At 36.4% G+C, this 72,089-nt stretch overlaps 4 protein-coding genes and 5 long non-coding RNA genes across 10 annotated transcripts; 5 read left to right on the top strand and 4 right to left on the bottom strand.

The window, feature by feature from the left end:
- The first annotated feature begins 332 nt into the window (after window positions 1-332).
- Window positions 333-4,300, top strand: LOC126876979 (venom serine protease Bi-VSP-like). The gene is made up of 5 exons (XM_050639855.1): window positions 333-374; window positions 1,794-1,991; window positions 2,160-2,255; window positions 2,327-2,481; window positions 2,810-4,300. The coding sequence occupies exons 2-5, from the start codon at window positions 1,919-1,921 to the stop codon at window positions 2,963-2,965; spliced, it is 480 nt and encodes a 159-aa protein (XP_050495812.1). The 5' UTR covers window positions 333-374; window positions 1,794-1,918; the 3' UTR covers window positions 2,966-4,300.
- A 1,100-nt stretch (window positions 4,301-5,400) lies between these two features.
- LOC126876998 (uncharacterized) lies at window positions 5,401-6,138 on the top strand. The gene is made up of 2 exons (XR_007694660.1): window positions 5,401-5,497; window positions 5,660-6,138. It is a non-coding gene; the product is annotated as an uncharacterized LOC126876998 (long non-coding RNA).
- A 14,550-nt stretch (window positions 6,139-20,688) lies between these two features.
- On the bottom strand, window positions 20,689-22,436 carry LOC126876988 (uncharacterized). Its single transcript, XR_007694649.1, has 4 exons — window positions 22,235-22,436; window positions 21,666-21,834; window positions 21,158-21,391; window positions 20,689-21,006 (listed from the first exon to the last, which is right to left on the bottom strand). It is a non-coding gene; the product is annotated as an uncharacterized LOC126876988 (long non-coding RNA).
- An 8,773-nt stretch (window positions 22,437-31,209) lies between these two features.
- On the top strand, window positions 31,210-32,819 carry LOC126876972 (venom serine protease Bi-VSP-like). Its single transcript, XM_050639842.1, has 4 exons — window positions 31,210-31,444; window positions 31,613-31,708; window positions 31,780-31,934; window positions 32,263-32,819. Exons 1-4 carry the CDS (start codon window positions 31,213-31,215, stop codon window positions 32,416-32,418), a joined length of 639 nt encoding a protein of 212 aa, XP_050495799.1. The 5' UTR covers window positions 31,210-31,212; the 3' UTR covers window positions 32,419-32,819.
- A 1,925-nt stretch (window positions 32,820-34,744) lies between these two features.
- On the bottom strand, window positions 34,745-66,613 carry LOC126876981 (omega-amidase NIT2-A-like). The gene is made up of 3 exons (XM_050639857.1): window positions 66,431-66,613; window positions 65,862-66,030; window positions 34,745-35,002 (listed from the first exon to the last, which is right to left on the bottom strand). Exons 1-3 carry the CDS (start codon window positions 66,512-66,514, stop codon window positions 34,791-34,793), a joined length of 465 nt encoding a protein of 154 aa, XP_050495814.1. The 5' UTR covers window positions 66,515-66,613; the 3' UTR covers window positions 34,745-34,790.
- LOC126876987 (uncharacterized) lies at window positions 39,436-42,387 on the bottom strand. Its single transcript, XR_007694648.1, has 2 exons — window positions 40,448-42,387; window positions 39,436-40,346 (listed from the first exon to the last, which is right to left on the bottom strand). It is a non-coding gene; the product is annotated as an uncharacterized LOC126876987 (long non-coding RNA).
- LOC126876991 (uncharacterized) lies at window positions 42,470-44,748 on the bottom strand. Its single transcript, XR_007694653.1, has 4 exons — window positions 44,566-44,748; window positions 43,997-44,165; window positions 43,489-43,722; window positions 42,470-43,337 (listed from the first exon to the last, which is right to left on the bottom strand). It is a non-coding gene; the product is annotated as an uncharacterized LOC126876991 (long non-coding RNA).
- Window positions 47,670-49,579, top strand: LOC126876970 (venom serine protease Bi-VSP-like). 2 transcript variants are annotated; one of them, XM_050639841.1, is made up of 5 exons: window positions 47,670-47,904; window positions 48,073-48,168; window positions 48,240-48,394; window positions 48,723-48,777; window positions 49,475-49,579. In XM_050639841.1, exons 1-5 carry the CDS (start codon window positions 47,673-47,675, stop codon window positions 49,501-49,503), a joined length of 567 nt encoding a protein of 188 aa, XP_050495798.1. In that variant the 5' UTR covers window positions 47,670-47,672; the 3' UTR covers window positions 49,504-49,579. The 2 variants fall into 2 exon arrangements, with proteins under 2 accessions (XP_050495798.1, XP_050495797.1); XM_050639840.1 differs by lacking the exon at window positions 49,475-49,579 and having other exon boundaries at window positions 48,723-49,254.
- LOC126876999 (uncharacterized) lies at window positions 51,314-52,051 on the top strand. The gene is made up of 2 exons (XR_007694661.1): window positions 51,314-51,410; window positions 51,573-52,051. It is a non-coding gene; the product is annotated as an uncharacterized LOC126876999 (long non-coding RNA).
- Window positions 66,614-72,089: the final 5,476 nt, after the last annotated feature.

The raw sequence follows: 72,089 nt of genomic DNA, 5'->3' as shown, positions 1-72,089 counted from the left end.
CGAACAACTAGCCACCGAGACGAAATAAGATGGGAACTTCAACCACACCTCCCTAGTTTGATCGGTACCCTCTCAACGGGGGGAGAATGTTACGCCATGCGGCTTACCATAGGTCATATTCTTAACTATCGATCGCGGCACTATAATGTCGCAGACGGATCGTCGTGTCTGCCCGGCAAACAAACATTGTAGTGGCAAGCGCATGGTTCATTAAGCAGGGCGACTTCCAGAAACGTCGACTCGTGGCCCGTATTTTACCTCGCGTAAAAGAATGTGGCGTGATCCGAACGTAGTGGGGGTCGCCTTCCAGAAAAAACGAAAAAAATCGAAAGGCGTTCAGAACTTTTCGAGATGTCGAACCGTCAACACATGTGGTATGTCGCGCATTACTTATCAACCAAAACGCAGTTACATTTTTTTTGTTCCATTTATATCTTTCTAGTTAATAAGTTGTTGAAATAAACATTAATTTATTTGTGTTAATTCTGTGGAATTTCGTTGAACTACCCTTATTATCATAATCGAAATAAGGGGATCGATCAGTTCGTGGCGTCGATTATTTAATCGTAACGGGAACTTACAACTCTCGTTGACGTGCTATCTCGCGATCGCGTCTCTCCGCGAACGGTCGAAACAAAATGATTCACACTAAAAACTGTCCTGAATTCCTAAGAATTTATTTACCGCAAAACTGACAAAGTGTTTATTTAAAACATGAGGTTGAAGGTAGTCCTTTTCTTTCATTTCATTCATTTTCATTTTCTTTCTTAAGTATGGCTAACACAATATCTAATCAATTAAAATTTTATATTTTCACGTGAAAAGTTTCTTTAGATAATTATTATCAACATGATGACTAACTCTTACGGATTAATACGTGTCTGTAGGGCAATCCGGTGGACTTGATCGGCCTTTTACTTCGAAAGTTGAGTAATCGGTGTCGCTTTCTTACGCATCTTTGAACTGTATAAATGTTTTAAAATTGTTTGATCCAGAATGTACCACACCGGACAATCAAGAAGGCAGGTGCCTTGACTACAGAAAATGTAAACCTCTGCAAGAAATATGGCAGATACAGTACCGTACAGCCACCGATTTTTATAGACGATCAGTGTGCAGATACCAGGGCAATGTTACGATCGTTTGCTGTCCGAACGATCCAAACAAAGAGAAGAGAGAAATTTTAATAAAAACTGTGTATAAGTATAAGGCTTTGCGACCACCATACTGTGGTTTTAGCAACGTCTCTCATACCAGGGTGGTCGATGGTAAACCAGCTGAACTTGGTACGTTTTATGTCTTTCTTTCCGATTAATAATAAGCCATTTACTGCAAAGAATGAACTTTAAAGGCATTAAACAGCACATCAATGTACATTTCAATTAGACTAAATAATAATGCTATGATTTTATCGGTAGTAACTTTACTTATTAACTTGAATTATTTCTTTCTTTTACTTCATGTTAGGAAGAGTATCTTTTTGCTTGAAATAAAAAATTGATATAGGAGTAATAATATGGATAGAGATCAAAAACTGTTAGGGCAGAAATTACACGTTTGAACTTTATAGTTCAGTATAGTTCAAATAGAAATTATATAGAATTATTTAATAATTTGTATTCCACTGGAATAAAAATTTAATTTCTGTCTTTATCAAATCTCTATTTCAGAGTATTTGTACGTATGTACTTATCGTCTGCTGTATGATCGAATATCGAATAGGTAATAATCGTTGTTACCCGTTATGTGAGAAAAAATTATGTATATTCACAACTATGACTATTGCATTTTAGGCGCTTGGCCATGGATCGCTGCATTAGGTTTTCGTAATCCCCGAAACCCAGACAAACCACTATGGAAGTGCGGAGGTTCCCTGATATCGGCTAGGCATGTTTTGACCGCAGCACATTGTGCACATATGGATGGAATAGAAAACATACACAATCATAATATTGCCATTCTTAGATTGGTGGAGGAGGTGCCATTTTCGAGTAAGTCCTCAAATATATATATATATATATGCTATTGAGTATTACTGAAGTATCATATCCTGAAATTTCTTACTGTACACATATATTGTGTCATAAAGCGTGTATAATTCTTTCTCATACTTTTGGTCATTCGTTTCCTGCATTTTCATTTATTTTTTTATTTTTCAGGGTACGTATATCCCATTTGTACGAAAGAGCCCCTACGAAAGAGCAACTTCGTCGGCTATAACCCCCTTGTTGCTGGATGGGGAGCATTAAGATATAGTAAGTGATATCAATTTTATAATAAAATTAAATAGTTCCAGTCTTAAATATCTTTCTTATTTTCTTCGTAGGACGACCACGACGTAATGCATTAATGGAAGTACAAATGCCAGTGATTAAGAACGCCGAATGCAAAATAGCTTATTCCAAATTTCCCAATGCACCTGATATCACTGATGGTATAATATGCGCCGAACATGCTCAGGGTGGAGAGGATTCTTGTACGGTAATTAAGTTACAGAGTTACTACAAACTATACGGTATCTGAAGACACGTCGATTCGAATTAACATCAAATCGACGTCTTAAACATTAAAAATAATAGATAAACACAATTTAATAGTTTTGCCCACTTCTCACACCTCGTTATGGTATTTAATCTAATTTCCTTCTAATCTTAGTTTTGCTCAAAATACATATAACATGTACGTTATAAATTGGAGTATTTCAATACACAAATCAATAGAAGATTATTACTGTATATAAGTATAATTTCAATACAATTCGATCGATATATTTCAGTATCTTTGATTAAAAATTTAACGATCCTTTCAGGCTGACCGCGGCGGACCACTGCTGATACAACATGAATTAACCTCGTATTTAATAGGTATTGTGTCTTATGCTTATAAGTGCGGCACAGCTGGGTATCCCAGCGTTTACACTAGGGTCACATCGTACCTTGACTTCATTCTCCAAGCGATGCAATAATATGATATTACTGTTCCATAAATATCATTGTGTAAAAAACGTAAAGTTGGATTTTCTTATTGTGGAGATAAGAAACAGCTCAAATTTACATTGTTTTGTACGTTACAAATTATAGGCTTAAAATGTACGAAATGTAACTTTGAAACGACACTAATTTTTTACGCACGATAAACCTCCACGACTTAGGTATGTAAAGATGATAAACGTATATTAATTCTATAAATTTGGTAATAATAAACCAACTTTCTGAGAAGTTCTGTAAATTTCGTTTCTGTTGTATCAAGAGAATAATGGAATATTCCACTTAGATCGTATACTTCTTGTACGTACGTACAAAATTTTCCGGCTAATCTAAAACACTTCATAAGATAGAGAGCTTCTGGAAATTCGGACACAGAGAGTGCATAAAATACAAGATAAGTCTCGTGTCTTTCAAAATTATTTTTTATTCGTTAAAAACGTCCTGTGTACTCATGCAATCACATGCAACCTCGAAACTTCACTTATTTTTTATCACTTTCCAATTCAATACACAGTTTCAGCATTTTTGACTATATGTAAGAGAAATTTCCATTCAGCCAAAGGTGTACTTACAGATTATAGATTCCTATACGACTCTCAGTAAAAATTTATCCGCACTCCAGATAGTTAAAACTTCTGTCGACCGTATTGATCCATCTGCACTCTTCGTATGACGTCAATATCTGTTCAGTGCTGCTGCGCAGGTTTCTTTGTGTTACGTCAATTCGTTTGTGACCGTTGCGCGAGTAATGGCGCTTTGCAATGGTGATTTGCAGGAAAACAGTGCAGGATGCTGTGATTCGTTTCTTGTGGTCGGAGGTTATGTTTGATGCCTATATTTATCAAAGATTTAATGCACATTATGGAGAAAGTGTTTTGTCACGAAGTGTGTTTGAATGGGCACAAAAGTTCAAAGAAGATCGCACAAGTGTTATGAAAAAACAGCTGGACGCCCGTCCACATCCACGATGACAACATTGAACGTGCTCATGAACTTATGCTCTATGGAATAGACGAGTGACACTGGATAATGTGGCAAATCATTTGCAAATCAGCCACGGCTCTGCTTATGCAATAGTGCACGACAGATTTGGATTTTAAAAAGTTTGTGCGAGATGGATGCCGAAAAAGCTGATGAAAAGGTGAAGACCACGATGCATTCGTGGTTCGCAGCTCAGCCCAAAACATTTTTTAATGAGAAAATACAAAGGTCCTTCGGCAAATGGACAAAGTGTATACAGAAATCGAGTGATTATGTCAAAAAATGATGTATGTCTTTTTTGACAATTGCTTAAAATAAATTCTACACCGACAGAGCGGGTAACTTTTTACTCACCCTCGTAAGACACTTAAATTTCCAATCTATTATGATGAATAAAAGAGCTTATACTATTAAATCTAATTGTATTTTGTTGCATGAGAGTACACGTGTATGTGATGTACATTACCTTTATATCCCCTTGAACGCTTCAATATTGCGCATATATACTATATTTTGTACAGCTTCTATAAAATTTCGTATGTTTGTTTAGGCTGTTAATCTAGAGGCTGGAGTACAAAGAAGTGGCACAATGATGTGGGCTGATGACATTTATAATTATCAAGGAATCACCCCTACATTCGCTCAGGTATATATCGTTGACTATAACGTATTTAACATATATGATTGTTAGAATATTAATAATTAATTTTTAATTCTATCAGAATTTTAATGAAACTGTCCCTTGGGAAGGAAGAACTGATACCTTGATATCACGGTTTGTACATCCTATATATACGACAAATTTTAGAACATTATATAACGAAGAACCAGATCGTCGTGGCCATGTGATGTGAATAAAAGGACTTGAATTTGATGATATTTTTATAATGTTAGATAACATAACTAAGTATCTTCACAGTAAGATAGGATGACATGGTTTACATGATCTTAATGTTGTTCACTCGAGTGATGATATTATAAGGAAAAGCGTAATATCACAGGTAGGATGATTCATAATTTAGAACTACTAACTCATGTATGTATTAAAAATTAAAGAAATATATTAAATTTTATAGGATATTTATCTTTGGTAACCAGTAATTCAGAGATTGGTATTCATGGTTACTATAACGAGGCTGTAGAAACGCACCCTTTCTTCTTTGCAAATGGTCCTGTATTTATGTCTAAGCCGAAACTGGAACCTCTGAATAATTTAGATTTATTCTTGTTATTTTCTAAAATACTTATCTACAGTATACCATAAGGAATGATACCGTATCGCACCTAATCAAGTGCCTTAAGAAACATCAACAGGATATCACAGTAAGTAATCCCTTATCGACAGATATGTAAGTAAAAGTTATGTGTCATTGTTATACACAATTATGTGTTAGTGTTATACACAGTTATTTATCATTTTCTATTAATTCAGTTGTAGCCACTACAATATCTATGACACTGGTAGTAATTATAAGAACAATAATGATGTTCTATAAGAGGAAATGATGATTAGGAACAAAAACTTACAGGTAAGTCAAAGTATATGTTATTTGCCATTTGAAAAGAAAGTTACTAACTTGGAATTTTTTGATAAATAATAATTGTGCAAAATATATTGGATTTCAAATTTGTCAAAAATTGAAATTTAAGAAGCATTGTAATAATATAACATTAATATTTTGATTTTTCAGGAGATATCATGCGGTGGATGGATAATATGTAAAAAATATTAAGCAGTATATGAATTTTCATATTGCGTAGAGATAACAAAATGAATTTTAAAAAATGTCGACACGGTAATAAGAAATAGCATCGTGACAAAGAATATATAAAGACAGTTTCATTTTTTATAAATAAAAATTTGTTGTTCCAGATTTTGAAATACAGTGAAACGTTTAATTAGTATCTTAATATCTTTAAATAATTATTATTTTAGAATCAATTGTAATTGTATCATACGTACTTTTGAATTCGTGCAAGAACATATGTAATTTTGAAGTAGTTATTATTAGGAAACTGTTAGACGCGAACAGTATGCGAAAAGTTAGTATGCAGTGTAATAATTATCAATCAAAACACAAGAATTAAATTCTTGAGGAAAAAATTTCCGGAATTTCTTATTTACATGATTATAGAGAAATCCATAATAAAAAGGAGCTGCTTTCTAATACTTCGCTTCCTTGTAATGCCTACGTTAACAATAACGAGGTTCGACTTTTTGTTTTTAGAGGGATACTGGAAAATTTGAAAGTACAGTACCATTGGGAAGAAAATCACGATATTGAAAACGATATTTGCAAGTAAATTTCCAAAAAATCTGTTTTCAAATTTTCGCTTTCTATTTCACATTAAAAGAAAGGGAGGGCTGCCTTCTTTTTCTGCAAGACAAAACAAACATTCTGAATCTCGTATCAATGAATGATGTCAATAAGTTATTTTTCTTTTCAGATTGAACAATATTCCAGATTTATTCATAATTTCATACTACGCGAAGAATAGACTTTCATAGGTATATAAAGGAAATATTAAGTATAGGAAAACTCTTTTTCGTTGTAGGTGACATATGCTTCACGGTTGAACACATGTATTTTTGAACACATATAAATGAAAAAGTACTCTTATGGAGAAAAAGAATTGATACCTTCGATTGACATTAGATAATGTATATAAACTTATGAACAATCACTATCACTATCAGTTTGTATTTTAGGTGCACACGCAGATTTGTTGGAGTTCTTATAAAATGTACTTCCTGTACGAACGTTTTATTCTTCCAAATTCTACGATACTATGTCTCATATGATAACTATATGGATTAAACGTAATATAAATGATCCGAAAATAGACTCGAACGACATTAATTGTCTTTCTATTTATACCAATATCGAAAATACAAGTAAAGCTGGAGCAATAGTATGCAAGAATGGACTATTTATTATTTTAAACCAAATCATAGCATATTCAGAATGCACAGTATTATCATGAAATGTAAATGAATCAGTTGTAAACGAACGATTTTACTGTAAAATCGTTGCCGCCTTTTTTTCATCTGAAATATAGCAGCAATGAGTACATTCTTTTAATATATAATAAAACGAGATATCTTTATAAAGTTACATATGTCATCACTGGTAACTGTTATCTCGTATGACGCCAAATATACCGTTAGTATGGAATGATATTTTTATGAAGATATACTTTAATGATAGATTTTATGAATGAAACGTTATATAAGAAAAATTATCTCTTGTTATTCTATGAAGTGTAGTAGCTAATGAAGATTAATTTTACGAAGTATTAGAGCAAAAGAGAATTAAAAAATTAAAAAGATCTAAATAAGATTGTTCGTGTGGCTTAATTATCTCAATTCTGGTACACCACTTGTTACATTCTAACTAATTAGCGCTAAACAATAACTTGCAAATATTAAAGATATTAACACCTAAAGGTTTTCAGGAAATTTTATAATATTTGATTATTGTATATCTAGTCATTGATTGATAAAATTTCTTGTATAAGCATAGATCGAGGTTGACGTCATACGCAGATTGCATATCATTGACAGGTATCGTTTTAATTTATTTTATGGCTAGAATCGTTTGAATATTATACGAATAATTATTTCCATTCGAACGATTAATAAATCACGTACCTATAAAAGATATATTACGAAAAAGAGGTGACGAAACAAAAAAATATTGGAAATTCCGTTGTCATTAGATCAATTACTTTTGCAATGATTTTTATTTCCATGTAATTACATATGAAATGGGTAATTCATTAACATCTCCTCGAATCGAATATAATTCGTTACACTTCACAACGATTCAAATAATGGACGGGAAATATATAATAACTTTCCTGTCCTTGCGTTAAAATAGTACTGTACAAATCAGATGATACAACCTAACCCCAACCTAACCCCAAAAAACCCAATTACATCCACATTGCATGACAGCACACTTGCAATGGATTTTTGTGATTTCAATGTCACAGACAATGACACAACTAATCAGAACACGTTCGAGGCTATAGACATTGAAATTACCGCGTGTTTAATACGTTTAAAGCATAAATCTAAATTTCACGCGATTATTTCTTTGTACATTGTGAAACTCTTAAATTATCTTAATCGAATAAATAATCCTAATGTAATAAAACATCTTGAAATAGACCTAGATATCTGAAACAGAAACTCGAAGGATAAGAAATCCTAAAAGGTACTAATCCTAAAATAACAAACTCCTAAATAATAAACAAGTGATAAAACCTGTTATAAATAATAAACCTTACCTGGAATAATCAAATCCTAACTAATCGAAAATAAAATAAGGCAAGCAATTCTTAATCTTTCAAGTAATTTTTCCGAAAACACAGAAAGATAGAGAAATTAAAAAGACGCAGCACAAATTGCAGCACAATGAAAGTTTCGGAGCGATGAATACGATCGTATTAAACTAAATAATTTTCAAAAGTGAAATTACACTGAAACGTATATCGATGATATTTGTCATTTCTACGATCTGTTTCGCTTGATCGTGCTTCTTTTCTGATGTAAATTCAATTTATAATACGAACTAAGTTTCCTTTATTATTATTAGTCCTGCGTCTTTTTAATTCGTCACTTCTTTTATTTCAGAACAATGACGGGCTCCAAGATGCTGTTCGGATGTTTGGCGTTAATTGCTTTTCTGCATCCATTAGTTCACGTTTGTACTTCGAGTAGTACAGCTCAAGGTTTGTACTTCGAGTTGTCTTTTTCCATGCACTTCAAATTCCAATACGATCTGGTCACGTGGCCTTCGTACAATTTCGAAATTTTACCTGTTTGGTAATCGTCAATGAAAAAAGAAGTTATGCGTGACCTCAACACATTGAAACAATTTTTATGATTTTTTATTTGCCGGTTGGTCAGCAAGTTAATGGAAAAATTTCACTTAACTATTCGCGTTAATCTCTTCGGTTTAACTTTTGGGAAATGCTTCGTTAGCTTCGGGAATATTCCAACGATTCGTTTTACGTACAAAATAAGCATGATAAATATTACATCACGGTAATGTAATATCGGAATATATTAAAGGTGTAATTTTGTTCGATTAATTATAATTTATTAATAATGGATTGAAAATACAGATATTAGTTAGACAGAGAAACGATGTTTGATTAACAGGAAAACTAAATGCAACGCTCGTATTTACAACAAATAACTTGACAACTATTTGGTAACTCTCTCTCTCTCTCTCTCTCTCTCTCTCTCTCTCTCTCTCACTAGCAACTCTAACACTCGACAACACTCGCAACTCAATTCTAACGACTCTATGCTTCGACGTCTCGATCAACTCTGATTCTCGCAACACGCACACTTTTCGATTCGCCTTGAATAGCGAAACCGTCCTTCTTCTAACGTTGTCTATTGTTTCCCTCATACCTATGTAAGAACTACCAACTACGTGCCTTTAGTCACGTAGGCACTCTTAAATGTAAACGAACCACAGAAACACGACGTACACGGTTTTTCTATTTTCAGCCGATCTCCAATCAAAGCTATTCTACGATATTACAATCGGCCTTTCCTGACAATCACATCTGCCCTCAGATGTGCTCATCATCGCCGCTCGCACTTACATCACTATCGTCAGCATTCCACCATTTCATGTGATCGGCTGCCGTGGAAGTTGTACGTGGCCCTTCGTGCTCCCCCTCTCGCTGCACTATGCATCGGTCATTTCGCAGGACTTTTATCACCCGATACGGTCCAAGAAACTTCGGATGCAGCTTTAGCCCGGGACCCCTCTGCATCCTCTCGATTGCCACTAGATCTCCCGTCCTGTATGCTGTCGCCTTCTTGCGTCTCCTGTTATACGCCCGCTTGTTTCGGATTTGGATCTCCTCAATCCGTCTCTTTGCGTCCGCACGCAGCTGATCTCGTTCCTCTTGGAACACCGCGGCCTGTTCGTCCTCGATGCTACTGCTCCTCTTTCGCTCTTCCTCTATCTTCCTCTCCGTTGTTTGTTTACCCATTTCACTCTTGTCAGGGGCTTTGATCGTCGTGGCAGCATCGTGACATTTTCGTAGGCTCGGTTCGTACATGGAAGACGTTAACAACTTACCATCTACCGAGACTATGATCTCTTCTTTTTCGAAGGTCTTCACGTTCATCGTGTCCTCGACAATCCCATCGTCGTCCTCGTCATCCACATCCTCTGTATATCGATATTATTGGAGGGATTCCGCACGTGCGACTTCCCTTGTCTTTTCGTTCGCCTTGCATTCACTCTCTTCGAGTCTATCCGAAAACTTGAAACAACCCTCGCACCCGCAACGCTATCCTTCTCAGTAAATTCGCAAATATCATCAACAACATCCTGTTGCTGTTGTTTAGCCAGATTCTTCCTCCTCGTGATGTTCGCTAAGTCCTCCTGCTGGCCGCAAGAATCCGACGAGGACACCATCTCGTGGTCCACTTTACCAATCACCACGTGTCTTGCCACTATTCTCCGTTCCTCCGACACTTGCTGCACAGCTGCCCGATACTTCTTCAAAACTTCTGCTAACTCTTCTTTATTTTCTTCCAATTGCGACAGTAGCTCAGTTCGTTCGCGACTAGCTACATTAACACGATCTTCTGCTTCGGAACGTTGCCGCAGTACTTCCTGCAACGAAGCCTGCGTCTCATTCGGTTCTTGCTCCAGTGCCTGTTTCGCTTTAACTGCAACTGCTCTAGCGCATTCTGCATCTTCTAACTGGTTCTTCAGCTGTCGTAAAGCTGCTTTACCCGTCGAGTCACCTTTCGATCTCTCCAGCATCGTTTGAGCGTCTCTTAGCAATGCTTTGGTTCTCTTCAAATCTCTTTTTAGCCTATGTTGCATGTCCTTAACGTGTGACAAATCTATCTCACTCGCCTGTGTCTCTACATCTATCTTGAGGACTTCCGGACACTCATCGGGATTTTCGTCCTTTATTCTACTAATAAAAGATTCTCCCCCTTTTATACTTATTTCAACAGTGTCCAAAAAGTCTGCGCCAATAATAAGCGAATGTTGCATCACTGTGTCTGGAACTACGTGTATGGTTATACAGTACGACTCATTGTCTATAATAATGTTCGTGGAAAATTTCCCGAGCGTAAAATTCCTTCCGGAACCGACACCGCCAAATCCAACGATTTCCCGACTTAATCTGGGCGCTCCGATTTTCACATGCTGATCTGCTCGCATTAGAGTCAGCTCACTACCGGTGTCTATCAACGCGCTCAATTTGAAATTTTCCATCTTAACATCCTTACCACGCCTTGTTTGTAACGACCGAAACACGCTGTAAACTTTTTTTGAGGGCTCACCCAAATTGTCGCAACTTGATGCGATGTGTCCGTACTCCCTACATTTGAAGCAATTGTAGCATCGCGTCTTCCTCGCATCTCCAGATCGACCGGGTTCCTTGTTCCTCTCGGTTTCGGACAGCTTCGCCACCGGCTTTACCCTGTTACTCTTCGGCTCCTCAAATTTCGTCCTCATCTCCATATCTCTTTTTATCGCTTCGTAGCGCCTGAAACGCTCTTTTAATTGCTCGATATTCCTGGCTCCGTATAGCACAGTCTTGTTCGCGACCTCGTCGGGAATGCCTTGAATAATGTAGTCTATCAAGGATTGCGTATCAACCCTTCCTTGTTTTGCAATCCCGCACATGTGATACATATATTGTTGCAGACTCTCATCTGCTTTCTTCTTTCTATGGGATAACTCGCCATGTATCTGTTGGTCGCTTACTACATTTTCAAACTCATTCCTCAACGCCTTTTTTAGCTTTGCCCAGGACTTCGCGCATCGTTTTTGTCGTACGAAGGCCTGAGCGGAGCCTGCGAGTAATTTCTTAGCATAGGCCACCATGTGGGCGTCTGACCAATCCCACACTTCTGCCATTTCCTCGAAGTCTTCCACCCACTGATTTACCCTCAGCAGATCATCCCCGCTGAATTTCTCTAATGAGTCTTCCACGTCTTTAAGACTCAACATCGAACCGACGCATACCTTCTGCTGCTACTCATCGCGGTCCTGATACACCGCTCGCGTGCCTCTCCTGTATTCTCGCGCGCCTTGTTTATCGTCCTCGCCTTCACTTTCGTCGGAGCTCTCTTCTTCCGACGATACATCGTCTCCTTCTAGGGCCGCCTGTAGCCGCGCGCGTAGTTCGGATTTTCTTCCCGTTACCTTCAACCCCAAGCTAACGAGACGCGCTCTCAGCTCTTTCGTCCTCAGCTTCTCGAGGTCTTCCTCTCCCTCTTGACTGCGTTCGGCTCTCTGCTTGCTTCTTAGATCTCGCTGGTTTGTTGGTTCTTCGCCACGCTTCGAATCCTTAGGAGTAGATCGACCAGGTTTGCACGCTCTGTTCAACCTGGCAACCAGCACTGATCTCGCACCGGATATAGGCAGATTCATCTGTGCGAGCTTACTCCTCAGCTCCTCCAGCGTCAAATCCTCTTCACCCGACAATCGTTCGTCTTCAACGTTTGCCATTTTATTCTATTCTTTTCTACTCCCGCAGAAATAGCTCCGTTAAATCGTATCGTTTCTCTGTCTTATTCAATCCCGGACGAGCCCCCACTTGTAATATCGGAATATATTAATAATGGATTGAAAATACAGATATTAGTTAGACAGAGAAACGATGTTTGATTAACAGGAAAACTAAATGCAACGCTCGTATTTACAACAAATAACTTGACAACTATTTGGTAACTCTCTCTCTCTCTCTCTCTCTCTATCTCTCTCACTAGCAACTCTAACACTCGACAACACTCGCAACTCAATTCTAACGGCTCTATGCTTCGACGTCTCGATCAACTCTGATTCTCGCAACACGCACACTTTTCGATTCGCCTTGGATAGCGAAACCGACCTTCTTCTAACGCGTTTTTAAAACGCGATGGCGCTATCACTTTCTAAAAGCGTCGTCTTTACATTTCCGATGGCCACGGGCACACCCGACTGCCAGATATACAATGTATTATAAGAGTATCATTACCATACTTTTCATGAAAAGAGCAATTTTTCTTGATAACTATACTCTGTAACATAGATTGAAGTCGCTGATTTGATCCCTCTGATATCGTTGTCTTATGAGAGTCTCGCCTGGTCTTGATTGGTTCTGTTGACTCTTATCGTTGTGAAAAATCGATTCGTTGTGTACCTTTTTTGTATAGAGAATTATTTTGTGGTAGAATATAATGTTGTAATATTTGTGGTCTTTACTTTACTAATTTTGTCACTGAGCCGCTCTTTGGTTCGTTGAGCGATTCATATTCCGCATATATTCCGTACTTGCTTCGCTTGGTACTTTTATAATTTTCGCAGTTACAATAAAAAATTTAATTCTTAACAGATTAAAGATTTAACCTCTTGCTTTATAGTGTACAATAATTTTTTTTTTTTTTTTTTTTTTTTTTTTATAGGTTATGTGATCCATAGTTTGAGTAAGTAGTACATATATATATATATTTACGTGACAAGCTTTCATTTCAATCTATATTTAAGATTAATATTTTATCAGTTTCTGTTCGTAACAACATCGAAGTAGTCAATAAGTTTGAAGAGTATAATTAAGGAAGTTATGAAGCAAGAGGTTAAGAACAAATTCTGAAAGAGGTTATGTACAACTCAGTAGTACTGCTTTACATTACTTTGCGAATTACTTTTCAAGCATAAAAATAGTTTAACAGCCATTTATAGTTACTTCCTTACCATTACATTCATTAAATTCGTTTGATTTTGTAAACAAAATAACCACGCTGACCAGTCTCTTATTTAAAATAGAATTATTTTGTCATATATCCAACAGTTTACTTTCTCTTCGTAAATATTATTAATAATTTTATCAATTTCGTATACTTCCATACTTCGTATAAGTGACAATGAATCAGAAGAGTTTCATGGCAATATTGAACAACATACAGTCAACTACAACACCATTAGATACATCCACCATACAGTCAATTACAACACCATTAGATAACAGCAATACAATAGATTATAATTTTCTACGTGTCATTGATTCATCATCATCATTTTCCATTTTTTTAGCATATGTAAAAACCATCCAATTTAAAGTGTTTAAATAACAATAGCCTATACAATATAATTTTATGTAAAAGAATTGATTATACCGTGCTTTAAAACCGTGCTTTAAAATCGATATACGCTGAAACAATACATCCCTCTGCGCTTCCAATTTGTTTTCGCACGAAGAATCAGTCCACTCATTCAAGGACTACGAAAGTTCTACTGGGATGAATGAAAACTTTTGTCTGACCCGGTGTGTATACACAAGATGCGCGAATCTCGAGTACAGCTTGCATTAATTAAAGTAATTGGTTGGTTTGGCTCTATATATATTCTTACTCTATATATACTTATATGTACTCTATGTATATTCTCTATCTTATATATACCATAAAATATTTCGTGAAATCGCGTATTCGTGTCTAATGTCAGGGATTCTCTTTCCATAAGTCTGCGTTTTCTATATTATCTTTCTTCCTTATCAGTAGGCATTCTCACAATTTGTGATTAATACTGCTCGTACAGGAATGTTAGGTTTTTGACGTTGTAAAATTTCACGTGAAATAATAATGCCTATATATTGACTAATTTATCAATTAATTAAATCCGTGTATATCAAGTTTTCTATAATTTAGTACTTTCGTGTAACTACAGAAATTTGATGCAATATAAAACTTGATTAAAACAGCGATTCATTGGGAAACGAGAATAATGATGCAAATATCTTTGTATAGTTTTTATATAGGATTTCGATCGCATAATTAATCAGTATCTACTTACCAATCTTTAACTGAAGAATGTGAAGAAGGGCTGGCGGTATATAGACCGCAATTACGATCGTTTTCATGTAAATTGCCAAGCTGCTGTACATGTTTGTTATTCGTAAAAAGTTGCTATGACAAGCGGAAAGAAATAGACAATCCAGAAGTATCTGCAATAGAAATCAGAATACACTCGTTTTCGCATGGTTGGATCAATTTCGCGTGGGACTAACCTGATTGAACCTAACGCGGGATAATTGTGTTAGGGAAGTGATACATTTACACTGTACATGAGAGTGTGTGTGTAAGGGCCAGAGGGCGTCAAGGTCTTAGTGGAGACAAAAGACTGTTGCCAAATGTTAGAAGAATCTAGGATAGTCGGTTGGCGACAAGCGTGCGTGCAAGACGTTCTTCAGAGTGTAATATAGATGTATAACTGTTGCGTGGGAAATATAGTCAATTATTTGTATTCCCAAATCCTCGAATTTCCTTAACATGGTAGCAGAGCGTGGTTACTAGTTTTGCAAGATATTTAGTGCGTGGTTACGATCTTGCGAGTGAGTTTTCAGTAAAGAAAAAAAAACTTTCAGAGGAACAAAATATACTTCGAGCACGTAGGAACGCTTGAGTAAGAAAAGAAAAAAAAGAAGAATCAATTAAAATGGAGAGATCGGAAATCATGATACCTATATTCGATGGTGAGGATTATGGAATGTGGAAGCAAAGAATCACGATGTTTCTCAAATATAAGGAATGCGAGGTTGTTACAACTAGAATGAAGAACGAAAGAGACGATGAAGACTGGGACAAAAAGGATTTGAAGGCGATAAATATAATTTATAGTGCAATATCGAACAGACAATTGGAGTATGTTAGGGAAGGAAAAACGGCGTATGATATAATAAAAAGGTTCGATGAAATGTACTTGAAAGAGTCGACGGCACTGCAGATCGTATGCAGAAGGAGATTGGAAAACATAAGACTGGAGAACTACACTGATTCAGCATCATTCTTTAACGATTTCGAAAAATTAATAAATGAATTAAAAAGTGCGGGCGCACAAGTAAGTGAGAGGGAAAAGCTGAATTACATGCTGAATACGTTACCCGAAGAATACAGCTACATAGCGGACATAATAGACGCATTGAAAGAAGAGAATCAAACGGTAGCGTATGTGAAAAATAAAATAGAAATAGCAGAGAAGAAAAATAAATCCAATCGAGGAGAAAGGCAAACCAACGCCTTTTCTGCAAAAAAGGAAGGATGCTTCAGATGTGGAAGATTAGGACACTTTGCGAGAGAGTGTCAAAATGGCGTCCAAGCGGGAAGCAGTAACGGCTATTGGCATGGGCCAACACGTGGTCGAAACAGAGGAAGAGAGAACAAAGGCAATACGAGCAGAGGACGTGGAAACTTTCATCGTCAATCAAGAACCGGCACGGGCGAGCATGGAAACTCAAGAGCAGGCATATGGACAGCAACGGCGCACGCAGCAAACAGCAGTGAGACGAATGAAATAAGTAAGAACGAAATAGTGTGGCTATTAGATAGCGGTTGTACCGATCACATAATTAATAATATAAATTATTTCGATAAATCTATCGACCTAAAAGAACCGGTAAATATATATTTAGGCGATAATAGACCGATAAAAGCGACAAAAGTTGGGAATGTTATAAGTTATTTTGAAGCATTCGGAAAACAAAATAAAATAAATATGAGGAAAGTATTTTACGCGAAAGAAATGTCCGCAAATTTGATTAGTTTAGGTAAACTAACAGACAATAAGAATACGGTTATTTCCAAACGAAATATTGCGAAAGTAATAGATGAGGATAATATACTTACAGCTGTAGCGTTCAAAGAGAATGGGACATATAGAATAAAAAGTATATTGAAAGGGAAGAAGCACTTAGTAAACAGCGCCGAACGTAGTGGTATGAGTAAAAAGGAAAGATGGCATAGGATGCTAGGACACGTAAATTTTAAATATTTAGAGATTTTGGGTAAAGAGCAGCTAGTGACTGGCATACCGAATGAATTTGAAAAGGAACTTTTGAAATGTAGGGTGTGTATAGAAAGCAAAATGCATAACTTACCTTTCAAAAATAATCGAACTAAGGCTAGGGAAATAATGGAAATTATTCATACGGACGTATGTGGTCCCTTTAAGACTACCGGATTCAATGGAGAAAAATATTTCATTTCATTTATCGATGATTATAGTAAAATAGCTAGGATCTATTGTATAAAATCAAAAGATGAGGTCTTTGATTCTTTCGTACAGTTCGTAAATGAAGCCGAAAATTTAACGGGCAAGAGGTTAAAAATATTAAGATGCGATAATGGTAAAGAATATTTAAATAATCGAATTTATAAATTTGCTAGGGATAAAGGTATAAGAATAAATAATTGCCCAACATACGTACATGAATTAAACGGGACAGCGGAAAGGTATAATAGAACAGTGATGGACATGGCGCGTTGCTTGTTAGCGGAAGCGAAAGTACATAAAAGGTACTGGCCGGAAATAGTTTGTACAGCGGAATAACACCAGCTCAGATAAATGACCCTCTAACTTACCTTTGTCCTCGTCGACGTCAGTGATTTTAAAGCTAGTTATAAAGTGCACTTCTCAGCCAGCGTCCACGGCAGTCAATATTATTTAACGGGTCTTAACGCGATGTAAAAAGGGAAAAAGGAGGAAAGAAGGAACAGGGAAGCAAAGAGGAAAAACGAATTTTTCATTTTCTCGAAACTGGATCAAGTTTCAGGCTGCTCGCCAAAGAGTCTGTAGCTAACGAGACAAGATTAGACAAACCACGCTTTAAAATCCCCACAGAACTATAATAATCCTCGAAATCAATACGATTCGTCGATCCATCGCCTGATTAAAAAATGAGATAGGATGAAGCTCACTAGTCGGCCTTTGAACTTTCAATAGTGATTCTCTGTAAATGCTTGAAATTGACGCTTGGATTCTTTCCAGATTAACTAGCTTTGCCCCTCCCTCCCTTTATCTATTTTCTTAGATCGACTTAGACTGCCACAACATATTATCTTTCTTCTTTTCTTTTCTTTTCTTTTCTTTTCTTTTCTTTTCTTTTCTTTTCTTTTCTTTTCTTTTCTTTTCTTTTCTTTTCTTTTTAGTGGTTAGAGATAAATTTTTCATGTCCTGACTGATAGTTATTTAAAAATACGATATCGCGATTGCTCGTCAAATTTTAAGCCAAGATCTTGACGTAATATTACACAAACTAGCCTCGCTATGTGTAAAACAAAAATAATTCATGCCCGTAATAAAACCGCTGAAAACGAGATCGATGTCAATGAAGTTGACAATGAGGTACGTGGTAGTGATAAAAGTCGATTAATCTTTCTTTTCGAAAATTCAGAGATTCATCCGTTACGGGTTCCCTACGTACTCGTACAAAAAAAATACAGGACAGTTAGAAGTACAATTAATTGATCCTAACATCGCCGTACAAGGAGTCCTAATAGACTTCGCGAGCGCAGAGTAGTACGTGATAGAACAAGCGACTTAATTACAGCCAAAAATCATAAAGCCTAGTAATTCACCGTTCGCGAGCCCCGTGTTACTCGTGAAGACGAACAATGGTTCAGATAGATGATAGGTAGATTTTCGAGAACTAAATAAATATACGGTCGCGGATCGGTATCCTTTACCCCTCACTGCGGATCAAGTCGCGAGATTGCAAAAGCGAGATATTTTATTATTCTGGACATGACCGGTGGGTTTCTCCAAATCCCTATTCATCCTAATTCTAGGAAGTATACAGCATTGATTACCCTCGATGAACAATTTGGATAATAAGTTGTTGTTTTCTTCGAATTCTTTTGTGCCTTTGTTCGATCCATTCTAAGTTGATCTAAGAAAATAGATAAAGGGAGGGAGGGGCAAAGCTAGTTAATCTGGAAAGAATCCAAGCGTCAATTTCAAGCATTTACAGAGAATCAAGCGGGCTGGTTAAGGTCGTGAGTTGAGCAATTATCCCGCGTTAGGTTCAATCAGGTTAGTCCCACGCGAAATTGATCCAACCATGCGAAAACGTGTATTCTGAGTGTATTCTGATTTCTGTTGCAGATACTTCTGGATTGTTTATTTCTTTCCGCTTGTCATCGCAACTTTTTACGAATAACAAACATGTACAGCAGCTTGGCAATTTACATGAAAACGATCATAATTGCGGTCTATATACCGCCAGCCCTTCTTCACATTCTTCAGTTAAAGATTGGTAAGTTGATACTGATTAATTATGCAATCGAAATCCTATATAATGGCTACAAAAAATATTTGCATCATTATTCTCGTTTCCTAATGAATCGCTGTTTTAATCAAGTTTTATATTGCATCAAATTTCTGTAGTTACACGAAAGTACTAAATTATAGAAAACTTGATATACACGGATTTAATTAATTGATAAATTAGTCAATATATAGGCATTATTATTTCACGTGAAATTTTACAACGTCAAAAACCTAACATTCCTGTACGAGCAGTATTAATCACAAATTGTGAGAATGCCTACTGATAAGGAAGAAAGATAATATAGAAAACGCAGACTTATGGAAAGAGAATCCCTGACATTAGACACGAATACGCGATTTCACGAAATATTTTATGGTATATATAAGATAGAGAATATACATAGAGTACATATAAGTATATATAGAGTAAGAATATATATAGAGTATATATAAGTACCAAAAATACATCCTAAGACGTGTATGCGATCTACGCTGTATGGGACGTGTTATAAATGGTTTCCGCTACTCAACCGCATTTGAATTTGTGAACACGATCGAACAATTGACACGAATTATTAATTCCCGTCTCTACTCTAGTAACGATTTGCTTTGGAACGAGGTCGAATCGTTCTGATTCCGCGCATGATTAACAAATAAGTACAGAGGACATCAATTACTTGGATGGCCTTCCTGAAACTTGATCCAGTTTCGAGAAAATGAAAAATTCGTTTCTTCTCTTTGCTTCCCTGTTCCTTCTTTCCTCCTTTTCCCTTTTTACATCGCTTTGTTTTACATCGCAATTTACATTTATTTGTAAAGTTTGAATCTCCTCGATATTGAAGATGTTGAAGCTGCAAGTATGTATTTCATTTTAATCCATTCGAGACCGAGATTTAATTGTAAGACGATACCTAGGTGTCGCTACGATTTGAATGTTTAGTTAGAATGATTCTGTGTTTTACTCTCTCCAGGGTATCCTTTTCATACTTTGATTTTAAATCGATGACAATCTTAAATAGTATGCCTCATATTTTTAAAATATAAAATTATATACTATGTTATTCTATAATGTATTATGTACAGTTAAATATATATATATAATAATTCTATATTGAAAAAAATATGAAATTAACATGATATATACATTACTACGTAAGTTATATATAAAATATGTATATTATACCCTTGCCTACTGACTGATATGAATTTCTTTCGGTCTCGAATGCGTTAAAAGAGAGCGCAAAGAAGGCGAAATTACTTATTGTAATTAGTAAATCGACCTGAGAGGCAGACAGATACAAGAAAGAAGGAATATTATATTAGCGGCATTATCATGTTTTTGCTCTCTTTAAGTCTTTCATCGAGACAGACAATCTACAGGTATTAATCGACCAATTTCTCCAAGCTGATAACTTCGAATTGATGTTTCTATATAAGAAGTGTTATGTGTTAATCTGTCTAAATGTTTAAAAGGTGTTATAAATTAAATGTTGTTAAACGATACGTAATTGCCTTTTGATCGTAAATTTTACTATCAAGGGGTCTTTTATGTATGCGTAATCATTGTGAATTATAACAATTTATGTGATCGATATTAAAGGTGTTTAAAAGCATGTAGTTTTTTTCTATATTACTATTCTCCTATATTATTATCCTATATTATTATAGCATTCCTATATTATTATAATATCCAATTACATGTTGATACACAAGATATACAGATTATTATTTATAACGTTTTGGTTTTCTTAATTGAGTCATTCATTTAGTACAAATGATAAGAAATTAGTAATAATTCACAAAAAAAGGATATCGTAGTAGAAATATTATAAAAAAAACATTTTCTGTTTTAGTGTAGAGTTACTCCTTCTTACAGACAGTGTCGTACAAATCTGTACGTCTCTGAGAAAATGTAGGTATCTGAGCCCTTACTTCCTCAACAACTTTTAGATCTGATAGAAAAAAGAAACATACGAATTAATAAGTAATGCTTACTAATAAATTCAACAAATACAGAGGAAGATGGCTAAATCGATAAATTAACGAGACTAAAAATTAATTACATCATGGATCTCTCGCTTTTAATTTTAAGCTGTAAATTACCGATATCGGTGACTGCCATATTCTCTTGAGTTTCCAAATCGTAAAGAATCTTTCCCCAGGGATTGGTCAACTGTGTATGTCCCCATGCGACGTAACTTGCTTAAGGAACACGAGCCGGTGATATGCAGGCAACGTATAATTGATTATCATTCGCTCTGAAACGCTGAAGTAATGACCAGTGCAGTGGTCCAGTGGTCATATTGAATGCCGCTGGATATATCAGCATTTGGCAACCTAACCCAGAGAAGCAGGAAATATGAAGCCACCGAATACCAATTAACTTCGTAGTTGCACGGTTCACATTCCATCATTTCTGAATATGCGAGGACAGTCCTCTTATTGTGCTTTTAATTCTTTTATTTGTTTCATTTTCAGCAAATATACTGGTTTTTTAAATTAAGCTTCTTTTTATACAGAGTTACAGATTATATTAATTTTATATAGAATATATTTAAGAAAGATATTTAATTTTTTGCTAGTTAAGTATTGATCGATTAAGTTACTGTACCTTTGTTCCGATAAATGCGTGCCATTTCCTCGAATCTAATATCATAGCAAATGCCAATACCTATTTTGCAGCCCTTCACATCGAACGTCGTTAGGGAGTTACCAGGACTGAGTGAATCACTCTCTCGAAAAGTAATCTTATTAGGAATGTCGATGTCGAATAGATGTACCTAATAACATAAAAATGTAGTCGCTAATTCTATTGCTGCAACTTTTGTAATTTAATATCAAAGTTACCAACTCCTAAACTTTAATTATTTTTTATTTAATAACTGACAGCGTTTTTATCACTTTCTTTTATTAAAAAATCCTATCATTTAATAATGTTTAAAAAGGAGAAAAAATAAGTATAATAATATTTTAAGTATGTGAAAAATTTATACAACACAAACACATTACAACAAAAATGGGCGTTTCCCGTATCATAACGTATTTTATAAACCGTAAATTATAGAATTGGTTATAGTATACGTATGTACATATGTATATTCCTAAATTATTCCTAGATAGAGTCACTTTCTTCGCCCCAATATTTTCAAATTCAAAGCCATAAAGGAATATATTACTTACCTTTCGGTGTTTTGCTATCAAAGTTCCATCGGGACCCCAAATAGTACAGGTATTGTACAATTTATCGCCCCCTATTTCAGGCATCGTACCACCAACTACATAGATGTTGTTTTCTTTAGCTGCGTTCGATGAAGCAACGCTCGTTTCACCATCAGGAATACTCTCGGCGTATTTTGGAAAGTACTCTGCATTGCAATATTTCAATTAATGAAAAATAACTGTCTTTTGTTCCAACCATAAATTAAATTGAAATGTTTGTCAGTTTTTTATTTTTTAAATTATTAAAATAACTAAGTTTTATATTTCGACTTAATTAAATATGCAATTACTTAGCTAATAGTATATATAATAAATTGTTTCTACAGGTTCAAAATGAAAAATGAATATTTAGAAATATTTAATTACGACAATGCTATTTGTGTTAGCATCAGTGGCTTGTTACTCAACGACTTTGCTAGTACTTTTTGAAACATAAAGTTAGTTTTCAATTAACACTTATACTAGAGGCGGAATTATAAATGCAAAATAATTGATAATACTAATTTATAAGTACCTAATTATTAGTATCTTAAAAAATATATTTATACAAAAATCACGATAATCATGAAAATGGGGAAATCCTATATTCTCGAATCAATTCACAATTTATTTTGCATATTAATTAGATTCCGCGCTCATCAGTACGTACTCACTGGCGACATCGAGAAAATTCCTGTATCGGCAATTCCTCGTACGACCAGAGGATCGGAAATATCAAAGGATATTATGGCGCAGCGCGAGTGGAGAAACAGAAACATATGAGCTTAACACCGTAATACTCTTATCATAGAAATAGAAGCAGTCCTCAATTCCCGCCCTCTAACTTCTATCTCCACCGATCCAAATGATCTCCTAGCCCTCACTCCCGGACATTTCCTCATTGGCGATTCATTAATGTGCTTACGTGATCGAGATTTCAGGGACATTCCATCGAACCGACTCTCCAAATGGCAGCATATCCAACAGCTTAAACAACATTTTTGGAACCGCTGGCATAAGGAGTATTTGAACGAGCTAACCAACCGCAATAAATGGAGCAAGGGTGGACACAGCATCCAAAAGGGCACAATCGTCATCCTCAGAGAGGACAACGTTCCCTCCATGCATTGGCCTCTGGGCCGAGTTATCAAGATTCATCCAGGCGCCGATGGTGTTGTCACGACCGGCATACTTCAAATCCGACGGACTGACGATAGAGATAAAGATGTGGCGGCACTCGGCGACAATGTATATCGCTGAAGTGCCTAATGAACCATCAACATCCCAACGGTCCTTGCACCGAAGGTTCTAGAAGAAAGAACACGTGGCAACGATCGCGGACGCCTAGCAAATGCATGGACGGTGGGGATGTTGAGGGATGACAAAAGAAAGTAATCGGATCCGATCGAAAGTAAAATCATAAGAGTCAGTCTTAGAAAGTCACGCCTAGAGTTCGGAAGTAAATTGTAAAGTGTATTGATGTTAGAAAAAAAATAAAGTTTTCTTTTTTTATTTTTTACCTCAAATTCCTTTTTTTATTTTGTTATTTTACGTGACATTTTGGCGATCCTGCCAGGATAGTGAAAAGTGTTTGTTCGGAAACCAAAAGACATTCATCATCTACGGAAGATCGAATTATTTGGGACTACGGTCATCCGCAACAACAAAGTAACTATCACGAACCAAGTGAAGTAACAATAAAAGGTAAACTGAATTCCTGTGTACGTTACCGTGAAAGAAAATTTAGCTTCAGTAGCCAAGACTCGTCTTCGTCTGAAAATTATAAATCAGCGCAATAATGTCTAAGGCAAACGAATCTCAAACTTCAACCTCAACTGACCCAATGTTGCGAGCAATATGGGACAGTATTCAAAAACAGAACGAGAACATTGCCCTTTTACGAGAGGAAATGTTACGTTTGTCTATGCAAAATGACGAAGAGAACAGACACAGGGCAGCAGAAATCGAGAATCTCGGGAAAACCGTCGCAGCGCTACGGACTGGGTTCGGATCCCCTGCGACCGATGAATTTGCTTCCATTATCACCGAAGACAATGAAAGTGCGTCGACAGCAATCAATCGTACTGTGAATATGGCAAAAGCACGCAAACTGTCAGGGTTAGCAGCTTCAGACACCCCACCTGTCCACCTCGACAGCGAACAACCCGAGGTGGAAGAAAGAGGCTATTTTTCGCCCGCTCCTCCCACTCTACGAGCTAAGGATGCAATACGCTACATCCCAACGCTCAACGGAGATGATGATGTAGGAGTTGAAGACTTCATCAAAGAAGTGAGAAGTATGAAGGATCGCTGTATGGAGCAAGATCTATTGCTAAAAGCAATAAAAGTGGAAAAAATCGTGGGGAAAGCAGCCCAAAGTATTCGCAACATTCCTATTGAGTGTTACAGTGATCTGTACGACGCACTGAGAAATAACTTAGCAGCACAAGTGACTTCGGATGAGTACCAAGAACAATTACGAGAGTTGAGACAGGGACGCGAGGAATCAGTGCAAAGTTTTAATATTCGGTTTAGAAGAATACTCAACCGTTTGCTGTACGCAGTAACCAATGAGTACCCACAACCACTAACACGTAAAATTATGACTGAAGAAATCACGAAGAAGACTGTTCGTGTGTACCTAAAGGGACTCAGACGCGACATAGGGCGAATACTATTAAGCAGTGAACCCTTGAATCTTCCGGAAGCTGAAAAAAAAGGCAGCCGATGTAGAACGCTACTTGCGAGAAGAACGACAACCTAATTGGTCATGTAATCGCTTACCTTCGGTTAGTAATCGCCCCGACAACCAGCATATGCAGGTAAGACGATCTAATGTACCATCAAGATCGCCTAACACGCCAGTAGCTCAGAAACCTGCTACATTTAACCAAGTAGAAAATAGATCACCTGCTGAACGCGCACAGATGAAGTGCTTCAAGTGCGGAAAGCTGGGACACATTGCCAACAAGTGTCAAAATTTTCTACCACCGAGCCAGCGCGATCGACCACCCGCAAGAATTCAGGCAGTCCAGGAATGGGACGAAATACAAGAAACAACATCGAACCAGGAGATGGACGAACCGTACGAGACATACGAGTCAACATCGCCACGGGAAGATTACTCGCAATACCTTTGTCAACCCGAACCGAAGAGCGAGTATTTCTGGTCGACACAGGAGCAGGGATAAACCTGGTGAAACGTAACAAAACTGTCAACGCGATACAAATAGGGCCTAAACAAAAATTTTCTATGGGACGAGACAAGTACGAAACTAACGAATACGTAACGAAACGAATTTTTGGACAAAATCACATTTTTCACATAGTACCGAACAATTTCCCTATTATCGAAGACGGAATCATTGGGCTACCATGTTTAGAGAAGTATAACTATTCAATATCCAATGACAAAATCCGATTAAACGACAAAACCATTTTATTTCAGAAACCAATACATTTGACTCCTGGAGAAAACAGAGTTCAAACAATCTATTTGGAAGGCAAACCAACTAAAGTATGTTTTATCAACACTGGAGAGCAAAACGTTGAAATTTCTAGCAATATTCAAAATTCTCATGACTTTTCCAACGTATCAAAACTAAAAAGCCTAGTGAGAACAGATCACATTGAAAAATCAATCCGTGAATCCATCGAAAAGATTATCCTTCATTATATTGACATCTTTAATTTAGAAACCGATCTTTTACCCTGTACTAATTTAACTCAGCACACAATTTCGTTAACCAAAGACAAAATTATTAACACACGATCGTATAGACCACCGGAATGTCACCGTGACGAGATTTCGCGACAAATAGGAGACATGTTGAAGAAAAATATTATAGAAGAATCCGAATCCCCTTATAACTCTCCGGTATGGGTAGTTCCGAAAAAATTAGACGCCTCAGGAAAACAGAAATGGAGGATAGTTATCGATTTCAGGAAACTAAATGAACTCACAGAACAAGACGCTTACCCTTTACCTGATATAGACGACATTTTAACACAACTAGGAAACGCAAAATTCTTTTCGGCGCTTGATTTATCCTCAGGATTCCATCAAATTCCAATGAACGAGAAATCTAAAAAATATACCGCTTTTTCGACACCGCAAGGGCATTTTCATTTCAATCGAATGCCATTCGGACTTAAAAACGCACCCGCTACCTTTCAAAGATTAATGGACAGAGCCTTAGCTGGACTTGTAGGAAAATACTGCTTTGTTTATTTGGATGACATAGTGATATTCGGAAAAACGATTCAAGAACATAACGAAAACCTCGCGATAGTATTTCAGAGACTCAGAGAATTAGGACTTAAATTGCAACCGGACAAATGTGAATTCGTAAAACCGGAATTAGAATACTTAGGCCATGTAGTTTCATCCGAAGGAGTCAAACCAAACCCCAAGAAATTAGACGCTGTAAAAAACTTTCGATTACCCCGCAATGCCACGGACGTGAAATCATTCTTAGGTTTAGCAGGTTATTATCGCAAATTTATTCGAAACTTTTCCAAAATCGCGAAAAGCCTTACAGACTTAACAAAAAAGGACACACCATTCCATTGGACTGACAAACACCAGATTAGCTTTGATACTTTAAAAGACAAACTCTGTAATTTCCCAATATTAGCTTATCCAGACTTTAACAAAACCTTTACCTTAACTACCGACGCAAGTAACGAAGGACTAGGAGCAATACTGTCGCAAGACGGTCATCCTTGTTGTTACATTTCAAGAACACTGAATCCACCCGAACGAAACTATACCACGACAGAAAAGGAACTCTTAGCCATCGTATGGGCCGTGAAAAGATTAAGACAATATTTGTTAGGACGACGCTTCATTATTCGAACCGACCACCAAGCTCTTAAGTGGCTACACAATTGCAAAGACCCTTCTAGCAGACTGATTCGTTGGAGACTTAGACTCGAAGAATATGACTATGAAATCGAATATACAAAGGGTAAAGATAACACAGCTGCAGACGCTTTATCTAGAGTTCACGCAGTAACTCGCGACGAAGTAGTTAACCTCGACCTAGTAATTGATCACACTAATTCATTCAACGCATGGAAAGACAACAACGAGAATCCGAAACTCTTAGAAATTAAACCAAATGACCAAACATTTTACCAATTAACTCGAAACGACTTAGGAGAATACGACGAGACACTTTGGATCAGAAGACTTTACAAAATTCTTAAAGATACAACAAAAATCGGCATAGGAAATAACGACTTCACTGAATTAGAGAAAACACAGATTAAACTCATGCTAATATATTTTAACGACACGTACAAGAAAATTACTTATGCACCTAATCCCATCTTAAAACTAGACGAAAACGAAATAATACAAGCAATAAAGGAAAACCATAACGACACCGTAGGACATTTAGGGATACAGAAAACGTATCAACGGATCAAGGATAAATTCAAAATTTCCGGACTTTTAGAAAGAGTAGAAAACTTTGTGAAAACATGCGACACATGTCAAAAGGAGAAACTAACACGTATCAGACCCAAAGAATCCCCACAAATCTCAGACACGCCACTTAACCCTAACGACAAAATCGCTATGGACATCATAGGACCGATGACGAAAACCAAACGCGGAAACCAATACATACTTTCAATACACGATGAACTTACGAAATATCTGATACTAGTTCCCCTTAAAACGCAACGAACTGAATCCATAATTAACGCGCTCATTGAACACTATATTTACATATTTTCGGCACCAAAAACGATCCTAACAGATCAGGGACAAAATTTTGTTAGTGATTTAATGACGAAATTTGAAGAAGCTTTTAAAATCAAACACATCAAAACAACTTCATTTCACCCACAAAGTAACGGATCCCTCGAAAGAACGCATGCCTCAGTTAAAGATTTAATTCGTACTGCATTACACGACAATGACAAAGAATGGGATGAAGTACTTAATTTCATTTGTTTAGGGTACAACACCGCGAAACATGAAGGAACAGGATTCTCTCCCTTTGAATTGACCTTTGGGCGAAAAGCTAACTTACCTTCCGCAATATCCAAATTTCCCACACTTACCTATGATGATATGTACTCACTTTGGCAAAAACAGTTGAATAAATATTGGGAAACAGCTCACAAAACACTTATTCAGAATAAGCAACGATACAAGCGAGACCAAGAAAGAAAGATTGTTAAAACTCAGACTGTGTTTAGGAAAGGAGACTTTGTTTTAATTCACAACGACCATAAAAGAGATAAGTTGGACATTGAATGGTTAGGACCCTACAGAATTAACGATGTGAAAACTCCTTATTACATTATTTCTATCGACAATGCTAAGAAAAAGATACATGGTAACCGATTGAAAGCGTACTTTTTTCAGGATAATGCTGACCCTAGCACTAGTAACAATACCCTTAATTAGTTGCCTTAAATTCACGGGATAGGAATTACGCTTTGTAAACAAACCCAACCAATTCACGATCGAAAACTACAACATGATTACGCCTCTGAAATTATTAGCTTCTCGAACACTAACAAATATTGTAAAATTGCTATATTTAAGATTAACGAAATAACTTTTGTACCATAACATGCAGAAAATCAATTCATAGCGATTCCTGAAAAAAAAAGCATAAACATATCCTTTGATCTACATTTAAATAATTCCATTCTACTACGATCTTAGAGGACCAAGATCAATCTAACCAGGGGGGTATGTCACGACCGGCATACTTCAAATCCGACGGACTGACGATAGAGATAAAGATGTGGCGGCACTCGGCGACAATGTATATCGCTGAAGTGCCTAATGAACCATCAACATCCCAACGGTCCTTCCACCGAAGGTTCTAGAAGAAAGAACACGTGGCAACGATCGCGGACGCCTAGCAAATGCATGGACGGTGGGGATGTTGAGGGATGACAAAAGAAAGTAATCGGATCCGATCGAAAGTAAAATCATAAGAGTCAGTCTTAGAAAGTCACGCCTAGAGTTCGGAAGTAAATTGTAAAGTGTATTGATGTTAGAAAAAAAATAAAGTTTTCTTTTTTTATTTTTTACCTCAAATTCCTTTTTTTATTTTGTTATTTTACGTGACAGTGTCATCCGGACAGCTACAGTTCAGACGGCAAAGAGCATTTTGGATCGGGGCGTCAAAAGGCTTGTCCCACTGCCAATTCAACCCGATCTCGAGAAACCCGAACAACTAGCCACCGAGACGAAATAAGATGGGAACTTCAACCACACCTCCCTAGTTTGATCGGTACCCTCTCAACGGGGGGAGAATGTTACGCCATGCGGCTTACCATAGGTCATATTCTTAACTATCGATCGCGGCACTATAATGTCGCAGACGGATCGTCGTGTCTGCCCGGCAAACAAACATTGTAGTGGCAAGCGCATGGTTCATTAAGCAGGGCGACTTCCAGAAACGTCGACTCGTGGCCCGTATTTTACCTCGCGTAAAAGAATGTGGCGTGATCCGAACGTAGTGGGGGTCGCCTTCCAGAAAAAACGAAAAAAATCGAAAGGCGTTCAGAACTTTTCGAGATGTCGAACCGTCAACACATGTGGTATGTCGCGCATTACTTATCAACCAAAACGCAGTTACATTTTTTTTGTTCCATTTATATCTTTCTAGTTAATAAGTTGTTGAAATAAACATTAATTTATTTGTGTTAATTCTGTGGAATTTCGTTGAACTACCCTTATTATCATAATCGAAATAAGGGGATCGATCAGTTCGTGGCGTCGATTATTTAATCGTAACGGGAACTTACAACTCTCGTTGACGTGCTATCTCGCGATCGCGTCTCTCCGCGAACGGTCGAAACAAAATGATTCACACTAAAAACTGTCCTGAATTCCTAAGAATTTATTTACCGCAAAACTGACAAAGTGTTTATTTAAAACATGAGGTTGAAGGTAGTCCTTTTCTTTCATTTCATTCATTTTCATTTTCTTTCTTAAGTATGGCTAACACAATATCTAATCAATTAAAATTTTATATTTTCACGTGAAAAGTTTCTTTAGATAATTATTATCAACATGATGACTAACTCTTACGGATTAATACGTGTCTGTAGGGCAATCCGGTGGACTTGATCGGCCTTTTACTTCGAAAGTTGAGTAATCGGTGTCGCTTTCTTACGCATCTTTGAACTGTATAAATGTTTTAAAATTGTTTGATCCAGAATGTACCACACCGGACAATCAAGAAGGCAGGTGCCTTGACTACAGAAAATGTAAACCTCTGCAAGAAATATGGCAGATACAGTACCGTACAGCCACCGATTTTTATAGACGATCAGTGTGCAGATACCAGGGCAATGTTACGATCGTTTGCTGTCCGAACGATCCAAACAAAGAGAAGAGAGAAATTTTAATAAAAACTGTGTATAAGTATAAGGCTTTGCGACCACCATACTGTGGTTTTAGCAACGTCTCTCATACCAGGGTGGTCGATGGTAAACCAGCTGAACTTGGTACGTTTTATGTCTTTCTTTCCGATTAATAATAAGCCATTTACTGCAAAGAATGAACTTTAAAGGCATTAAACAGCACATCAATGTACATTTCAATTAGACTAAATAATAATGCTATGATTTTATCGGTAGTAACTTTACTTATTAACTTGAATTATTTCTTTCTTTTACTTCATGTTAGGAAGAGTATCTTTTTGCTTGAAATAAAAAATTGATATAGGAGTAATAATATGGATAGAGATCAAAAACTGTTAGGGCAGAAATTACACGTTTGAACTTTATAGTTCAGTATAGTTCAAATAGAAATTATATAGAATTATTTAATAATTTGTATTCCACTGGAATAAAAATTTAATTTCTGTCTTTATCAAATCTCTATTTCAGAGTATTTGTACGTATGTACTTATCGTCTGCTGTATGATCGAATATCGAATAGGTAATAATCGTTGTTACCCGTTATGTGAGAAAAAATTATGTATATTCACAACTATGACTATTGCATTTTAGGCGCTTGGCCATGGATCGCTGCATTAGGTTTTCGTAATCCCCGAAACCCAGACAAACCACTATGGAAGTGCGGAGGTTCCCTGATATCGGCTAGGCATGTTTTGACCGCAGCACATTGTGCACATATGGATGGAATAGAAAACATACACAATCATAATATTGCCATTCTTAGATTGGTGGAGGAGGTGCCATTTTCGAGTAAGTCCTCAAATATATATATATATATATGCTATTGAGTATTACTGAAGTATCATATCCTGAAATTTCTTACTGTACACATATATTGTGTCATAAAGCGTGTATAATTCTTTCTCATACTTTTGGTCATTCGTTTCCTGCATTTTCATTTATTTTTTTATTTTTCAGGGTACGTATATCCCATTTGTACGAAAGAGCCCCTACGAAAGAGCAACTTCGTCGGCTATAACCCCCTTGTTGTTGGATCGGGAGCATTAAGATATAGTAAGTGATATCAATTTTATAATAAAATTAAATAGTTCCAGTCTTAAATATCTTTCTTATTTTCTTCGTAGGACGACCACGACGTAATGCATTAATGGAAGTACAAATGCCAGTGATTAAGAACGCCGAATGCAAAATAGCTTATTCCAAATTTCCTAATGCACCTGATATCACTGATGGTATAATATGCGCCGAACATGCTCAGGGTGGAGAGGATTCTTGTACGGTAATTAAGTTACAGAGTTACTACAAACTATACGGTATCTGAAGACACGTCGATTCGAATTAACATCAAATCGACGTCTTAAACATTAAAAATAATAGATAAACACAATTTAATAGTTTTGCCCACTTCTCACACCTCGTTATGGTATTTAATCTAATTTCCTTCTAATCTTAGTTTTGCTCAAAATACATATAACATGTACGTTATAAATTGGAGTATTTCAATACACAAATCAATAGAAGATTATTACTGTATATAAGTATAATTTCAATACAATTCGATCGATATATTTCAGTATCTTTGATTAAAAATTTAACGATCCTTTCAGGCTGACCGCGGCGGACCACTGCTGATACAACATGAATTAACCTCGTATTTAATAGGTATTGTGTCTTATGCTTATAAGTGCGGCACAGCTGGGTATCCCAGCGTTTACACTAGGGTCACATCGTACCTTGACTTCATTCTCCAAGCGATGCAATAATATGATATTACTGTTCCATAAATATCATTGTGTAAAAAACGTAAAGTTGGATTTTCTTATTGTGGAGATAAGAAACAGCTCAAATTTACATTGTTTTGTACGTTACAAATTATAGGCTTAAAATGTACGAAATGTAACTTTGAAACGACACTAATCTTTTACGCACGATAAACCTCCACGACTTAGGTATGTAAAGATGATAAACGTATATTAATTCTATAAATTTGGTAATAATAAACCAACTTTCTGAGAAGTTCTGTAAATTTCGTTTCTGTTGTATCAAGAGAATAATGGAATATTCCACTTAGATCGTATACTTCTTGTACGTACGTACAAAATTTTCCGGCTAATCTAAAACACTTCATAAGATAGAGAGCTTCTGGAAATTCGGACACAGAGAGTGCATAAAATACAAGATAAGTCTCGTGTCTTTCAAAATTATTTTTTATTCGCTAAAAACGTCCTGTGTACTCATGCAATCACATGCAACCTCGAAACTTCACTTATTTTTTATCACTTTCCAATTCAATACACAGTTTCAGCATTTTTGACTATATGTAAGAGAAATTTCCATTCAGCCAAAGGTGTACTTACAGATTATAGATTCCTATACGACTCTCAGTAAAAATTTATCCGCACTCCAGATAGTTAAAACTTCTGTCGACCGTATTGATCCATCTGCACTCTTCGTATGACGTCAATATCTGTTCAGTGCTGCTGCGCAGGTTTCTTTGTGTTACGTCAATTCGTTTGTGACCGTTGCGCGAGTAATGGCGCTTTGCAATGGTGATTTGCAGGAAAACAGTGCAGGATGCTGTGATTCGTTTCTTGTGGTCGGAGGTTATGTTTGATGCCTATATTTATCAAAGATTTAATGCACATTATGGAGAAAGTGTTTTGTCACGAAGTGTGTTTGAATGGGCACAAAAGTTCAAAGAAGATCGCACGAGTGTTATGAAAAAACAGCTGGACGCCCGTCCACATCCACGATGACAACATTGAACGTGCTCATGAACTTATGCTCTATGGAATAGACGAGTGACACTGGATAATGTGGCAAATCATTTGCAAATCAGCCACGGCTCTGCTTATGCAATAGTGCACGACAGATTTGGATTTTAAAAAGTTTGTGCGAGATGGATGCCGAAAAAGCTGATGAAAAGGTGAAGACGACGATGCATTCGTGGTTCGCAGCTCAGCCCAAAACATTTTTTAATGAGAAAATACAAAGGTCCTTCGGCAAATGGACAAAGTGTATACAGAAATCGAGTGATTATGTCAAAAAATGATGTATGTCTTTTTTGACAATTGCTTAAAATAAATTCTACACCGACAAAGCGGGTAACTTTTTACTCACCCTCGTAAGACACTTAAATTTCCAATCTATTATGATGAATAAAAGAGCTTATACTATTAAATCTAATTGTATTTTGTTGCATGAGAGTACACGTGTATGTGATGTACATTACCTTTATATCCCCTTGAACGCTTCAATATTGCGCATATATACTATATTTTGTACAGCTTCTATAAAATTTCGTATGTTTGTTTAGGCTGTTAATCTAGAGGCTGGAGTACAAAGAAGTGGCACAATGATGTGGGCTGATGACATTTATAATTATCAAGGAATCACCCCTACATTCGCTCAGGTATATATCGTTGACTATAACGTATTTAACATATATGATTGTTAGAATATTAATAATTAATTTTTAATTCTATCAGAATTTTAATGAAACTGTCCCTTGGGAAGGAAGAACTGATACCTTGATATCACGGTTTGTACATCCTATATATACGACAAATTTTAGAACATTATATAATGAAGAACCAGATCATTTTATCATTAGTTGTATGATAATACAACTTTTTCATGAATTCTTTTATTATAAAAATATTACTTCTAAAATCCCCGCTTTAAGGGACCAAATCACATGGCTAAAATTTTTAATCTTTTTGATAGATAGTCGCTGTTGATACTTAACCGAGTATGGTCATATAGTCGGATAAATAAAATTTCCATCCTTTCAAATATATATTATATTCGTCAGTGGTAAATGCACACACACACACACACACACACACACACACACACACACACACACACACACACACACACACACACACACACACACACACACACACACACACACACACTTTTCGGCTCACATACTCTGGCCTCTCGATTGCCACTCCTTGAAATATGAAACCGTACTTCTGTTTTGACGCTGCTTATCTTTTCTCGCGTCATTGTTACTAGGCGCTCTTGGATGTAAACAAACCACAAAAAGACGGCGTACACGGTGTTTTCTAATTTCAGCCTCCAATCAAAGCTATTCTACGATATTACATTATCGTATAATAATAAGCTTTTAATCGTTTAATAATAACTCGTCAAGTAGAAATTCCACACGAAGCATTGTGAAGAATAATACTTGAAGAAGATCTATGTTCTTACGAGATTGGCTGTCTACAAGAACTTTGTTGGATAGATTGTATCGTTTGACGAAAATTTTATTGTTGAAAGTTAAGAAAGTTGGAAAGAAAACCCACGCTGTCTCGAAGATATCTTGTTTTTCAGATGCTATAAATTGACAAATAACTAAATATTAGTATTGACATTATTTGATGTCATATCTGACCTTAAAGTATAAATAAAATCAATCTAGGAATTAATGAAATTTCAAACATTTTTTCTAAGAAAACAGAAGTTTCGTTCCTCCTAATGAGTATCACATGATGCAATAGAAAAATAATTTGACATTGAAAATCGTGTCAAGATCAATTTCGAAGCTATAAAATCGTCTTAAAAAAACGCCGTGATAAAAAATTTTTTGACACCTTGTACAAAGGTGTATATCAACGTAAGTGTACCTGTATGTCTATATTCGAGGTTATTTATCTATTCAAGATAGCAAAGTAAAAATACTATATAGAGGATTTAATTAATGTGTATATCAACGTATGTATCACTATATATAATACAATAATATTCTCGATATACGTACACGCGTCATAGAAGGTCGTTCGGGGAAAAATGTTCATGACACCGATACAAAAGTATCATATGGAGGATTTAATTAATGTGTGGATCAACGTATATATCATTATATGTAATTATATCATTATTATCAATATTATATATAATTATTATATTGTTATTATCATTATATGTAATTATATCATTATATGTGCATTTGGCAAATATTATTTGACATCTGGAAGCGACATGTTATTTATCTATTCAAGATAGCAAAGTAGAAATAGCATATAGAGGATTTAATTAATGTGTGGATCAACGTATGTATCACTATATGTAACAATAATATTGACTGTATATGTACGTGTGTAATAAAAGATTTCCGGTTTACAATGTTTACGATACTGATATAAAAATACCATATAGAGGATTTAATTAACGTGTATATCTACGTATATATCATTATATGTAACAGTAACATTATGTGCATATGCGTATAATATTGGTTAAATGTGTTAAAGTGAAATGTTATTTACCTATTCAAGATAGCAAAGTAAACATACCATATAGAGGATTTACTACTGTTAACACTCGGTATTCTCGTATTCAAAGTATTTAACCAAATAATTTGGGAATCCAGCCTACGAGCTTGTATTTAATATGATTATATTTAATATAACAACTTTACTCAATATACGCGTAGGATTTTAAATGTCATGAGGGTTGCAGCGGACTCAATTTTAATGTACCACACTTATACGTTAAACGTTTTGCTCATTGGTGACCTTATCTTAATCTTTCTCTTCTGCTATGCGAGTGACACAGTAAGTTTGATAGTAATCGGAACACGCGATTTCTTTAAAACACAATCTTGTTTTCCGCCCGACGAACACGATACGAGACGAGAGAATGATTTATGAACGCGATTTTCGAGTGATTCTTTTCGACAACTATTAAGCTTCATTTATAGCAATAGTCACTACCATAATCATGGTCAATCGTGGATGACGCAGTTACGCATTAATTCACTTTAACAATCCTAAATAATGGTTAATATCATACTGTAAATGTACACGTTAAAATTACGCTAATGACAGTTGCCTCGTACAATTTGTTCATTTACTTTGCAACTACTTTGTACATTTACTTTGTCGTTCTATTAAATTTATACACAATAGTATTTATTCTCGTTTTAATTTAAAATGAAATATGTTATTGTATGAATAGCAGAATATTCAAATAATTGAAGCAACTTTTTGTCCTCTAATTAATGATTCTCATTTAAAAAAATTTAAGAATTTTAATCAAGAAGATTTTGAAGTCTCGATCTAAAATGACCAAGGATTGAAACAGAGAATATTTTGATGCCAACAAATACATATTCTTCAGATATGAAACAAATGTGATAATAAAAATCGATGTACATGAATGAATGTTGAAATATTGGAAAATTGTATAATTATATCCATTCTTTGTTGCGTTTAGATGTTTCAATTAATGTTTCATCAGAATTTTTATCGAATATTTTAGAGGTACTGGCTGTAAGGTTTTTTTTTTAAATTAAAATTAAAATTAAAATTAAATGTAAGAACAGATTCAAAGTATAACATTTAAAAATTTGTGGTTATAAAATTTACTTGTATGTCATAATTATGTAAGTGAATTAATCTCATAATTAATTAAATGAATTTATTCTATGTGAGTAAATTATATTTATCTATAATAAGTCTTAACTTATTATTAATAATCAGCTAACACTGCATAATACTAAGTAAAGTAACTGAAAATTCTCGACGTGAGAATTAATTATAATTTCAACAAGAAAATAAAAAAGAAAAGAAAAGAAAAGAAAAAAAAAATTCTATGTAAGTGATTGTTCTATGTAAGTAATTCTATGTAAGTGATTTGGGGCTCGGCCAGTACCTTGCCCTTCTTTGGGATATTCCGAATTATCTGTCCTCTCCGAGCTGCAAATCTGATATCTCAGATGTTAGGGAAACTCCCTGGCCGGTAAGGCACGATAGACAGATGAGATTAAACGGCTGGTGGAGAGGGCAATCATCAACAGAGGGTCACACCGTGCGGATACAATACTGGGGTCTCAATAAAATCTTACAACCGTGGTGTTCAGAACATCAAACTCTGTTTGCATACACCCGGTGCACATAAAGTGTCAAATTACACTAACACTGGATTTATTGAACCTCTTTCACCTTGACCAGTGGCTCTTTAGTTTATGATTTGCAACAGAATCCCTGCATCAACGCAGGTTCACGAAACATACAACTTCACGCACCAAATATCGATTACAGTCAATCGACACTAACAATCAATAATTTGTCTGCGAGATGCTCCTCTGGAAGTTTTAACTATATATATTCCGGTTTTAACTATATATATTTAACTATATATATTAACTATATATTTTCCCTAGGAACAGTAAGATTTTAACGATACAACTTTATCAAGAGATCTTAATGTCATAAACGGTATCGAAACTTCGTAATTAATATTGTTAAGGAAGAAAATATTGGTAATCTCCTCGAACGACGAGCGCTTGATATTCACAATTAGAACTCGATATCTTAGCTTCTTATAATATCCTAATAAAATGTTATTTATCGATTACAATTGTCCTGTCGTATTTTATTGTGTTTGCTTTATAAATGTGAACTTTATTCAAAAAGAGTTCATCGATATAACGGTATTGAAGAGAACTACTCGAGAAACTATATCTAGCGCTTGGATGGAGGGATTGCTTGCTTCTTACAATCGAATAATTGGAGTGTAACTAGAAACACGAACGTGTAGTTTAGCAATGGAGAAGAACTTTAGAACGACAGCAATTTTCTTCTTGTTTCTTTGAGAAAGGCACCGTTCATTTTATGTTTGACGAGAATGGGGTTGTTGGACGAATTTGATTAAAAAGGAAAGATCTTTAACAAATATTCTTCCCATTGATACATTCCTATATTTTTGATTTAATTATTTGAAAATGCAATTTTGCATATACCTATGTGCAATTATATACTATAATCGCAGGCGTTTCTTTAAACTGATGTACTATTGAAACAAGGCAAAATATCGTCAAATTCTTCTAGATTCAATTTCTCAAAAGAATGGCTCTATTGATTAACCAAACATAGTTCCCATAAGCATATACGTACTTCTCAGAAAAGATAGTTATATCTAGATCAATATTACCCCCACAGTGACCTATATGTCAAAGAAAAAAAAGACACATCAGGTATTAAATCATACTACTATTACGTCCACTATCTCTACAAATCCTCCACTCTTGGAAAAGTCTATCTTATTCAAACGTAACGTAACTCAAATTAAATCTTTTCCATCATCATAAATACGAAACATTTATAAAATTATCATCTTCGATTATTTACTCAACATCTAGCTAACAAAATCTTCTCCATCGCCGTACCCCTTAATCCTGACCGCGTACAATTAACGTATGAATAGTTAATTTATTGAAATTTAAACGACCATTTTACGCTACTTGTACTCGAATGATTTTAGGATCTTGCTGTATCTCTTGCACAGTGTTATACTGACAGGCGAGAAACATAGAAACGTAACTTCCGATCCACTGATTTACCCTAAACACACGATGATAGGTTATACGGTGGACGCAATACAGAAGCGTTTCCGATGCAATTCGAAGGTGCGTTGTTACAATGGAGTTCATCGATCCATAGTGACTATTTCCCCGCCAACTACAGCCTGTAATAACGGAATAGCTAATAAAGTATATCCTGTCGATTTAATCGTTACCCCCACGGTGCACCGCGCGCACGGAGATCGGATCGGTGATTTTCACGTGATGTTTCGCAAATCGTGAGGCGCTCGCGTGATTCGCGCGTTTTAAGCGTTCCCGCTCTTCCCGTCCGATAGAAAGAGAAAGGGAACAGGGGGTGGAAGGAAGAGGGAAGATACGTGATGCGGGTTCAACCTGCCGCGGGAACCTTTAAAGAAGGTCGGTGCAACGGGAGAGATGTAATTTTAATAAATTGGAGAACAAGTCATTGTAAAAGATTGATATTCAGATGTTGGAGATGCAGCAGATTTGCAACTCGCTGGAATTAAGTTAGTTAAGGTGTTGAAAACCTAACGTCTTTTCAAAGGCGTTTGCCGCGTTTCTTTTCAAATCAAAATACATACATACGATACGTACAATGTATGCGCCTAAAGTTTTAAAGTTAATTTCTATTCAAGGAATGGACTGTTTTATTATAGATTTAGGAAATTGAAAAGAAGCAATTGCTTGTTTCTAAGAAAGAATCGCGAGAAGTACAGTTAGAAACTGTATTGTGAATCACTTTTCCTGGTTTCCGTAACGAGGAAGTGAAAAAAAAAAACGCAGACAAGTCAGCGTTTACCGCAGCTAAATGGAAGATACGCAGGTACGAGTCGTTACAGTTTTGTCGTTGCAACGATTCCCGCTGCGTAATTTGATAATGAATAGTTGAAAAATAGCAGCGTTGTGTCCGTACTCTTTAATATCCCATTATATGGAAGTTAACGACCGGAAAATACACCGCTCGACTACTTGAAGGAAGTAGCTCATGAGCAAGTCTTTTGTATCCTCGCAATGGTATAATTCCTGTAACGTCTCGTTCTCGGAGGATTTATTTCGTTGATTTGTACTTGTTTATTGCTTTTGTGTTTTCATGAATGGAGCATGTCGCATGCGAATCGTAATATGGTTTTAATGGCGTTTCGACTTCAATGATATCAGCGGCTGATTGCGCTTCCCGTAAGAAGCTTCCAATCATTATGTATTTTAGGAACAACAAATAAGGATATTTAGAGAACGAATTAATTATTCAATTGTTCGCGCAAGAAATACCTGTCTCTTTTTCGAAAGTTATAAATGCTGTTTTCAAAGAGTTCCTTAGCTCACCATAAACCAGATAAGAATCTTTGGTTCCGTCTAGAAAAAGAAACCTTCAGATCAAACCGAAAGGGGTTCGGATTATATTTTCTAATCGTATTTGTATATTTCTTTTTACGGTCAGCTTGTCATCCACGTACAATCGAACAGAGAGTCCATTAATTATTTCCCTTCGACTTGTTTCAGGGGGAGCATCTCGGAAGCCATGCCGGCTGACGAGTTCGCTGGAAATCGAAACAGAAGCAAATCAAGACTGCAACCACCTTAACGAACCGCTATTATCACTGGCAAGGTCATCGGGCAGACCGGATCTAATCATGCTCACGCCGACCATGCTTCCTGTGCACTCGTTCCTCTTTCTTAACGACGTCAACCAGAAGATCGGGTGCTAAAAAATTCGAAATCGAGTTGATTGAAAATCTCAAGGAATATTAAAAAAAAAATACGAATAAACAATTTGATATAGAAATCATCCATTTTGGGCAAAGAAAAGAAACAATCAGAAAAAGGAATAACCACAGAAACTCTGAATTTCATTGCTTCCTAATGGTACTTCCTTGGATATTTTTACATTCTGGAGACGTGAACGAACTCTGAAAAACAGAAACGACTTCTATCGGATGATCGAAAGAACTACCTGGACACTGAGTATAATTATTCACACGTGCGGATGCCATTTCCGGCATGTTTCTCCATGAAGAAGGTCAGCTTCAGTTTTTGCCACTTGTAGATAGAAGTTGAAGTGGCGGACGTCTTAACGAGGTTGCTAGAATGTCAAAGAAATAGATGAGGGAAATATTATGAAGATATATTTAGGAATATCTAATTGAGCATTTAATTAAGAACTTAATCGAAAGACCAAAATAAGTTGGTTCTTGAGACCAAGTACCTATCTAAGTATAATAGTCTTTCGTACTTACGGTTTAGTGAGAGGACTCGAGTAAAACGATTACTCGTTAAAAGGAACAATAGAATAATCATGCCTCCGCAGACGGTGGTCTCTGCTTTCATGCCTCATCGCGGAGAATCTCAGCGAAAAAAGTGTCCCGAAGCGTGAGCTGAAAGGTGGCTATGTAGGCTGCCTAGTGAATGCCGTCGCCATGGTGGAGCTGGCGTGTAGCAACTCCCTAAGTCCAGGAACCTAATCCTGCGTCAGAAAGACAAAATTCGCTACGGAGAAAAGTAAACAAAAATATATATATAGGGAAGAAGAGACAAAGATTAAAGATTGTTAAGAATTAGAGGTAATTTAATGATAAAAGGGAGAAAGAATTGTGCAAAAATTCTACTGGGAAAGAAAAGAAAGAAGAAGCCTCCAACGAGAAAGACGTGCTCAGAAGCGAGTCCCGCGTAGCGCCATGTAGAGGAGCAGGAAGAAGCGCAGTTTTCCACTTAATTTAATCGTTTTACATAAAACATTTCAATCTTTTTTCTTCTAAATACTTTACCTATATTTCATCTGGCTGAATATTCCATATTTTTAAAGCTTGTTGATAATTACAAATACGTAATTATCATTCTGAAGCTAGAAATTTGAAATAAAATTGCTCAGCGCGAAAGGAAATAATTCAACGTTTTATATATAGCTGTTAAAATGATATAATAAGTTTCAATAAAATAGCTTCACTAAAATTTGTGGTTTTTTTCCTTTTCTATTTTTTTTTTTTTTTTTGTTTTATGTGTTCAAGGGCGAACGTTCCCTCTCATTTCTTGTAAAGGGCTGACGATTCAGTGGATGGTCCGGGTAAATTTAAATTGTAAATGAACGCATTGCTGGTTTCAAGTAAAAGCCTGGATAAGAGCGGATATGGTATGAGAGTCTGTCGTGGAAAGGGGAACAGGCCGCTTTTATTTGTAAAGTTTGAATCTCCTCGATATTGAAGATGTTGAAGCTGCAAGTATGTATTTCATTTTAATCCATTCGAGACCGAGATTTAATTGTAAGACGATACCTAGGTGTCGGTACGATCTGAATGTTTAGTTAGAATGATTCTGTGTTTTACTCTCTCCAGGGTATCCTTTTCATACTTTGATTTTAAATCGACGACAATCTTGAATAGTATGCCTCATATTTTTAAAATATAAAATTATATACTACGTTATTCTATAATGTATTATGTACAGTTATAAATATATATATATATATATATATATATATATATATATATATATATATATATATATATATATATATATATAATAATTCTATATTGAAAAAAATATGAAATTAACATGATCTATACATTACTACATAAGTTATATATAAAATATGTATATTATACCCTTGCCTACTGACTGATATGAATTTCTTTCGGTCTCGAATGCGTTAAAAGAGAGCGCAAAGAAGTCGAAATTACTTATTGTAATTAGTAAAACGACCTGAGAGGCAGACAGATACAAGAAAGAAGGAATATTATATTAGCGGCATTATCATGTTTTTGCTCTCTTTAAGGCTTTCATCGAGACAGACAATCTACAGGTATTAATCGACCAATTTCTCCAAGCTGATAACTTCGAATTGATGTTTATATATAAGAAGTGTTATGTGTTAATCTGTCTAAATGTTTAAAAGGTGTTATAAATTAAATGTTGTTAAACGATACGTAATTGCGTTTTGATCGTAAATTTTACTATCAAAGGGTCTTTTATGTATGCGTGATCATTGTGAATTATTACAATTTATGTGATCGATATTAAAGGTGTTTAAAAGCATGTATTATTTTCTATATTATTATTCTCCTATATTATTATCCTATATTATTATAATATCCAATTACATGTTGATACACAAGATATACAGATTATTATTTATAACGTTTTGGTTTTCTTAATTGAGTCATTCATTTAGTACAAATGATAAGAAATTAGTAATAATTCACAAAAAAAGGATATCGTAGTAGAAATATTATAAAAAAACATTTTCTGTTTTAGTGTAGAGTTACTCCTTCTTACAGACAGTGTCGTACAAATCTGTACGTCTCTGAGAAAATGTAGGTATCTGAGCCCTTACTTCCTCAACAACTTTTAGATCTGATAGAAAAAAGAAACATACGAATTAATAAGTAATGCTTACTAATAAATTCAACAAATACAGAGGAAGATGGCTAAATCGATAAATTAACGAGACTAAAAATTAATTACATCATGGATCTCTCGCTTTTAATTTTAAGCTGTAAATTACCGATATCGGTGACTGCCATATTCTCTTGAGTTTCCAAATCGTAAAGAATCTTTCCCCAGGGATTGGTCAACTGTGTATGTCCCCATGCGACGTAACTTGCTTAAGGAACACGAGCCGGTGATATGCAGGCAACGTATAATTGATTATCATTCGCTCTGAAACGCTGAAGTAATGACCAGTGCAGTGGTCCAGTGGTCATATTGAATGCCGCTGGATATATCAGCATTTGGCAACCTAACCCAGAGAAGCAGGAAATATGAAGCCACCGAATACCAATTAACTTCGTAGTTGCACGGTTCACATTCCATCATTTCTGAATATGCGAGGACAGTCCTCTTATTGTGCTTTTAATTCTTTTATTTGTTTCATTTTCAGCAAATATACTGGTTTTTTAAATTAAGCTTCTTTTTATACAGAGTTACAGATTATATTAATTTTATATAGAATATATTTAAGAAAGATATTTAATTTTTTGCTAGTTAAGTATTGATCGATTAAGTTACTGTACCTTTGTTCCGATAAATGCGTGCCATTTCCTCGAATCTAATATCATAGCAAATGCCAATACCTATTTTGCAGCCCTTCACATCGAACGTCGTTAGGGAGTTACCAGGACTGAGTGAATCACTCTCTCGAAAAGTAATCTTATTAGGAATGTCGATGTCGAATAGATGTACCTAATAACATAAAAATGTAGTCGCTAATTCTATTGCTGCAACTTTTGTAATTTAATATCAAAGTTACCAACTCCTAAACTTTAATTATTTTTTATTTAATAACTGACAGCGTTTTTATCACTTTCTTTTATTAAAAAATCCTATCATTTAATAATGTTTAAAAAGGAGAAAAAATAAGTATAATAATATTTTAAGTATGTGAAAAATTTATACAACACAAACACATTACAACAAAAATGGGCGTTTCCCGTATCATAACGTATTTTATAAACCGTAAATTATAGAATTGGTTATAGTATACGTATGTACATATGTATATTCCTAAATTATTCCTAGATAGAGTCACTTTCTTCGCCCCAATATTTTCAAATTCAAAGCCATAAAGGAATATATTACTTACCTTTCGGTGTTTTGCTATCAAAGTTCCATCGGGACCCCAAATAGTACAGGTATTGTACAATTTATCGCCCCCTATTTCAGGCATCGTACCACCAACTACATAGATGTTGTTTTCTTTAGCTGCGTTCGATGAAGCAACGCTCGTTTCACCATCAGGAATACTCTCGGCGTATTTTGGAAAGTACTCTGCATTGCAATATTTCAATTAATGAAAAATAACTGTCTTTTGTTCCAACCATAAATTAAATTGAAATGTTTGTCAGTTTTTTTTTTTTTTTTATTTTTTTTTTTTTTTTTTTTTTTTTTTTTTTTTTTTTTTTTTTTTTTTTTTTTTTAAATTATTAAAATAACTAAGTTTTATATTTCGACTTAATTAAATATGCAATTACTTAGCTAATAGTATATATAATAAATTGTTTCTACAGGTTCAAAATGAAAAATGAATATTTAGAAATATTTAATTACGACAATGCTATTTGTGTTAGCATCAGTGGCTTGTTACTCAACGACTTTGCTAGTACTTTTTGAAACATAAAGTTAGTTTTCAATTAACACTTATACTAGAGGCGGAATTATAAATGCAAAATAATTGATAATACTAATTTATAAGTACCTAATTATTAGTATCTTAAAAAATATATTTATACAAAAATCACGATAATCATGAAAATGGGGAAATCCTATATTCTCGAATCAATTCACAATTTATTTTGCATATTAATTAGATTCCGCGCTCATCAGTACGTACTCACTGGCGACATCGAGAAAATTCCTGTATCGGCAATTCCTCGTACGACCAGAGGATCGGAAATATCAAAGGATATTATGGCGCAGCGCGAGTGGAGAAACAGAAACATATGAGCTTAACACCGTAATACTCTTATCATAGAAATAGAAGCAGTCCTCAATTCCCGCCCTCTAACTTCTATCTCCACCGATCCAAATGATCTCCTAGCCCTCACTCCCGGACATTTCCTCATTGGCGATTCATTAATGTGCTTACGTGATCGAGATTTCAGGGACATTCCATCGAACCGACTCTCCAAATGGCAGCATATCCAACAGCTTAAACAACATTTTTGGAACCGCTGGCATAAGGAGTATTTGAACGAGCTAACCAACCGCAATAAATGGAGCAAGGGTGGACACAGCATCCAAAAGGGCACAATCGTCATCCTCAGAGAGGACAACGTTCCCTCCATGCATTGGCCTCTGGGCCGAGTTATCAAGATTCATCCAGGCGCCGATGGTGTCATCCGGACAGCTACAGTTCAGACGGCAAAGAGCATTTTGGATCGGGGCGTCAAAAGGCTTGTCCCACTGCCAATTCAACCCGATCTCGAGAAACCCGAACAACTAGCCACCGAGACGAAATAAGATGGGAACTTCAACCACACCTCCCTAGTTTGATCGGTACCCTCTCAACGGGGGGAGAATGTTACGCCATGCGGCTTACCATAGGTCATATTCTTAACTATCGATCGCGGCACTATAATGTCGCAGACGGATCGTCGTGTCTGCCCGGCAAACAAACATTGTAGTGGCAAGCGCATGGTTCATTAAGCAGGGCGACTTCCAGAAACGTCGACTCGTGGCCCGTATTTTACCTCGCGTAAAAGAATGTGGCGTGATCCGAACGTAGTGGGGGTCGCCTTCCAGAAAAAACGAAAAAAATCGAAAGGCGTTCAGAACTTTTCGAGATGTCGAACCGTCAACACATGTGGTATGTCGCGCATTACTTATCAACCAAAACGCAGTTACATTTTTTTTGTTCCATTTATATCTTTCTAGTTAATAAGTTGTTGAAATAAACATTAATTTATTTGTGTTAATTCTGTGGAATTTCGTTGAACTACCCTTATTATCATAATCGAAATAAGGGGATCGATCAGTTCGTGGCGTCGATTATTTAATCGTAACGGGAACTTACAACTCTCGTTGACGTGCTATCTCGCGATCGCGTCTCTCCGCGAACGGTCGAAACAAAATGATTCACACTAAAAACTGTCCTGAATTCCTAAGAATTTATTTACCGCAAAACTGACAAAGTGTTTATTTAAAACATGAGGTTGAAGGTAGTCCTTTTCTTTCATTTCATTCATTTTCATTTTCTTTCTTAAGTATGGCTAACACAATATCTAATCAATTAAAATTTTATATTTTCACGTGAAAAGTTTCTTTAGATAATTATTATCAACATGATGACTAACTCTTACGGATTAATACGTGTCTGTAGGGCAATCCGGTGGACTTGATCGGCCTTTTACTTCGAAAGTTGAGTAATCGGTGTCGCTTTCTTACGCATCTTTGAACTGTATAAATGTTTTAAAATTGTTTGATCCAGAATGTACCACACCGGACAATCAAGAAGGCAGGTGCCTTGACTACAGAAAATGTAAACCTCTGCAAGAAATATGGCAGATACAGTACCGTACAGCCACCGATTTTTATAGACGATCAGTGTGCAGATACCAGGGCAATGTTACGATCGTTTGCTGTCCGAACGATCCAAACAAAGAGAAGAGAGAAATTTTAATAAAAACTGTGTATAAGTATAAGGCTTTGCGACCACCATACTGTGGTTTTAGCAACGTCTCTCATACCAGGGTGGTCGATGGTAAACCAGCTGAACTTGGTACGTTTTATGTCTTTCTTTCCGATTAATAATAAGCCATTTACTGCAAAGAATGAACTTTAAAGGCATTAAACAGCACATCAATGTACATTTCAATTAGACTAAATAATAATGCTATGATTTTATCGGTAGTAACTTTACTTATTAACTTGAATTATTTCTTTCTTTTACTTCATGTTAGGAAGAGTATCTTTTTGCTTGAAATAAAAAATTGATATAGGAGTAATAATATGGATAGAGATCAAAAACTGTTAGGGCAGAAATTACACGTTTGAACTTTATAGTTCAGTATAGTTCAAATAGAAATTATATAGAATTATTTAATAATTTGTATTCCACTGGAATAAAAATTTAATTTCTGTCTTTATCAAATCTCTATTTCAGAGTATTTGTACGTATGTACTTATCGTCTGCTGTATGATCGAATATCGAATAGGTAATAATCGTTGTTACCCGTTATGTGAGAAAAAATTATGTATATTCACAACTATGACTATTGCATTTTAGGCGCTTGGCCATGGATCGCTGCATTAGGTTTTCGTAATCCCCGAAACCCAGACAAACCACTATGGAAGTGCGGAGGTTCCCTGATATCGGCTAGGCATGTTTTGACCGCAGCACATTGTGCACATATGGATGGAATAGAAAACATACACAATCATAATATTGCCATTCTTAGATTGGTGGAGGAGGTGCCATTTTCGAGTAAGTCCTCAAATATATATATATATATATGCTATTGAGTATTACTGAAGTATCATATCCTGAAATTTCTTACTGTACACATATATTGTGTCATAAAGCGTGTATAATTCTTTCTCATACTTTTGGTCATTCGTTTCCTGCATTTTCATTTATTTTTTTATTTTTCAGGGTACGTATATCCCATTTGTACGAAAGAGCCCCTACGAAAGAGCAACTTCGTCGGCTATAACCCCCTTGTTGTTGGATCGGGAGCATTAAGATATAGTAAGTGATATCAATTTTATAATAAAATTAAATAGTTCCAGTCTTAAATATCTTTCTTATTTTCTTCGTAGGACGACCACGACGTAATGCATTAATGGAAGTACAAATGCCAGTGATTAAGAACGCCGAATGCAAAATAGCTTATTCCAAATTTCCTAATGCACCTGATATCACTGATGGTATAATATGCGCCGAACATGCTCAGGGTGGAGAGGATTCTTGTACGGTAATTAAGTTACAGAGTTACTACAAACTATACGGTATCTGAAGACACGTCGATTCGAATTAACATCAAATCGACGTCTTAAACATTAAAAATAATAGATAAACACAATTTAATAGTTTTGCCCACTTCTCACACCTCGTTATGGTATTTAATCTAATTTCCTTCTAATCTTAGTTTTGCTCAAAATACATATAACATGTACGTTATAAATTGGAGTATTTCAATACACAAATCAATAGAAGATTATTACTGTATATAAGTATAATTTCAATACAATTCGATCGATATATTTCAGTATCTTTGATTAAAAATTTAACGATCCTTTCAGGCTGACCGCGGCGGACCACTGCTGATACAACATGAATTAACCTCGTATTTAATAGGTATTGTGTCTTATGCTTATAAGTGCGGCACAGCTGGGTATCCCAGCGTTTACACTAGGGTCACATCGTACCTTGACTTCATTCTCCAAGCGATGCAATAATATGATATTACTGTTCCATAAATATCATTGTGTAAAAAACGTAAAGTTGGATTTTCTTATTGTGGAGATAAGAAACAGCTCAAATTTACATTGTTTTGTACGTTACAAATTATAGGCTTAAAATGTACGAAATGTAACTTTGAAACGACACTAATCTTTTACGCACGATAAACCTCCACGACTTAGGTATGTAAAGATGATAAACGTATATTAATTCTATAAATTTGGTAATAATAAACCAACTTTCTGAGAAGTTCTGTAAATTTCGTTTCTGTTGTATCAAGAGAATAATGGAATATTCCACTTAGATCGTATACTTCTTGTACGTACGTACAAAATTTTCCGGCTAATCTAAAACACTTCATAAGATAGAGAGCTTCTGGAAATTCGGACACAGAGAGTGCATAAAATACAAGATAAGTCTCGTGTCTTTCAAAATTATTTTTTATTCGCTAAAAACGTCCTGTGTACTCATGCAATCACATGCAACCTCGAAACTTCACTTATTTTTTATCACTTTCCAATTCAATACACAGTTTCAGCATTTTTGACTATATGTAAGAGAAATTTCCATTCAGCCAAAGGTGTACTTACAGATTATAGATTCCTATACGACTCTCAGTAAAAATTTATCCGCACTCCAGATAGTTAAAACTTCTGTCGACCGTATTGATCCATCTGCACTCTTCGTATGACGTCAATATCTGTTCAGTGCTGCTGCGCAGGTTTCTTTGTGTTACGTCAATTCGTTTGTGACCGTTGCGCGAGTAATGGCGCTTTGCAATGGTGATTTGCAGGAAAACAGTGCAGGATGCTGTGATTCGTTTCTTGTGGTCGGAGGTTATGTTTGATGCCTATATTTATCAAAGATTTAATGCACATTATGGAGAAAGTGTTTTGTCACGAAGTGTGTTTGAATGGGCACAAAAGTTCAAAGAAGATCGCACGAGTGTTATGAAAAAACAGCTGGACGCCCGTCCACATCCACGATGACAACATTGAACGTGCTCATGAACTTATGCTCTATGGAATAGACGAGTGACACTGGATAATGTGGCAAATCATTTGCAAATCAGCCACGGCTCTGCTTATGCAATAGTGCACGACAGATTTGGATTTTAAAAAGTTTGTGCGAGATGGATGCCGAAAAAGCTGATGAAAAGGTGAAGACGACGATGCATTCGTGGTTCGCAGCTCAGCCCAAAACATTTTTTAATGAGAAAATACAAAGGTCCTTCGGCAAATGGACAAAGTGTATACAGAAATCGAGTGATTATGTCAAAAAATGATGTATGTCTTTTTTGACAATTGCTTAAAATAAATTCTACACCGACAAAGCGGGTAACTTTTTACTCACCCTCGTAAGACACTTAAATTTCCAATCTATTATGATGAATAAAAGAGCTTATACTATTAAATCTAATTGTATTTTGTTGCATGAGAGTACACGTGTATGTGATGTACATTACCTTTATATCCCCTTGAACGCTTCAATATTGCGCATATATACTATATTTTGTACAGCTTCTATAAAATTTCGTATGTTTGTTTAGGCTGTTAATCTAGAGGCTGGAGTACAAAGAAGTGGCACAATGATGTGGGCTGATGACATTTATAATTATCAAGGAATCACCCCTACATTCGCTCAGGTATATATCGTTGACTATAACGTATTTAACATATATGATTGTTAGAATATTAATAATTAATTTTTAATTCTATCAGAATTTTAATGAAACTGTCCCTTGGGAAGGAAGAACTGATACCTTGATATCACGGTTTGTACATCCTATATATACGACAAATTTTAGAACATTATATAACGAAGAACCAGATCGTCGTGGCCATGTGATGTGAATAAAAGGACTTGAATTTGATGATATTTTTATAATGTTAGATAACATAACTAAGTATCTTCACAGTAAGATAGGATGACATGGTTTACATGATCTTAATGTTGTTCACTCGAGTGATGATATTATAAGGAAAAGCGTAATATCACAGGTAGGATGATTCATAATTTAGAACTACTAACTCATGTATGTATTAAAAATTAAAGAAATATATTAAATTTTATAGGATATTTATCTTTGGTAACCAGTAATTCAGAGATTGGTATTCATGGTTACTATAACGAGGCTGTAGAAACGCACCCTTTCTTCTTTGCAAATGGTCCTGTATTTATGTCTAAGCCGAAACTGGAACCTCTGAATAATTTAGATTTATTCTTGTTATTTTCTAAAATACTTATCTACAGTATACCATAAGGAATGATACCGTATCGCACCTAATCAAGTGCCTTAAGAAACATCAACAGGATATCACAGTAAGTAATCCCTTATCGACAGATATGTAAGTAAAAGTTATGTGTCATTGTTATACACAATTATGTGTTAGTGTTATACACAGTTATTTATCATTTTCTATTAATTCAGTTGTAGCCACTACAATATCTATGACACTGGTAGTAATTATAAGAACAATAATGATGTTCTATAAGAGGAAATGATGATTAGGAACAAAAACTTACAGGTAAGTCAAAGTATATGTTATTTGCCATTTGAAAAGAAAGTTACTAACTTGGAATTTTTTGATAAATAATAATTGTGCAAAATATATTGGATTTCAAATTTGTCAAAAATTGAAATTTAAGAAGCATTGTAATAATATAACATTAATATTTTGATTTTTCAGGAGATATCATGCGGTGGATGGATAATATGTAAAAAATATTAAGCAGTATATGAATTTTCATATTGCGTAGAGATAACAAAATGAATTTTAAAAAATGTCGACACGGTAATAAGAAATAGCATCGTGACAAAGAATATATAAAGACAGTTTCATTTTTTATAAATAAAAATTTGTTGTTCCAGATTTTGAAATACAGTGAAACGTTTAATTAGTATCTTAATATCTTTAAATAATTATTATTTTAGAATCAATTGTAATTGTATCATACGTACTTTTGAATTCGTGCAAGAACATATGTAATTTTGAAGTAGTTATTATTAGGAAACTGTTAGACGCGAACAGTATGCGAAAAGTTAGTATGCAGTGTAATAATTATCAATCAAAACACAAGAATTAAATTCTTGAGGAAAAAATTTCCGGAATTTCTTATTTACATGATTATAGAGAAATCCATAATAAAAAGGAGCTGCTTTCTAATACTTCGCTTCCTTGTAATGCCTACGTTAACAATAACGAGGTTCGACTTTTTGTTTTTAGAGGGATACTGGAAAATTTGAAAGTACAGTACCATTGGGAAGAAAATCACGATATTGAAAACGATATTTGCAAGTAAATTTCCAAAAAATCTGTTTTCAAATTTTCGCTTTCTATTTCACATTAAAAGAAAGGGAGGGCTGCCTTCTTTTTCTGCAAGACAAAACAAACATTCTGAATCTCGTATCAATGAATGATGTCAATAAGTTATTTTTCTTTTCAGATTGAACAATATTCCAGATTTATTCATAATTTCATACTACGCGAAGAATAGACTTTCATAGGTATATAAAGGAAATATTAAGTATAGGAAAACTCTTTTTCGTTGTAGGTGACATATGCTTCACGGTTGAACACATGTATTTTTGAACACATATAAATGAAAAAGTACTCTTATGGAGAAAAAGAATTGATACCTTCGATTGACATTAGATAATGTATATAAACTTATGAACAATCACTATCACTATCAGTTTGTATTTTAGGTGCACACGCAGATTTGTTGGAGTTCTTATAAAATGTACTTCCTGTACGAACGTTTTATTCTTCCAAATTCTACGATACTATGTCTCATATGATAACTATATGGATTAAACGTAATATAAATGATCCGAAAATAGACTCGAACGACATTAATTGTCTTTCTATTTATACCAATATCGAAAATACAAGTAAAGCTGGAGCAATAGTATGCAAGAATGGACTATTTATTATTTTAAACCAAATCATAGCATATTCAGAATGCACAGTATTATCATGAAATGTAAATGAATCAGTTGTAAACGAACGATTTTACTGTAAAATCGTTGCCGCCTTTTTTTCATCTGAAATATAGCAGCAATGAGTACATTCTTTTAATATATAATAAAACGAGATATCTTTATAAAGTTACATATGTCATCACTGGTAACTGTTATCTCGTATGACGCCAAATATACCGTTAGTATGGAATGATATTTTTATGAAGATATACTTTAATGATAGATTTTATGAATGAAACGTTATATAAGAAAAATTATCTCTTGTTATTCTATGAAGTGTAGTAGCTAATGAAGATTAATTTTACGAAGTATTAGAGCAAAAGAGAATTAAAAAATTAAAAAGATCTAAATAAGATTGTTCGTGTGGCTTAATTATCTCAATTCTGGTACACCACTTGTTACATTCTAACTAATTAGCGCTAAACAATAACTTGCAAATATTAAAGATATTAACACCTAAAGGTTTTCAGGAAATTTTATAATATTTGATTATTGTATATCTAGTCATTGATTGATAAAATTTCTTGTATAAGCATAGATCGAGGTTGACGTCATACGCAGATTGCATATCATTGACAGGTATCGTTTTAATTTATTTTATGGCTAGAATCGTTTGAATATTATACGAATAATTATTTCCATTCGAACGATTAATAAATCACGTACCTATAAAAGATATATTACGAAAAAGAGGTGACGAAACAAAAAAATATTGGAAATTCCGTTGTCATTAGATCAATTACTTTTGCAATGATTTTTATTTCCATGTAATTACATATGAAATGGGTAATTCATTAACATCTCCTCGAATCGAATATAATTCGTTACACTTCACAACGATTCAAATAATGGACGGGAAATATATAATAACTTTCCTGTCCTTGCGTTAAAATAGTACTGTACAAATCAGATGATACAACCTAACCCCAACCTAACCCCAAAAAACCCAATTACATCCACATTGCATGACAGCACACTTGCAATGGATTTTTGTGATTTCAATGTCACAGACAATGACACAACTAATCAGAACACGTTCGAGGCTATAGACATTGAAATTACCGCGTGTTTAATACGTTTAAAGCATAAATCTAAATTTCACGCGATTATTTCTTTGTACATTGTGAAACTCTTAAATTATCTTAATCGAATAAATAATCCTAATGTAATAAAACATCTTGAAATAGACCTAGATATCTGAAACAGAAACTCGAAGGATAAGAAATCCTAAAAGGTACTAATCCTAAAATAACAAACTCCTAAATAATAAACAAGTGATAAAACCTGTTATAAATAATAAACCTTACCTGGAATAATCAAATCCTAACTAATCGAAAATAAAATAAGGCAAGCAATTCTTAATCTTTCAAGTAATTTTTCCGAAAACACAGAAAGATAGAGAAATTAAAAAGACGCAGCACAAATTGCAGCACAATGAAAGTTTCGGAGCGATGAATACGATCGTATTAAACTAAATAATTTTCAAAAGTGAAATTACACTGAAACGTATATCGATGATATTTGTCATTTCTACGATCTGTTTCGCTTGATCGTGCTTCTTTTCTGATGTAAATTCAATTTATAATACGAACTAAGTTTCCTTTATTATTATTAGTCCTGCGTCTTTTTAATTCGTCACTTCTTTTATTTCAGAACAATGACGGGCTCCAAGATGCTGTTCGGATGTTTGGCGTTAATTGCTTTTCTGCATCCATTAGTTCACGTTTGTACTTCGAGTAGTACAGCTCAAGGTTTGTACTTCGAGTTGTCTTTTTCCATGCACTTCAAATTCCAATACGATCTGGTCACGTGGCCTTCGTACAATTTCGAAATTTTACCTGTTTGGTAATCGTCAATGAAAAAAGAAGTTATGCGTGACCTCAACACATTGAAACAATTTTTATGATTTTTTATTTGCCGGTTGGTCAGCAAGTTAATGGAAAAATTTCACTTAACTATTCGCGTTAATCTCTTCGGTTTAACTTTTGGGAAATGCTTCGTTAGCTTCGGGAATATTCCAACGATTCGTTTTACGTACAAAATAAGCATGATAAATATTACATCACGGTAATGTAATATCGGAATATATTAAAGGTGTAATTTTGTTCGATTAATTATAATTTATTAATAATGGATTGAAAATACAGATATTAGTTAGACAGAGAAACGATGTTTGATTAACAGGAAAACTAAATGCAACGCTCGTATTTACAACAAATAACTTGACAACTATTTGGTAACTCTCTCTCTCTCTCTCTCTCTCTCTCTCTCTCTCTCTCTCTCTCTCTCTCACTAGCAACTCTAACACTCGACAACACTCGCAACTCAATTCTAACGACTCTATGCTTCGACGTCTCGATCAACTCTGATTCTCGCAACACGCACACTTTTCGATTCGCCTTGAATAGCGAAACCGTCCTTCTTCTAACGCGTTTTTAATACGCGATGGCGCTATCACTTTCTAAAAGCGTCGTCTTTACATTTCCGATGGCCACGGGCACATCCGACTGCCAGATATACAATGTGTTATAAGAGTATCATTACCATACTTTTCATGAAAAGAGCAATTTTTCTTGATAACTATACTCTGTAACATAGATTGAAGTCGCTGATTTGATCCCTCTGATATCGTTGTCTTATGAGAGTCTCGTCTGGTCTTGATTGGTTCTGTTGACTCTTATCGTTGTGAAAAATCGATTCGTTGTGTACCTTTTTTGTATAGAGAATTATTTTGTGGTAGAATATAATGTTGTAATATTTGTGGTCTTTACTTTACTAATTTTGTCACTGAGCCGTTCTTTGGTTAGTTGAGCGATTCATATTCCGCATATATTCCGTACTTGCTTCGCTTGGTACTTTTATAATTTTCGCAGTTACAATAAAAAATTTAATTCTTAACAGATTAAAGATTTAACCTCTTGCTTTATAGTGTACAATAATTTTTTTTTTTTTTTTTTTGTATAGGTTATGTGATCCATAGTTTGAGTAAGTAGTACATATATATATATATATATATATATATATATATATATATATATATATATATATATATATATATATATATATATATATATATATATATATATATATATATATATATTTAAGATTAATATTTTATCAGTTTCTGTTCGTAACAACATCGAAGTAGTCAATAAGTTTGAAGAGTATAATTAAGGAAGTTATGAAGCAAGAGGTTAAGAACAAATTCTGAAAGAGGTTATGTACAACTCAGTAGTACTGCTTTACATTACTTTGCGAATTACTTTTCAAGCATAAAAATAGTTTAACAGCCACTTATAGTTACTTCCTTACCATTACATTCATTAAATTCGTTTGATTTTGTAAACAAAATAACCACGCTGACCAGTCTCTTATTTAAAATAGAATTATTTTGTCATATATCCAACAGTTTACTTTCTCTTCGCTTTGTCTCGTATTACGACTTTATAACGGTGTTTCTTTAAACTTTAAACGATCGTAATAAATGTATTTACGGACGATGACTGATATCTGGTCTGTCTTAAAGTTGCAACTAATTAGTGCCCCGTTACTTTGGACGTTATGAAATGTTGTATAACCAAAGACTTATCTTCTCTTTTGGTAGTTGCATAAGAGAAGACTGAGCCGTTGAAACGCTCGAATAGATTAGCTGATTCGCTTAACGTATTTTTACTTCCGACGAGCTAAACACAAGAGCAGAAAGCACATAAGGAATAATACAGAAACGTCAAACGTATACAGAAATATATTTCGTAAAAGCATTAGTACGTAACATGTCTTTATAATTCTATTTATGTATAGTAAAATGGCTTGTATCCATTTTCATGAATTATAACTGACATTTCAAAGCATTCATGTAGATATGTAACTCTCGTTAATTAATAATTTAACAATGCGTCATGAAACGTATCATTTTCGTTTCTTCCTTTGTTTCGTTATACACAGGAACGAATTTGTAAATAAAGATGTATAATCAACGATAACATATGACAGCGAGTATAATAACTGTCAGCAAAGGAATAGGTCGGTAAAATGATTGTGGTTGATTTCAGTGTATCGGTAAATAAGCTTTGACAGACGTTGCCGGGGGACTCGGTGTCGGTGAAACCGCGTCGATGAAATGATTGTCAGTAATTTAAAGATAACCCAATTTATTGATCTGTCTCCCCTTCATGGCGTTGTACGTCTCTCTATAAAACATATTCTACCTCGGAGGGCTGAAAAATTTAACTTGGTCTCACTGGACTGGACTGTAAGTAAGAAAATTGAAATGCAAAATCCACGTGTGAGCGCAACGGTTTAGATGGAAAGTTCGATAGGACAATTATGTATATTAGCCTGAAAGAAAGCTCGTGGCTTCGCACGCAACACGTAATTTCCCTCTCTGAAATAATCCTATTACAACGATACGATTTAAAATTTTCCTTAACAGACCTCGCAATGTAATTCTTCATCTACAATTTTTTATTCGGCCTGAAACAAGAGACTTTCGAAGCCTTATAGAGTCTCGCGAATCTAAAAGTCAGGTTTCAACGTATTTTCGCGTCTTATTCTATAATACTGAAGACATTAAAGGTGTTAACGATTATTGTCTCACTATGTACGTACATCAAACGAGTACTTACGTAAGAGACGAATGGAAATGGAAACAGCCGAGAATAATTGAAGATAATTTGAATACGTTCCAGGCTATAATACAATTTCTCGTGAACCGTAATTGATTCGCAGAAGGGAATTGCTGCTTCTCACGACTAGCAAAGTGTTTCGCAAAAAAAGAAAAAAAAGAAAAATGGTATCGGAAGGATAGAAAAAAAGCGGTGGCCTACATCAAGCAATCTTCATGCCGATAATGCATTTATTATTCAGTTCGTTCATTTTCTATCGCGTAACAGACACTGGGATAACTGACAGAACGAGCGTATAAATCTTGCATCTCTCAACCTGACTTCTCCCAATTCGCATACTTCCATCCTTCGTATAAGTGACAATGAATCAGAAGAGTTTCATAGCAATATTGAACAACATACAGTCAACTACAACACCATTAGATACATCCACCATACAGTCAACTACAACACCATTAGATAACAGCAATACAATAGATTATAATTTTCTACGTGTCATTGATTCATCATCATCATTTTCCATTTTTTTAGCATATGTAAAAACGTATCTGACGTAATCTTACCTCGCTCTTTGAGTACAAAAATCCATTCAAATGAAACAAAGGGAAAAGAAATAAGAAAACAAACACTCACATATGAATCTTCATTACATAACTGTATGTACTCCTCGAGGTATAATTACTCAGACACGTTACAGCGTACCTTCTTCGTTCCCTGATGGCTGATGTTGATCGTTGACGTTTATAATGAAAGAATTTCGTCAACGGCGCCATCTGGATCCTTGTTGAAAAATTAAAATAGCCGCAACAGCACCATTAAGCTCATTACCCAGAGTAGCTCTTGTTGCTGAGTCGTGGAGGAATTCTTATCATCAACGACATAAACTATACCAGTTCTGGTAACGTTCTTCAGATGGTCCAGGCACTCGAACTCGCAATATCGCTCTCCAACACGGAATTTCTTGCATGTCTGTAGTAAAAAGAAATCGATCAATTGTACAGATCAATCGTCACTCGACTGCTCGAGAATTCAGATCATCCAGAGAATAGAATAGAGACGTGGAAAAATGTAGTGCGATCATCGCAGTGGGAGGAAATAGGGGGATAGGGACCAAATGAATGAACGAGATGTTAAGGACAACTGACGATAAGTTCTTCTTTTGTCGGGAATTGCATGTTTGTGAATGGTTTGTGGGTGGTTAGGTGGAGAGAATTGAAGAGTTTGGAGGTGACTGGAAGAGTGTTTTGGGCAAGGTAGATTGCAGAATGGTTGCGGTAGCATTGTGTTAATTATGGGTTTGTACATGTAATCTTTGTATGTATCACTACATACAACCTAACGTATATTTTTAATAATACATCAGAGTTTTAGTTATTTCATAGCTATGAATTTTATACTCTATAATCTTGACGTTTTATTTCACAGAAGCGTTTGAATATCCATAAAAATTAAATGAACCAATGTATTCATTATCTTATAGAGAAGATATATTATTTTTAATTATGTTCCAATTATTTATCATGATCCTGATTTCCTTATTCTGAAAATTTGAAAGGAAGTTTTGTAGTTTGATACTTTCAGCGACAAAGGGTCAATATTGCTTTAGTATATTTCGTCACATATACATGTATATCTATATGTCGGAGATGAAAGGACACCGGAACCTTTGGATAGCCCCGCAACATTGCAATCTAAAGTCTACTATAACTGTAACTAAACTATTGTAGTTATTCAATCCGATTGTAATTGTTCGAGATTAGTGACGGTGAGCTTTGGCTCGAGGTGACAGTCTGTCGCCCAACGTAGCCGCGGTCAAGGGATGAACGCTTTGCCTAACAAAGGTATGGAGTAATTCTATAGCTCTCCTTAAAAGAAATATTCGTGGCGACACGCGACAGTAAACATTCCCACGGTTTCTGTCCCGTGGCTCGCCACACGCAGACCCTATTCTTCGAGTAAGATGATTGCCAGATGTCGATGCGTCTCCGCAGTACATGTTCGGCTAGCCCGAGGGCCCGTTATAAATCTTAAGGTTTAGTTAACTAAAGTCCTTCAAACAGACAAACAGTCTTTGTCCCAACTACGGGAAGATAGGGGAGACATATTTTTCAACGAGCGACGTCTCCCACTAGCAACTTTCCCTCGAGGGCGGCTACCATCTTTTTCTAACCACCGATATGGAGATTGACCAATTAGCAGCAACGTCAATTTCCCTTACTTCCTAAACGAAGGCTTTCCTCGACGAATCCGATGATCTCGTGTCCTTAGACACACCCCATTATAGTTTTCCTCTGTGGCATCATCGGGACGGGACGGGCATTCTTTTACGCGCTCCCGTCGACCAAAGAGTAACGTCTTTACGCTCAGCAATTATTTTTACGAATCAGACTTAGATTCAGCGAGAACGCCCATCTGTCATCCCGTTGGCCGCGGATTCGTTATCGAACCGGAGACCATTGTCACTAGTGTCGCGGACGTCTCACCGCCGTGGTAGATTGTCAAACCTGTGTTATTCATACCTGTGTCAATAAATCGTATCTTCGTTACACCGCAACGATGGCTACCTTCAATGAAGACTCCTCAAACACCGACAACCCTATCCCCAATGTCATTCCGACATATATATCCACCGAAAATGCGCTCTTGTAGACAAACGCTCGATTCGCGTCATAGCTTTTAAAGCTTGTCGCATCTCAATCCGTTGGAAAAAGTTTTTCCTGTAGCATATTTTATTTTTACGAACCAACAAGGTCTTTGTTTATTTCCTTCTGCTTTTGCTCCAATTTCCCCATTGTTTTTTCAAGGATAGTATTTCAGAGCCACTAGTCAAGTTTATTGTAACAATAAACGTACGTTTCGGAAACATTTTGTGCTGTGAAACAGAATACACTAAAGTTTGAAGGTCACATCGATTTTCGAAAGTTTATAAATGGAGGTGTATGACAGTATCACCAGCTGTTGCTGTCCAAGTAACTCCAACATCGAAATACTACAACGATTCCAATCGAAAACGCTAAGAGCCTTAATAGACGCACCTTGGTATGTTACCAACGAAACCATCCATCGCGACCTCAAGATACCTACAGTCAAAGAGGAAATAGCAAAATATAGCGACAGATATAGCAAAAGAGTCAACAAACACCGAAACCCCCTAATCACTGGACTACTCGATACGACGGACCAGATTCGATTTCTTTTTACTACAGACATGCAAAAAATTTCGTCTTGGAAAGCGATGTTGCGAGTTCGAATGCCTGGATCACATGAAGAACATTACCGGAACTGGTAAAGTTTATGTCGTTGATGATAATAATTCCTCCACGACTCAGCAACAAAAGCTACTCTGGGTGATGAGCTTAATGGTGCTGTTGCGGCTAGTTTAATTTTTCAACAGGGATCCAGATGGCGCCGTTGACGAAATTCTTTCACTATAAACGTCAACGATCAACATCAGCCATCAGGGAACGAAGAAGGTACGCTGTAACGTGTCTGAGTAATTATACCTCGAGGAGTACATACAGTTATGTAATGAAGATTCGTATGTGAGTGTTTGTTTTCTTATTTCTTTTCCCTTTGTTTCATTTGAATGGATTTTTGTACTCAAAGAGCGAGGTAAGATTACGTCAGATACGTTTTTACATATGCTAAAAAAATGGAAAATGATGATGATGAATCAATGACACGTAGAAAATAATAATCTATTGTATTGCTGTTATCTAATGGTGTTGTAGTTGACTGTATGGTGGATGTATCTAATGGTGCTGTAGTTGACTGTATGTTGTTCAATATTGCTATGAAGCTCTTCTGATTTATTGTCACTTATACGAAGGATGGAAGTATACGAAATTGATAAAATTATTAATAATATTTACGAAGAGAAAGTAAACTGTTGGATATATGACAAAATAATTCTATTTTAAATAAGAGACTGGTCAGCGTGGTTATTTAGTTTACAAAATCAAACGAATTTAATGAATGTAATGGTAAGGAAGTAACTATAAGTGGCTGTTAAACTATTTTTATGCTTGAAAAGTAATTCGCAAAGTAATGTAAAGCAGTACTACTGAGTTGTACATAACCTCTTTCAGAATTTGTTCTTAACCTCTTGCTTCATAGCTTCCTTAATTATACTCTTCAAACTTATTGACTACTTCGATGTTGTTACGAACAGAAACTGATAAAATATTAATCTTAAATATAGATTGAAATGAAAGCTTGTCACGTAAATGTGTGTGTGTGTGTGTGTGTGTGTGTGTGTGTGTGTGTGTGTGTGTGTGTGTGTGTGTGTGTGTGTGTACTGCTTACACAAACTATGGATCACATAACCTATACAAAAAAAAAAAAAAAAAAAAAAAATTATTGTACACTATAAAGCAAGAGGTTAAATCTTTAATCTGTTAAGAATTAAATTTTTTATTGTAACTGCGAAAATTATAAAAGTACCAAGCGAAGCAAGTACGGAATATAGGGATATAGGAAGCGATGGGGAACAGCAAGTAACTCCAACATCGAAATACTACAACGATTCCTATCGAAAACGCTAAGAGCCTTAATAGACGCACCTTGGTATGTTACCAACGAAACCATCCATCGCGACCTCAAGATACCTACAGTCAAAGAGGAAATAGCAAAATATAGCGACAGATATAGCAAAAGAGTCAAGAAACACCGAAACCCCCTAATCACTGGACTACTCGATACGACGGACCAGATTCGCAGGCTGAAGAGGCACTACCCGCTAGACCTAAACGTTAGATTCATTTAATTATCCAAATTAAGCTAATGCACTTACTTATAATACTTATAAATTATACCTATCTATAATAAGTATTAACTTATTGTAAATAAACAGCCATGTCACTGCGCCACGCCAGAAAAATTACTGAAAATTCTCAACGCGAGAATTGATTGTAATTCCAACAAATAAATAAAAAAAAAAAAAAGCTGTTGCTGTCCCCAAGCGCCAAAATACGTTCTGACTACTATTTTATGTATCTCACAGAAGTATGTCTTCATTCATCATCTCCCATGCCATCCACCAACGTGTTCTTAACATGTTATCTCCTAGTAAAATATTGATATTGAGTCAGATATCCAACTGAATAATCTTTTCGGTGTCTACTATAAGACATTTAAAACCAAGGCTCGTACACACGTGTGCTTATACGTCAGATGTAATACTTAACACGAAACCTGCTTATATTAATATTAAATTTATGCATAGTAGGATGTTCGACCTTTGTAAAAATGAAATTATAATACATACAGTTTCACCGTGGAAAAGTGAATCTTTCTAGCATGTCCACGCAAATGCAGCGGAGGGGAGGACTGTGCATGCACCAAACAACTTTACGTTCGTAATTTTTCACACAAATGTACAACTGTAGGGAAATAATTATCTCTGATTTTTCGGATGTTAGGAATCGACAATATCGCATAACGGAATGCTGTGTTCTACGTATTCTATTTTTGTTACGAAAGTGGTACAAACGAAGTCCACGTAAGAATAGTACAACAAAATCGGTTGAGGTTAGGTTATCGTGCAGATATCGCGGCTTTTGCATTGGAAATCACGCAACTGCCAGTCTCGTCGTTCCTTGTAAACGAAAGAAAGGTATTGTAATCGGTCGGAATTAACATAAAACTCGTCGCATGCGACCATATGGCCTGAATGTTGAATAAACGAGAGTAGAGCGCGAGCTATGTGATTCTAACCGTTTAGGCGGAAACTAATGATTGTAACCAGAGCCGAGATATATGCCAATATTACTTTGCTCGACAAAGCGTATAAGATGAGGAGAGAATCGCGATAAGGTAGAACAAGAGACAGATATTCTCTACGTAAAGCAAGTCTGTCAACTAGATTGAAATCCTATAGCTATAACTACAGTGAATCCATATTCTGGCGAATTGTCTTTTCACAAATGAAGCTTCTGAAGAACGGAATTGATACAATAACTACTGTTCATTCATAACTACTGTTGTAAGAATCTATATATTTGTCTATCTATATCTATATATATCGATCTATATATATTTGTCAGAATGTCATTTTATCAAAAAACCCATCCTCTGTAATCATAGTTTAACGAAGCATAATTAATAGAAGAGGTAGAGCGTTAAGTGGAAATGATTTAATCACAGTTAAGTAGATAAATCTCTATATTAGTCTCTTTAATTAAAATGTCCTACGTTTTATTTGCGTCATTTTTTTTCTTCATCCAATTTAAAATGTTTAAATAACAATAGCCTATACAATATAATTTTATGTAAAAAAATTGATTATACCATGTTTATTACAGATATTTAACATTTTTGTGTACATACAAAATTTAGATTATACCTCGCTTGAGAACAAAAATTCTATTTGTTTTCCTAACATGTACTAATAATTATTGATCAAACTAGAAAAAGCTGGAGGAGATTACTTAGGAAGATTACTTAGCATCTTATATTCCTGGCAAGAGAAAATGAAAAATTCGTTTCTTCTCTTTGCTTCCCTGTTCCTTCTTTCCTCCTTTTTCCCTTTTTACATCGCGTTGTTTTACATCGCAATTTACATTTATTTGTAAAGTTTGAATCTTCTCGATATTGAAGATGTTGAAGCTGCAAGTATGTATTTCATTTTAATCCATTCGAGACCGAGATTTAATTGTAAGACGATACCTAGGTGTCGGTACGATCTGAATGTTTAGTTAGAATGATTCTGTGTTTTACTCTCTCCAGGGTATCCTTTTCATACTTTGATTTTAAATCGATGACAATCTTAAATAGTATGCCTCATATTTTTAAAATATAAAATTATATACTATGTTATTCTATAATGTATTATGTACAGTCATATATATATATATATATAATAATTCTATATTGAAAAAAATATGAAATTAACATGATATATACATTACTACATAAGTTATATATAAAATATGTATACTATACCCTTGCCTACTGACTGATATGAATTTCTTTCGGTCTCGAATGCGTTAAAAGAGAGCGCAAAGAAGGCGAAATTACTTATTGTAATTAGTAAAACGACCTGAGAGGCAGACAGATACAAGAAAGAAGGAATATTATATTAGCGGCATTATCATGTTTTTGCTCTCTTTAAGTCTTTCATCGAGACAGACAATCTACAGGTATTAATCGACCAATTTCTCCAAGCTGATAACTTCGAATTGATGTTTCTATATAAGAAGTGTTATGTGTTAATCTGTCTAAATGTTTAAAAGGTGTTATAAATTAAATGTTGTTAAACGATACGTAATTGCCTTTTGATCGTAAATTTTACTATCAAGGGGTCTTTTATGTATGCGTAATCATTGTGAATTATAACAATTTATGTGATCGATATTAAAGGTGTTTAAAAGCATGTAGTTTTTTTCTATATTACTATTCTCCTATATTATTATCCTATATTATTATAGCATTCCTATATTATTATAATATCCAATTACATGTTGATACACAAGATATACAGATTATTATTTATAACGTTTTGGTTTTCTTAATTGAGTCATTCATTTAGTACAAATGATAAGAAATTAGTAATAATTCACAAAAAAAGGATATCGTAGTAGAAATATTATAAAAAAACATTTTCTGTTTTAGTGTAGAGTTACTCCTTCTTACAGACAGTGTCGTACAAATCTGTACGTCTCTGAGAAAATGTAGGTATCTGAGCCCTTACTTCCTCAACAACTTTTAGATCTGATAGAAAAAAGAAACATACGAATTAATAAGTAATGCTTACTAATAAATTCAACAAATACAGAGGAAGATGGCTAAATCGATAAATTAACGAGACTAAAAATTAATTACATCATGGATCTCTCGCTTTTAATTTTAAGCTGTAAATTACCGATATCGGTGACTGCCATATTCTCTTGAGTTTCCAAATCGTAAAGAATCTTTCCCCAGGGATTGGTCAACTGTGTATGTCCCCATGCGACGTAACTTGCTTAAGGAACACGAGCCGGTGATATGCAGGCAACGTATAATTGATTATCATTCGCTCTGAAACGCTGAAGTAATGACCAGTGCAGTGGTCCAGTGGTCATATTGAATGCCGCTGGATATATCAGCATTTGGCAACCTAACCCAGAGAAGCAGGAAATATGAAGCCACCGAATACCAATTAACTTCGTAGTTGCACGGTTCACATTCCATCATTTCTGAATATGCGAGGACAGTCCTCTTATTGTGCTTTTAATTCTTTTATTTGTTTCATTTTCAGTAAATATACTGGTTTTTTAAATTAAGCTTCTTTTTATACAGAGTTACAGATTATATTAATTTTATATAGAATATATTTAAGAAAGATATTTAATTTTTTGCTAGTTAAGTATTGATCGATTAAGTTACTGTACCTTTGTTCCGATAAATGCGTGCCATTTCCTCGAATCTAATATCATAGCAAATGCCAATACCTATTTTGCAGCCCTTCACATCGAACGTCGTTAGGGAGTTACCAGGACTGAGTGAATCACTCTCTCGAAAAGTAATCTTATTAGGAATGTCGATGTCGAATAGATGTACCTAATAACATAAAAATGTAGTCGCTAATTCTATTGCTGCAACTTTTGTAATTTAATATCAAAGTTACCAACTCCTAAACTTTAATTATTTTTTATTTAATAACTGACAGCGTTTTTATCACTTTCTTTTATTAAAAAATCCTATCATTTAATAATGTTTAAAAAGGAGAAAAAATAAGTATAATAATATTTTAAGTATGTGAAAAATTTATACAACACAAACACATTACAACAAAAATGGGCGTTTCCCGTATCATAACGTATTTTATAAACCGTAAATTATAGAATTGGTTATAGTATACGTATGTACATATGTATATTCCTAAATTATTCCTAGATAGAGTCACTTTCTTCGCCCCAATATTTTCAAATTCAAAGCCATAAAGGAATATATTACTTACCTTTCGGTGTTTTGCTATCAAAGTTCCATCGGGACCCCAAATAGTACAGGTATTGTACAATTTATCGCCCCCTATTTCAGGCATCGTACCACCAACTACATAGATGTTGTTTTCTTTAGCTGCGTTCGATGAAGCAACGCTCGTTTCACCATCAGGAATACTCTCGGCGTATTTTGGAAAGTACTCTGCATTGCAATATTTCAATTAATGAAAAATAACTGTCTTTTGTTCCAACCATAAATTAAATTGAAATGTTTGTCAGTTTTTTTTTTTTTTTTATTTTTTTTTTTTTTTTTTTTTTTTTTTTTTTTTTTTTTTTTTTTTTTTTTTTTTAAATTATTAAAATAACTAAGTTTTATATTTCGACTTAATTAAATATGCAATTACTTAGCTAATAGTATATATAATAAATTGTTTCTACAGGTTCAAAATGAAAAATGAATATTTAGAAATATTTAATTACGACAATGCTATTTGTGTTAGCATCAGTGGCTTGTTACTCAACGACTTTGCTAGTACTTTTTGAAACATAAAGTTAGTTTTCAATTAACACTTATACTAGAGGCGGAATTATAAATGCAAAATAATTGATAATACTAATTTATAAGTACCTAATTATTAGTATCTTAAAAAATATATTTATACAAAAATCACGATAATCATGAAAATGGGGAAATCCTATATTCTCGAATCAATTCACAATTTATTTTGCATATTAATTAGATTCCGCGCTCATCAGTACGTACTCACTGGCGACATCGAGAAAATTCCTGTATCGGCAATTCCTCGTACGACCAGAGGATCGGAAATATCAAAGGATATTATGGCGCAGCGCGAGTGGAGAAACAGAAACATATGAGCTTAACACCGTAATACTCTTATCATAGAAATAGAAGCAGTCCTCAATTCCCGCCCTCTAACTTCTATCTCCACCGATCCAAATGATCTCCTAGCCCTCACTCCCGGACATTTCCTCATTGGCGATTCATTAATGTGCTTACGTGATCGAGATTTCAGGGACATTCCATCGAACCGACTCTCCAAATGGCAGCATATCCAACAGCTTAAACAACATTTTTGGAACCGCTGGCATAAGGAGTATTTGAACGAGCTAACCAACCGCAATAAATGGAGCAAGGGTGGACACAGCATCCAAAAGGGCACAATCGTCATCCTCAGAGAGGACAACGTTCCCTCCATGCATTGGCCTCTGGGCCGAGTTATCAAGATTCATCCAGGCGCCGATGGTGTCATCCGGACAGCTACAGTTCAGACGGCAAAGAGCATTTTGGATCGGGGCGTCAAAAGGCTTGTCCCACTGCCAATTCAACCCGATCTCGAGAAACCCGAACAACTAGCCACCGAGACGAAATAAGATGGGAACTTCAACCACACCTCCCTAGTTTGATCGGTACCCTCTCAACGGGGGGAGAATGTTACGCCATGCGGCTTACCATAGGTCATATTCTTAACTATCGATCGCGGCACTATAATGTCGCAGACGGATCGTCGTGTCTGCCCGGCAAACAAACATTGTAGTGGCAAGCGCATGGTTCATTAAGCAGGGCGACTTCCAGAAACGTCGACTCGTGGCCCGTATTTTACCTCGCGTAAAAGAATGTGGCGTGATCCGAACGTAGTGGGGGTCGCCTTCCAGAAAAAACGAAAAAAATCGAAAGGCGTTCAGAACTTTTCGAGATGTCGAACCGTCAACACATGTGGTATGTCGCGCATTACTTATCAACCAAAACGCAGTTACATTTTTTTTGTTCCATTTATATCTTTCTAGTTAATAAGTTGTTGAAATAAACATTAATTTATTTGTGTTAATTCTGTGGAATTTCGTTGAACTACCCTTATTATCATAATCGAAATAAGGGGATCGATCAGTTCGTGGCGTCGATTATTTAATCGTAACGGGAACTTACAACTCTCGTTGACGTGCTATCTCGCGATCGCGTCTCTCCGCGAACGGTCGAAACAAAATGATTCACACTAAAAACTGTCCTGAATTCCTAAGAATTTATTTACCGCAAAACTGACAAAGTGTTTATTTAAAACATGAGGTTGAAGGTAGTCCTTTTCTTTCATTTCATTCATTTTCATTTTCTTTCTTAAGTATGGCTAACACAATATCTAATCAATTAAAATTTTATATTTTCACGTGAAAAGTTTCTTTAGATAATTATTATCAACATGATGACTAACTCTTACGGATTAATACGTGTCTGTAGGGCAATCCGGTGGACTGGATCGGCCTTTTACTTCGAAAGTTGAGTAATCGGTGTCGCTTTCTTACGCATCTTTGAACTGTATAAATGTTTTAAAATTGTTTGATCCAGAATGTACCACACCGGACAATCAAGAAGGCAGGTGCCTTGACTACAGAAAATGTAAACCTCTGCAAGAAATATGGCAGATACAGTACCGTACAGCCACCGATTTTTATAGACGATCAGTGTGCAGATACCAGGGCAATGTTACGATCGTTTGCTGTCCGAACGATCCAAACAAAGAGAAGAGAGAAATTTTAATAAAAACTGTGTATAAGTATAAGGCTTTGCGACCACCATACTGTGGTTTTAGCAACGTCTCTCATACCAGGGTGGTCGATGGTAAACCAGCTGAACTTGGTACGTTTTATGTCTTTCTTTCCGATTAATAATAAGCCATTTACTGCAAAGAATGAACTTTAAAGGCATTAAACAGCACATCAATGTACATTTCAATTAGACTAAATAATAATGCTATGATTTTATCGGTAGTAACTTTACTTATTAACTTGAATTATTTCTTTCTTTTACTTCATGTTAGGAAGAGTATCTTTTTGCTTGAAAAAAAAAAAAAAAAAAAAAAAAAAAAAAAAAAAAAAAAAAGGTTGGGGTTAGGTTGGGGTTAGGTTGGGGTTAGGTTAGGTTGGGGTTAGGTTGGGGTTAGGTTGGGGTTAGGTTGGGGTTAGGTTGGGGTTAGGTTGGGGTTAGGTTGGGGTTAGGTTGGGGTTAGGTTGGGGTTAGGTTGGGTTAGGTTGGGGAGCACGAGGCGGGCATGGGTTCCCGGGGCATAGGACCATGCCCTGGGAAACCCCGATGGATCTGATGTTCTCTTACAGTCGGGTGGCGGCCGATCGGTGCCCTTGGCACCCGTCGGTTCGCCGATCCGGTGCGGAGAACTTCGGAGAAGTTGGCGGGCCCATGCCTGTCAAGACCACTCACCTCACCTTCTCGCGGGGCTCCCTGTCGCCCTGCACCGGCTTCGACCGGGGCAGGGCGCGAAAGAGTGAGTGGCACCAGGACGGAGACTTCGACGACGACCTCGGCGAAAAACAAACAACAATATGGAAATGGAGAACATAAACGACAAAGTTTACGGTGCAGGGGAGGGATACCCCAGTACCGGCGCAGTCGCGGGTAGTGAAGTGGGCCCCGCTGCGTCGATATCTCGCGACCACGGCCGTTCGAGGGTGGACCGCCAGGCCCCCGGACGCGTTTCTACGACTGGCGATGAAACAACGGGAGAGAGGAGGAGGATAACGGCAGGAGGACATTCAGAGGACGACAGGATGGAGACCGCGGAGGAGCCTCCGAGGAAGGCGACGAGACGTTCGCTGAGAGCCGCGAACAGGTCCGAGTACGTTTTTCTCGCGCCGGCCACGATGGACGACGGTACGTCATCGATGGCGGGGGGATCGCGGGGGCGGGCGAGGTCCGACGACGAGGAGTCGGTCGCCTCGATCGCCTCGCGGTCGTCGCTGGCTTCGATGGCGTCCAGGGGTAAGAGGAAGAGAACGGCAGCCGCGACAACACCGGTGGTGTCCGAAGAGTTGGAGGTGCAGATGAGGACGAGTTCTCCGGCGGAAATCAGCGCGGGCCTGACGATGCACGTGTCTGAAATCATGCACGTCGCGACGACGTCGTCGAACCTGAAGGGGACCTACATCAGGTCCCTGAAGAACGCGGCGAGCTATATCACCGCCGCCTGGAACGAGGAATCCGCGAGGAGGGAAAGGCCAGCGCGTGCCACCGACGACGTGGACGCGAGGCTGTCCGTGCTGGAGGGGGAGAACGCAGCCCTCCGCCAGGAGCTGAGGAGACTGGCCGCTCGCATCAACGAGTGCCCGCGATGCTCCGACGCGGCTCCCGAATACGCCCGCCCCGCGTGGGAAGGCGGAACCGAGAACAGGACGCGTCTGGACGCCCTGGAGAGAGCGGTCCGGGAACTGGGACCCTCCATTCTCAGGACCATCGAAGAACGATTCGGGGACGCTCGAAGTCAACGCCCCCCCGAAGCACGACCCAGCGGGGACCGCCCCGTCGACCCTCCCGTCGCCCAACCGACGCCGCCCCGAAGGGAACGGGAGGACGGCGGATGGGAGCTGGTGGAGACGACGAAGAAAAGGAGGAGAAACAGGAAGAAGGCGAGCGAGGCTAAGGCAGCCGCCGCCGCCGCCGGAGGAGAGGCGGCGAGGAAAGGTCCGACCGCGCCACCACCGACGCGGGTACGGCAGCAACAACAGCGGCAACCCCAGGCCGGCAGGACGACGGGCGCACCGAAGGCGAGCGCCCCCGCTACGCAGAGAGGACCACCGCGGACACCCAAGGTGGTCACGCCCCCTCGCGCACCGCGAACATCCGCGGTGACCCTGACGTTGAAAGAGGGGGCGAGGATGTCGTACGCCGACGTCCTGGAAGCGGCAAGAACGAGGATCCCGCTATCGGAGCTCGGCACGGAGCGCCTCGAGATGAAGAAGGCGATGACGGGCGCCATTATAATACAAGTCCCCGGAGACAAGGACAGGGGAAAGGCGACGCTACTGGCGACGCGGCTGGCCGAGACGCTAGACCCGACGGCGGTGAGAATCGCCACACCGACCAGGATGGCGGAGCTGCGCGTGACCGGGATTGACATCTCGGTCAAGAAGGAGGAGCTGCGAAGAGCACTGGCCTCGGCGGCGGGATGCGGCAGCGCGGAGGTGCAAGTGGGCGAGATCGGCGCCACCAGAGGCGGCCTCGGATCGGCATGGGTCAGGTGTCCGGCGGCAGGAGCCCGCAAGCTGGCCCAGGCGGAGAAGATAGCCCTGGGCTGGTCAACGGCGAGGATAAGGGCCATACCGAAGCGGCCGCTGCAGTGTTTCAGGTGCCTGGAACTGGGGCACGTGCGCGCCACTTGCGTATCCGGCGAGGACCGAGGGCACCTGTGCTACAGGTGCGGCGGGAGCGGACACCGCGCCAGAGAGTGTCCCGCTTCCGCTCCCAAGTGTCCGCTGTGCGAGTCGCTCGGGGCACCCGCGAATCACAGGATGGGCGGAGAGGCATGCAGCCCCCCGAAGGTCAAGAGGAGGAGACCGATCCGCCAACCAGCAGCGGTAGCGGCAGCAGCAGCAGCAGCCGCCGCGGCAGAGACACCGGGAAGCGCCGCCGAACCAGCAGCAGCGGCGGATGGCCGGGAGGAGGCCATGGAGGTGGCGGCATAGTTCAAGCGCCTGCTGCAATGCAATCTCGGTAGGTCGAGAAGAGCGCAAGATCTGCTCTTCCAGACCATCCGGGAGAACGAGGTGGCCCTGGCGGCGGTGGCGGAACCGCATCGTATACCCGACTCGCCCAACTGGATCGGGGACCTGGACGGATCCGCAGGAATAACGTGGACGTCGGCCTCGTGCCTC

The sequence above is a fragment of the Bombus huntii genome, unplaced genomic scaffold, assembly GCF_024542735.1.
Source record: "Bombus huntii isolate Logan2020A unplaced genomic scaffold, iyBomHunt1.1 ctg00000109.1, whole genome shotgun sequence".
Classification (NCBI taxonomy): domain Eukaryota; kingdom Metazoa; phylum Arthropoda; class Insecta; order Hymenoptera; family Apidae; genus Bombus; species Bombus huntii.
This window is presented reverse-complemented; position numbering and strand designations above follow the sequence as displayed.

Excerpts from the sequence above, each read along its gene's own strand:
- LOC126876979 (XM_050639855.1), top strand. The coding sequence starts at position 1,919 with ATGGATGGAATAGAAAACATACACAATCATAATATTGCCATTCTTAGA. Across the intron at positions 1,992-2,159 it reads GGAGGAGGTGCCATTTTCGA|GGTACGTATATCCCATTTGT; the intron begins GTAAGTCCTCAA and ends TTTATTTTTCAG. Across the intron at positions 2,482-2,809 it reads GTGGAGAGGATTCTTGTACG|GCTGACCGCGGCGGACCACT; the intron begins GTAATTAAGTTA and ends CGATCCTTTCAG.
- LOC126876970 (XM_050639840.1), top strand. The coding sequence starts at position 47,673 with ATGTATATTCACAACTATGACTATTGCATTTTAGGCGCTTGGCCATGG. Across the intron at positions 47,905-48,072 it reads GGAGGAGGTGCCATTTTCGA|GGTACGTATATCCCATTTGT; the intron begins GTAAGTCCTCAA and ends TTTATTTTTCAG. Across the intron at positions 48,169-48,239 it reads ATCGGGAGCATTAAGATATA|GACGACCACGACGTAATGCA; the intron begins GTAAGTGATATC and ends TTTTCTTCGTAG.
- LOC126876972 (XM_050639842.1), top strand. The coding sequence starts at position 31,213 with ATGTATATTCACAACTATGACTATTGCATTTTAGGCGCTTGGCCATGG. Across the intron at positions 31,445-31,612 it reads GGAGGAGGTGCCATTTTCGA|GGTACGTATATCCCATTTGT; the intron begins GTAAGTCCTCAA and ends TTTATTTTTCAG. Across the intron at positions 31,709-31,779 it reads ATCGGGAGCATTAAGATATA|GACGACCACGACGTAATGCA; the intron begins GTAAGTGATATC and ends TTTTCTTCGTAG.
- LOC126876981 (XM_050639857.1), bottom strand. The coding sequence starts at position 66,514 with ATGCCTGAAATAGGGGGCGATAAATTGTACAATACCTGTACTATTTGG. Across the intron at positions 66,031-66,430 it reads TGATAGCAAAACACCGAAAG|GTACATCTATTCGACATCGA; the intron begins GTAAGTAATATA and ends TTATGTTATTAG. Across the intron at positions 35,003-65,861 it reads ACGCATTTATCGGAACAAAG|CATCTGAAAAACAAGATATC; the intron begins GTACAGTAACTT and ends GTCAATTTATAG.